The following is a 72089-nucleotide window of genomic DNA, read 5'->3' on the forward strand; positions in this document are numbered from 1 at the left end:
AAAAAATGTAATCATGTCATGTCCGTGCCAGCACTACGGGTCGAGATGGTGGTCCAGGTACGGCACTATAGCCGTGCCAGACACTGGCACTATACTAGTCGGGTCAGGTCATACCTAGGCCATATTTTTTTATGTCATGTCTGAGCTGACCCATCATGTTAGTGCCAAATGAGCATCTATACTTCTTCCTCAAGTAGAGACAGCGACGTCGTACTGTCGTAGTCGCCCAAAAGGCTACTGGAGAAAAATCCGAGCTCAAATAAAAGAAAAGGTCGGCTGTGCGTGAGAAGAGGCAACAAACCTGAATTCATCCGCGCAAGGAGCAGAACCCGGCGGCGGCACCGCCCGTCCGCCCGGGTCCAGCGTACCTCGCGGCCTCGCGGGCGGCGGCCGCAGGCAGGCAAGGCAACGGACGCTGGCTGAACGGCTGTTGCGCTCTGTTTTGTCGCCTTCCGCGCTGACAAATGGGGTCCGGGCTGCACCGCCGATGAGCGGCGCCTGGTCCCGCCGTACCGCATACACGCGTCGTGCCGGAAATTGGAAACGGGAGCATCACTGCATCAGGGTAGGTCAGACAAGACGCCGAGCTCGCGCGCCGAATCGAATCTACTACTCTCGCAGCCCAGGAGAGGAGAACTGGAGAACTGGGGTCAGAAGGGCAAATCGCAGCATCGTGGATCAAATTACATCAATAATATGGACAGCGTCTTTCGATCAAACAGAGAATGACATGTTCGGTTAACTTTCAATTCACGTGGATTGAAGGGAATTAAGTGGGTTTAAATTCCATACAAATCAAATTTCTTCACATTTTTTTAATCTCATTCAATCCATAAGTAACAGGATTAACCGAACAAGACCTAATATAGATAGTTTCTCCTAGGATGACAGTGGATAAGTTAACTAATGGGCACACAAAGCCATACTTATATGCACAAGAGAAAAAATAATCTATACTCATACTCACTACCTATCACTCACCACGGACAGCAGATATCGATCGGGTACCCATATCCACTAACATTACAATAAACATAGATATGATTATTTGTATCACAAAAGTAAGTACCAACTAGAAAATTTTGAAACCTCATACCTCATCAATATTAAAATATGCTAAAATAACATATTATCTTTGTGTCAGTATGATAAATTTATCGAACCCAACATAAATTTGTCACAAGATTAACACCATTCAACATTAAATGGCAACATCATATAAGTCCATGCATGAGATATAACACACACCTTAATTTAGACTCACATGTCATATGTTAGCAGGTTTTTCATTGGATAATGGATATAGGGCAAGAGAGAATATACCCACGTCCACCATACCCAATAGGTATAACAAATAACCCAATAAAATAACTATAGGTATCAAAATTTGTTATATCTATTTCTAATAGAGTTTTTACCCATCAAGTATTCAGTACTCGTTGTCATCCCTAGTTTCTCCAATAACATTACTTAAAGCCAGTTACTTTTTTATTTTTAATACTTAAAAAAGAGTTTCTAAAAGTAACATTCATATTTTTTTGATCGTTGTGACGCATTGCCTGCCCCGTGGACTGGTCAGCCTGATTGGTAGCCTATGTATTGGTCGGCCAGGTTGATGAGATACCGTGTGTTTGTTAATTTGGTTGCTTGTATATGCACCTAGCGGGCTCAGTGTTTGTTTGTTTATATTCTTTATCTCACTTCTACGGGATGCAAATCTCGCTGCAAGCCAGACTCTGGATGTATGGATTTCATTTTCATTTCTCAGGAGCCAGACCTGTATCAAGCGACAAGACTCGTTGAAAAACAAACCAATCACGCATCCACGCTATAAGGTTATCTCCAGCAACGTCTTCTAAATTTCATCCTCTAAACAAATATTCTTCGTCCTTTACAGTACACTCTAAAAAATTCTATCATCTATATCTCTACCATCTCCAGCAACGATCCCTAAATTTCGTCCCCTATATCCCATATTCTATATTTTTCCAACAACTGTGGGCCCGACCCATGCTCCAATGTCGTTGCCTCCTCCTATGAGCTCCTGGTCCCACGAGCTGCATGTGGGCCATCCTCGTCGTATCAGCACTATATCCCTGCTGGTCGGCTGCGTAGCGGACGCATAGTGAAATGCTAAATGTAGCATGCGCAGGTAGCGTCCGGTATTTTACCGACTGCTTTGGCGGACGTTGCTGGAGGCGTGGAGGAGGCTCATGTGCATTAAATTTTATCGTAGAAGATGGTTTACAGGACCTGTTGGAGACAGTCTCAATGCTTTGTGCCACACCACCAGCTCTATCATGCGAGTTCCATCGTACCAACCTCATCAATTTTGACAAGAGGCATGAGGAATACAAAAACATCATGCGATGTTCCTTACTCTCTCTCCTAGCTTCATGCCTCGTGTGACGAGAAGCACCACCGCCCGTTGCCAACTAGATTCACTATTTGCGACCTGCGAAGGTCGGTGCCCACCTTTCCCCACCCTAGGGTAAAGTATGCTTCCTCTCAAATTCTCTCTCCATGGTTGGTTCAAAGAATAGTGTTCCTAGCTAGGGTTTGAAGGAACTTTTTATTTGTGAAGGGATGCAAAATGCTTTAGGTTATTGTGTTAGTTAGAATTTTTAGTTAGTATGTTTAGATTATATTGTGTTAGTATGTGTATGTTTTAGTTAGTTTAGGTAATATGAACTTTAATGTCTAGTTTGTATTTAATTAGTTATATTAGTTTATATTTAGTTAGGTAGGTTATATTATTTAGTATGTATAGGTTATATTTAGTTACAACGTATATATTATAATCCTTAAAATGATCCTTGCATATTTTCCTTGTATGACGGGGCTCATTAGTCATGCTACAAAAATGGTAGTTCAAGGATCAAATATGGCATTGTTTAAGATATAGTGGATAATAGATATAGGAAGGATGATTTTTCGTTGTTAATGGCGTTTATAGGTGGTGATCATCAATTTGGGCTTCATATCGAGACACCACTGAACGATATTGTTTTTGACAATTAGTTGACACATGACAGCGTGAGCCACTTCAAACTTCTCCAATGACAGTCGATGAATCTATGTGATATTCAGGAGTCGTTGTGAACAACTTTTTTAGCGAAAACTGAACAACAATTTTGATGTGGGTTCGTTCAAGCAGGACGAGTGGGAGCAATATGAGGAGAGCAATATGAGGGGGGCAAGATTGGTGACAGTGATAGCACCAATTCAGAAAACTCGGACGAGGAGGATCATGCTGAAAGGATAAAAGTGATCATGGAGAAGCTATCTCAAAAGAAGGTAATTATTACACATGACCGGATGACGAGAGAGGAGTCAGAGATGTGCCTATTATTACTCTTGTAGAGGAGGCCACTAGGTATGGCTCATGGGTGAGGATAAACGAATCACAATAGTGCCATGGAGCCTTACACAACATTGGCATGGTGCAACTAAGGTCGATCAATGTACATATTCCTAGCATTCCCCATTATAGAAACATTAGCATGATTGATAATGCTATTTGTGACACTTGGTTACAGTTGTGTATGAAATCATCATGCGACCCTCAGAATGAGATCATTAGCCCGGTGATGGCATTCAATGCATTGTTTGATTTGAAGCTCGTTCTTTAGAACTACACGATGCATCATCATAAGCCTTACACTGTTATGCATTTGGATTAAAACAAGAGGTACTATGTAATATGGAAGTAAGGTTGTCTTTATAGGGTATGAGCACACAAGAAGACCAACAATGACAACTAGATGATACAAAAATGGTTCAACCCCACACATATCTAACAAATAAGAAGATAGAACAATCTTAGTGTAGGACACATTCTCATCGTCATTTAGCAAGACAAAACTCCTCTGACTTGGCTCAACTTAGTTAGCTTCGGGTACCTTTTGCTTGAAGTAGTTTGCCAAGAATTTTCAGCGGACTAAGACAAGAAAGCATGTTCCTCCTATTTCTCCTTTTGTTTGTGGTTGTTTGCTTTTGCTAGATCAATGAACTCACAAAGCAAAGTATTGTCCTCATGCTCCCCACCCTCATTGGCCTCCACAATATGAGATAACACGGGACATGCATATTTCTTTTTTCTGCTCCTCTGCCTTTATTTTCTCAAACATGTCCTATGCATGGATACACAAAAACTTAGCCATGTAAATTAAAACAATAACAAGCTAACAAAACAAGTACAATGGTGAACGACTCACTAGTAAATCTAGGCAAGCTAGAAAAGTATGTTCTTTCATGATCTGCATTTGAACCTTTTTAGCACCCCTTGCCCTCTCCTTTCTTTATTTTGCTTGGCAGCCACCCTACTTTTGGACTCTAGTTGGTACCCTCTTATGTAAACTTGAATTATCGGCTCAAGTACACCCATTTTACATGCTTGACGATGTAGCTTCTGCTCCTGGTAGGTAGGTGTCGAGGAGCTAAGATCAACACTTCAACAATTGTCTCGTTAGGACCTTCTTTGTCATTGTAGCCTTAGCTCCAAAAAAGACTCTTATTTGACATTCTCTAGGGCTCTTTTCAAACAAATTAGACAATATATGACACAAAATGAATTTAAAGTTGTTTAAACTTTAAAGGCGTAACTGGCCTTATCAAAATCAACCATGTAGCCACATTAGTAACATATTCTAAGCTCAAAAGCCACTAGGCTATAGTTGGTTTCGATGCCACATTTACATAGGATTAGGGCTATGATACATTCCTTCTTTGGCCCAAAGGGCCATGGAGCCACTCACTGAAATCACACATCCAGTATTCATGTTGTATATAAGCCACTCAATGAAATGACATTTTTAGATTGTGTACATAAGTACTTCCATATATACATACAAATATAGATTTAAGAGAAAAAAGGGTGTGCTTATTTTTTTTCTTACCACACTCAAACTCAGGATCACCCCAAGGTGCAACCACTGTTGGATTTCAATAATCACACATAGATGAAGATCGTCAAGCCATTTTGAGGTGGCTTTGTTGTTCTGGTCCGTCATTAGTGGAGGGTCGGGGAGAGGTGGAAGTGGAACCCACCATAATCTTAGGGCTGCCATTCTTCTTATCTGATGGAATAATATCAGTTAGCTTTACTAAGATTTGGTCTTGTTATTTCAGGCACGAGCTGCGTGCTTTCAGGTTGTACCTGTGAGCAGATAAAATGGAAAATCCATGGAACTAGTTGAATGAACTCGAAGAATTTGAAATGCCACTGGATCTGCCTTTCCACTGGGTCTGCCTTTATCGATGGAACTAGTTATGGTTCTTGTTACAATCTGTGCAGGGATCGGTTTAAATCTTGTTTGAAACGATGAGACTGAACGATGCCATTTTTTGTTGGCGACATGAGTAATTTCGTTTTTTTTAAAGGGGTCCCCCCCCCCCCCCCCCCCAAATTTCATTAAAAATTAGGCAGAAGTACAGAACAAAGCTTAACCCTGAGGCCTTACAAGACTTAGAGACTAATCTGCAGGGTAAGAAAGTTTGATTTAGGTAATTATTTTTGCAAGAGCTAAATTATATTGTAAGAAAATACACCCAGGTGCTCAAGCTCACACCTCAATAATATTTCATTCCAAAATACTATACAACATCCAAAAGTCGGAAACAAAAGGGAGTGATTGCACCCGAAAGAAAATTTCAAACTTAGACAGATTACAGTATCCGTGTTCTCTGACTAGCTACCTAAAGACAGAAGTTTTCTGTTTTTTTAAGCAAAAACAAGAGGTCGAAACAGAGATCTAAAATCTAATCGATCCCCCTCAAAGACCCACGCGCAGAAGACCGTACTCACCAGCCCTTGCCAATGAGCCAGAGCCAGTCGAGCACGACGCCGGAGAAGAGGCCGCCGAGGAGGCAGACGACGAGCACGTTGCCCAGAGCGTTCTGCTCGGGGCCCTTGTACCCCTTGGGCGCCTCCATGAGCACACACACGGTGAGGTACCCGTTGGTGAGCCCCAGGAAGGAGGTTAGGAAGATCATGTACCCCTGGTCGCCGTATTTGGCCGTGAAGTAGAAGGCCGGGATGAACAGGAACCGCGCCAAGACAGCCGCCAGCGTGCCCTTCCGGGAGGTCAGTTTCAAGCACGGGATCAGCGGCACGTACCTCCCGATCAGGTCCCACACGTTGTACATCGCGATCAGCACAAGCGCGTACCTGAAACACATAGACGATTTGCCAGGAATAAATACTAGCAAGCATTTCTAGTGGTTCACGAAAAGAACATCAACAGGTTGGATGTCATGTCTGAATGATGCAAGTGATTTGCGGAGTGCATCGAAGCAAGAAACTTCACCATGTTCCCAGGTTGTGTGCTCCGGTGTCTTCAGACAAAAATCCTGGGAAGATCGACAGCGTTAGGACGTATATCAGGTAGATATCGAGCGCGTAGTCGATGTTCTGCATCAGCAGCTCTTTAGTGGTCAGACGCTTGTATTTCTCTGGATCCTCCTCCATCTGCACGAGTCACCCGCTGTGCATCATCAGCATTCGGATCTCGAATCGTGAAGTTGCAAGGAAACGCACAATTAATTGTTTGATATCTATCATAGGGGAATGCATACCTGTCCCTGTTGTTCAGAGATGATCCCTGCAGCGGCGAGGTCGCTGGCAACAGTCTTGCTGCCTTCAGCGGCTGCCTTTGCACGGTAGTACTTCACGATGGGTAGTTTGCCGAAGACGAATGTGTATAGCAGGAGGCACACCAGCTCGAACAGGCATGTGATTGAAAAGAACAGTACTGCACCAAGTAATGAAAGACGGGTTATTTGGCAGATAAATATCATGGTCTTCTGTTGAATACTTGAATTTGTAGACATGATTGTAACAGGACCCAACGACACAACAAATGGAAGAGAGTTATGAACAATACTGTTGATGAGATCAGTGGATTAATTCCCATCTTAACAATCCAGCAAATGGAAGTATAATGCCTTGGCCAAAACAGACGCAAATACATAAATCTATAGCAAATATGTTCTCAAGCAAATAAATACCTAAAATGATCACAGAACATAATCACATATAGTATAACCTCATGCTTTTGGCCATCTCGTTCAATTCCCATATTTGCTTCAGAATCATGTGCTTTTATTTTGGAAGTGTCAAGATATGTTTTCTTAATACCAAAGAATGAATAACTTTACTAAATCCGCAAATGGTTCACAAAATTCTGACTTACTAGCTCCAATGCGAAGACCATCTTTTGAGCTCTCAAAAGCTGCCTTGGTAACTAATCTCAAAGCTGATGTTAGGACCCCTGATGCAGCTAGTCCCGCCATGAAGGACTGAAAACTCAAAGCACAATACATGTCATGAAAACTCTGAATGAAATACCAAAACAGCGGCAGAAATGATTGAGAAGAGACAACGTGAGATGTTACCTGAATGAACTCTGGGCACATTAAAGAAAGGTCGCCAACCAGTGCGCCTTGACAATTAGCATCAGCTGTCCCAAATATGGCGCTAATTATGCATACACCAACGAAAACACCAAGCCCACCATGTCCTTTAGTTGCAACATCCAGCTAGAACAACAATGTGATGCATGAGCTCATATGCCGGCATACTAATCTGCACTCTCTCCTTTTTTTCTTTAATGTTTGCAAGGGCAATGTACTTACAATTATCAATGCAAAAGAACCGAGGAAGAAAAGGGAAAATCCTGCAAGATTTCTCAATCTTGTGTTCATCTTTGCTTCATAATATGTCATGATGAGGGTTATTCCAAAGGCAAAAGGCTGGTAAACTAGTGTGAGTACTCTTGTTGGATGATAATCCTGCAACAATAACATATTTGTTACAAATTTGAATGTATAAATACAACAAATACTGGAACGAATATCTTCTCAGTAACCATTGAAAAATAGTCTGGAATGAGAACAATGTGAGAAACCATATCAGTAGAAATGCAATTAACATATCATTGACTAGTGAGACATTGTGATACCAAATGTAACTGAATATCTGCATAGAAGCAAACACAGGTTCCATTCAGTTTATTTGACGAACAAAGATAAATCAAGGATGCCACCCCCTCCATGTTTTTCAACTGTGCTGCTACCCTGCTACACTGAAACTGAACTCATTCCAATCAATCATCAACTGAGTTCTGAAAGCAAGTACCGGGAAGAGATGGGAGTAGTAATCTTCAATGGTTAGAATACTGTTCCACGCGAAAAGGCTTCCATTTCCCAAAAGCCAGCAGACAAGTATACCAAGGAATTTCCCCTGTCAGTTTTCAGAAGCAACCTCATCAGTACAAACCAATCTTTTCAGAAGCAACCTCATCAGTACAAATCAATCTGCAGCTAATACACAGCGCTACTTGGATCTGTGTCTGAATTTGCAGAACAGATGAACAAAAGCGAAGATACCTTGACAGGTGCCTCTGCACCTGCTACCTCCATGCTCATGGCTTCACCTGCGGTGTGCCTATAAATAAAAAGATTCGGACGTGTTATTTCGATTTAGACACCGGGAATGGAAAGAAGTAAACAATAAAATTTGAAGATTCTTCTGCCTGACAGCTAACGGATATCTAGTACCATGATTGCATACAGATGGTTGGCTAAAGATGCAGATTACAGAAGTAAAGTACCCTAATTTTACGACGTCCCGATGGAGGGAAAAGAAAAATAAAATCGAACCTGATATCCCTGACCCCACTAAAGTATACGATGTTTTTTTTGCTGGACCAGCAGACAATTGGTGGTGCAGCCTCTTTGTACAGGTGTGAGGTGGCTTGGGCGTTGCGGCGGATGAAAACCCTGACGACGGCGACAATTGGGTGCCGTCCTCTTCCTTGGAAGCGTCATCAAGGCGCCTCCCCTCTTTCCTGTGGAGTGTGGGGTCCCTCTAACTCTAAAGGGAACTACGCATAGTGTTCCTAGGTAGGTGACAACGTTGTTCCCTTCCGGCTGAAGGTGTCACATATAAACTCTGCACTGCTTGAATGTCCTTCTGCCTGCGTGTGCGACGCTGTTTGCTTGTCTACAAACCTTTGGGTTTTCGACGAGGCCGGCCTCTTTCGGGTTTGTTGCTTGCTTGTGGTGCATCTCTCTGGCTCTTCTAGGGGGGTGATCTGTAGTGGTGAAGTCGGAGCTGCTTTGTTTTGGATGCGGCAAAGCTCGACAACGATGACACACCAAGTTCACCTTTTGGAAGGTTCACCGTAGGAAGTCGGAGCTGCTCGCTTTACTTGTGGTAAGCTCGGCAATGCTGTCATGCTGATGTGCGGTTGAGTCCGTCAAGTGTGTTAAGTACTTGGCTGATGGGATGCTCATAGTGGGAAGTCAGAGCTGCTTACTGCTGCTTGTGGTAAGCTCGGCAACTATGACGTGTGGTGGGTTCTGTCGGTGTAAATAGGTAGCCTAGGGTTTGTTATCTTACTATCGTGATAGGTTTTTGGCTTTTTGCTGATTTTTCTATCTAATAAATCATGCGTCTGCACAATTTAACCGGGTCAATTTTGTTCGAAAGGCACTTGTGCTATTGCGGTCAGGGAAAAAAAAGAAAGAAAAGGAGAGGTGAACTCGGCGCATCCCCACATGCGATTGCGATGCGTATTGGGCTGGAAATTAGTAGGAAGTTTCAGACGTACAAGCCACCCCTCACTAGTCGCTACTCAACTCAGTGCTGCTTGCTACCAGCCACCGAGCTGGACGGAGCGCAGAGAAGGACGAACGAATCAGATACGACGCGGCCACCGCTTTCTCTCTGCCAGAACAAGAATAAGCGCGGACGGCCGTCGTGCGTCGTGTTCCACGCCACAAAACGTTTATCAGATAAACTCTACACACTGGTCTTAAATAAACTAATCTATTAGATGAGCAGATCTTCACATTGGACTTTAGGCTGATTTGGTAACCAGAGAATTGAAACTTGAAAGCATTCATGGGTGAGAAAAATCTCTTTCCTCTCCATTAATACCGTCCAATTCCCTTGTCACCAAAGGACGGACAGAAACCTCCCCGAGGTGAAAGAAGATGCCGTCGATGCAGCCAGACAGGCGGGCGCATTAGCTAGCGACTGGCGACAGGCCGACAGCCGAGAAATCACGAGGAGAAAGAGAAACTCTCCAATCGTCTGCGGCATCTCTATCTTTACGAATTATTCACCAGAGACAGGCAGAGGCAGAGGAGAAGAGCCGAGGCAGAGAGAGAGACGAGACGGGAGGAAGAGTTAGCAACTCACCGGGCGGCGCGGGGGGGCAAGTCTCGGCCCACTCGCCGTCGTCCGCGGCGGCGGCGGCGGCGGCCAAGAGCGGCAGGCGGACACCGAGAAAGCCGGGGCAGGGCAACGACCAACGAGCCGGGGAGTGCGGGTACCAGGCCTGGTGGTCAGTTTTAATCTGATGACGGTGTTTATATAGCAGTTGAGATTTTAGGCGCGTATGCAGAATCTCCAGGCAACGTGTGTATTTGATCTGGCTTCGGAAGTCGATCCCGACGGATCGATATCAATATACGTTTCACCGATATCGAGCAGAATTAGACGGTATCATTCGACCTCAGTAATAATATGATGCATTTCGATTGGTCCATATATATACCATATTAGCTAGTTATTTATTGATTATCTAAAGTCTAAATTAGATTTTTATTTATTAAATATGTTTTTTTAATTTTTATGTTCAAGTTATGTAACTTTATTTATGAATTGTATATTTTTCATGTAATCTTTAAATATTATTTTATAAATTATATAATTTCATTTGTTTAATTATGTAACCATATGTATTTTAATTTTAATAAAAATATGTGTTCTATGTCGAATAAAAGTATATAACATAAAAACAAATATGGTGCTGAGGTGGCTTTAGGTTATCGAGGTGACTTTAGGTTATCGGTAGAAGTTGTGCATTGTAGCATTGCGATAGATAAGAGTTGATGATCGATAACAGAGTTTATAGTACGGTTCATAAGTGATGTGGCACGATATGGCGATAGATGTGCTCGAGTCACACAGGGAATAGTATGGCACGCCCTTAGGAACAAACCAGTCAGGGCTATTTGAGCACGAGTCCTCCCCAAAAGAAGACTTTATATGGTCATCAAGACTATGTCGCCACCAACAACAGTGAGCTGGACCATCAGGCAAACACATAGTCTTAGCTGGTGCCCAGGGGCGGATCTAGGCCCTTTTTTGGTGTCCTCTGACACCGATGAATTTTAGTAATCTCCATTAGAATGTATGTTTGTTAGCACTCAAATGAGTTGATGATTTTATAATTTAATGGAGATGATACCAATGGTTGTTTTGTCTAGATCCGCTCCTGCTGGTGCCATAGAGATCCAAAAAAAAGCACGACCCCTATACATATGGTGAATCTTTATGGTTTATATAAGTGTATGGCACTAAAAGACAATCAAACGGTTTTAACAACGGGTAGGTCGAAAATGCCCTGGACAGAAGCGCCTTGAAAGATGATGATCTGATCAACAACAACATAACATGCATCTTTGGAAAACCCCTGAGGGCATACAATCTACCTCTTTAGGTTATCGGTAGAAGTTGTGCACTGAAGCATTGCGATATATAAGAGTTGATGATGGTCGATAACTGAGTTGATAGTACGATCCATAAGTGATGTGGCATGACGTGGCGATAGAGGGAAGAGTATGGCACGCTCTCATGGACAAAACAGTCGAAAGTATCTGAGCTCGAGTCCTTGCATACTAAGCCCCCAAAAAAGAAGACTTTAGATGACCATCAAGACTATGTCGCCACCAACAACGGTGAGATGGACCATCAATCAAACACATGATCTTAGCTAGTGCCACAGTGATCCAAAAAACATGCCCCTTATACATATGGTGAATCCTCATAGTTTAGATGAGTGTATGTGAAAGAGAAATGTGACATTAGGCCATTTCTATACTGTTTTGGTGATTAAACGCACACCACATTATGTTTATACTAACATGATGTATGAGCAAAGGTATATGAAGCAAATTGAGCTCCGAAGAGGACATAGTGCAAATCTAGATGGACTAAGTAAAAAGGTAAGTTATGTACACTTAGTAAATTGTTTTGTATGCTAATCATATTTATCTAAGTGACAGTTCAAGTCAAAAGAAGCAAAAGAGAACAAAGAAAGAAAAAGAAAAGGCGTTCTGGACTGAAGAGCACCGGACGGTCGGGTGCCTCTCACCGGACAGTCCGGTGCACAGTCCGGTCAATCTCAGAAATTCTAGCCTGCGTCAGCTATAATTCACCAAGTTGCTTCATATTGTTTTAGCTAGAAGATAACTCAATCAAAATTGTTTTAGCACTTTACCAAGTTGCTGAATTAATTAATCGTTGATATGGACGATAACATAAAAAGGGTCCACATGTTGACCTAAAAAATGACCAAGCAAATAAAACTAGATGGAGAAGAAAATACGAAAGAGATGGAGGGGACGATAACGATGAGGAGTGATACTGTATTGTTTTACGAACTAAATATTTCCATCTTTTACATTTTATTTATTCTATTTGAATTATATATACTTCTTTCTTAGTTAAGTACGTGGTCGAATGTGTTTTTTCCAAACAAAACGTTATGTTTTGTTTTAGATATAGATTTATGGTAGATAAGAGTTGATGATGATCAAAAACATGATCCATAGTGTTGGATATTGAGTGAGCTCGACTCGACTGGATCAAGTTTGAGCTGGCTCGTTAAGACAAAGATCCAGCTCGGCTCGTTAAGACATCAAACCAAAGAATGAGCTCGACCTGACCCATTTGCCTCACGAATCAAAGAAAAAAATTAATATATATATATATAATAATAATTAATCACTGATTAATTCAAAATCAATTTAACAAGGAAAGAATAGTAATTACGCTCACAGTTTCGTAGAGCATACCAACTCAACATCAAACTAACACAGTTCGTGACTTATGAGTTCATCATAAATTCATATTTCACACATATGTTCATCAATTTAACCACAGACACAATTGCACAAACCAATTTAATATATAGACACAATTCATTAATCATCAGTTCAACCCAAACTTCAGAGACACCATATGTGCATATAAATATTTCACCAATTATATGTGTAAATGATATGCATATAGTTTCATTTGTTGAAATATGATAGCTCGTTTGAGCTCACAAGCTAGCTCGAGATTAGGTCGAGCGTTATTAAACTGAGATAGAATGTTAGTTCGGGTCGTGAAAAATCAAACGACGTGGCCCTAGTGACAGATAATGTGGTTGGTAGTGTTGAGAAACGATCTCATCTTTTCAAGCCACCCCTTAATTTGTAGAGACATCTATTGAGTTGGCCTCTTCAAAGCATCTTTTTGTATCTATATAAGTTTTGTATCTATATAAGTAAAGCATCATATATGACCAGAGATTGTCATTGTGTCTCTCGCTTTCAGCCTATATTCTAACAGGTAGCATGGTCCGTCCTACCGACTAGACCGATGAATGCCTGATTGTCTGGTTGCGTGCGAGCTAGAAACGGCAGGGCGTTCACACCGTCCCACACGCTCGGCGTCTAAGCTCGTGAGGGAAACCATTTTTTATTTTTGGATCCAGCCTCACCGAATGGATGGACCGATGGATGCCTGCGGGCTGGAAACGGGACGGAGTTCACACCATCCCCCCTCTCCGCGTCAACGCTCGTGACGGAAACCAAAAAGTGACGCCTCGACGCGTGAAGATGACAGCTGACATGGTGCCGTGTCAGCTTAACATTAACACGTATGTACGAATTTTAAAAGGTTATATATTTATATCGTCGTGCTAAACATGATGTTTGGCTATCTCCGACCACTCTCCCTCCCAAATGCACCATTCATAGTTTCAATTCATATTTAGATACTTCCCCTCGACCATTTTCCCCTTATTTCTCTCCCTCTTCAATCGTTCCCCTATTCTATTCAACTCCTTTACCTTTTTAACTGAGCTGTTTGATTTTTATACGTCGGTTTTTAGAGTTTTCAAAAAATAATATCGTATTTGTGTACCGTAATACACATTATTATAAGCTAATTAAACTCGAAAATAATTAATTTTGTAATTATTATCATTGATTAGTGGAGAGGGGAGATTATAGCCCCGTTATTATCGTTGAAAATAATTAATTTTGTAATTATTATCGTTGAAAAATCTTCTCTCACCTCCGTGAGGGGAGGGAAAGAGAGAATAATCCATAGTTGGATTACACCGGCCGGAGGGAGAGGGGGAGCAGAGGGCTAGACGTTGGAACCAGCCTTAGATACACTCGGATCTTGAACGGATGATGATGGCATGTCAAGACATGGCCAAAAATCGATCTCATAATATCGGTGGCTGTCGGCTGAAACGGCACGGTGGATCTGGCCTATCATCTTGCTCCATTCTGCGAAGGGACGGTGGATCCTCGCTCGTCCCATGGCTGGGCGCGGCACAGGGAGAATAGTCGCCCAAAGTGAAAAAGGATCTCAGACCTAGAAACTTGAGGGGACAGCGACATCGGCCGTGATGGGACGGGAATCCGCTAATCTTCAGCCTCAGTCACCCGCCGTCTCGCTCATCATTGGAAAACTGGGGATCCACTCGCTCAACTTGCGTGTATTTGTTCTTCCTTTGTTATTAAACGAAAAAAGCAGTAGCTGTTTCTGTTTTTACCAGCTGCTTAATATACACGGGTCTAGTTTAGCAACTCCATTTTTTAAAAGGAATTCAGATTTTCTCAACGCTTTGATAGAATTTTCATCGGCTCTATCTGTTGGATCTTTTATGGGCTTGGCCCATTTATTGAATAAACTCTATGGTGTGTAATGGTGGAGAATACCAATAGTACCACATTGGAAGTCCAAGGGTCTTTTACCTTGACTTATATGGTGGGATTTATTCCACTTAACTTGAGAAGTCAAGAAATGGACAAGGGCGTGCCACACGCGCGCGCGCGCCGCCGCCGGCCGGGCGTGGCGTGGCAGGCGAGCGGGCGTGCGTGCGTGGTGTGTTAATTTTTAGCACTCACTAACCGCGTACGTCAGCCGAGTGACCCTGTCTCTTCGTCAGGGTCACTCGCTAGAGCTGGCCGACTCTTGGCGTGACTCGGCGACCTTTCTCCTTCAGCTTCCCTCTGCGAGAGGTTAAATAGAGGAGTTTCCATCTCGTGACTCTGCGCGCACAGAGAAGCGAGAGAGCATGTGCCTTCGGATCCCTTGCCGTTCGAGACCTTGCACGAGGGATCGGCAATTAGGTTTTTGGGGAGCGTCTACGCGACTGCCCAAAGTCTTCCTCCTGCTGACATGACAAGTGAAGTTGGACAAGGATCTAGATCCTCGGAGCGCATGGGAGGGTATGATCAATTCATCTCCTTACTGTTTTTCATTCTACAAATTATATATGTTCATACCTGCTGTTTTATTTATAGCCGTAAATTTATTCAATCTGTTTTGTCGTATTATATCATAACATGTCTGATGCCTGATCATACTAGTAATATGATAAATCTGTTTGTCTTAATTTTACAGTCATGCTGTTTATGTTGCTATCTGTTTATTTTCAGTTGTTCCATAATAATACATGTTCCATGTTTATATGCTTATTATATTTATATGATTCATATGTTTCATGTTCTCTTGATCCATATTGTTATGGATATATTTGAGATAATGATTTCTATGATTAAACATATTTTATATGTCATCATCATAATGTTAATTTATGGAATTAAAATAATACGGAAAATGTCTATATTTCTAACATTCCAAAAACCTAATGTTAGGCATTTTTCTGTCAGAGGTTTTGCTGCTGTGCTAAAGCCTGATCCTTTTGATGGTAAAAACTTCTTGATATGGAAGGCTAAGATGGAATTGTGGCTAACTGCAATGTCTTGTTTTCATGCCGCTGAGGGCAAGCCTGCCAACTTACCTCCTGAGGATGAGGCTAAGTTTAAGGCTGAAGACAACCTCTTTCGAGGTGCAGTGATTAGCGCACTTGACACAAAATTCCAGAAAAGCTATATCATCCTTCCCACGGGGAAAGAGCTATGGGATGCACTTGTCGGAAAGTTTGGAGTTACTGACGCTGGTAGCGAGCTGTATCTCATGGAGCAGCTGTATGACTACAAAATGGTTGAGAACCGATCTGTAGTGGAACAGGCTCATGAGTTTCAGGCACTAGCTAAGGAACTCGAACTTTTTCCTTGTCCTTTGCCTGACAAGTTTGTGGCTGGCGGTATAATCGCCAAGTTACCACCTTCTTGGAAGGACTTTGCTACCTCTCTAAAACATAAGAGACAAGAGTTCAATGTGGAAGAGCTCATTGGTACTCTTGATGTTGAGGAAAGGGCTAGAACAAAGGACAATGGAAAAGGTGTGGAGACCTCTACTGCTAATGTGGTGCAGAAGAGAAACTTCCGCAAGTTTAACAAGAAGAAAAACCAGAACAAACAAGAGAATGCAAATAAACCTGTTCAAACAGCACAGTTTAAAAAGAAGAACAACAATAACAAGGGAAAGGGAGGATGCTTTGTCTGTGGCAGTGATCAACATTGGGCAAGAGAGTGCCCTGATCGCAAGTTCACTCAAGACAAGAAATCAGCTCATGTTGTAACCACTGAAACTGAAGGAGGAACATCTGGGTATGGTAATTCCTTACCATTTGTTCTTTCAGTCTGTAATTCACCTGAGTGGTGGATGGACAGTGGTGCAAACATTCATGTGTGTGCTGATGCCTCTATGTTCACTTCCTACCAGGTCGGGAGGTTTGGCGCCTTGTTAATGGGAAATGGGTCACGTGCTCATGTTCTGGGTGTTGGTACGGTCATTCTGAAGTTTACTTCGGGAAAGACGGTGCCATTGAAGAGCGTGCAGCATGTGCCCTCTATCAAGAAGAATCTCGTTAGCGCGTCTATGCTATGTCGAGATGGATACAAAGTTGTTCTTGAGTCTAATAAATGTGTTGTGTCTAAACATGGTATTTTTGTTGGTAAAGGATATGACTGCGGAGGCTTGTTCCGCTTATCTCTGCATGATGTGTGTAATAAACTCGTGAATTCTGTTCATTTTTCTGATGAGTCGGATTTATGGCATTCACGTTTTTGTCATGCAAGCTTTGGCTGTCTTATGCGGTTAGCAAATATAAATTTAATTCCTAAATTTAACTTGGTCAAAAAGCCTAAGTGCCATGTGTGTGTTGAATCAAAACAACCCCGCAAGCCTCACAAGGCTGCTGAGGCGAGGAGTTTGGCACCTCTAGAACTTGTTCATTCTGATCTGTGCGAGATGAATGGAATTTTGACCAAAGGTGGTAAAAGATACTTTCTCACTTTTATATATGACTCCACTAGATTTTGTTATGTGTATCTCTTAAAAACAAAAGATGAAGCATTCAATTATTTTAAGGCCTATAAAGCTGAAGTTGAGAACCAACTTGAGAGGAAAATAAAACGTTTAAGGTCCGACCGAGGTGGAGAATATTTCTCTAATGTGTTCGATGAATTCTGCGTGGAACATGGTATTATTCATGAGAGGACACCGCCATTCTCACCATAATCCAATGGGATTGCTGAAAGGAAAAACCGCACTCTAACAGATTTGGTGAATGCCATGTTGAGTACAGCGGGATTATCCAAGGCATGGTGGGGTGAGGCGATTTTGACAGCATGTCATGTCCTGAATAGAGTTCCAGCAAAGAACAAAGAGATCACACCATTTGAGGAATGGGAAAAGAGAAGATTAAATCTCTCATATTTGCGCACTTGGGGTTGTTTGGCTAAAGTGAATGTGCCAATCAACAAAAAGCGTAAACTTGGGCCTAAAACTGTTGATTGTGTATTCCTTGGGTACTCTTTTCACAGCACTGGGTATAGGTTCTTAATTATAAAATCTGATGTGCCTGATATGTATGTTGATACTATCATGGAATCAAGAGACGCAATATTTTTTGAGAATGAGTTTCCCATGAAGAATACACCTAGTGATATAAGTCATGAGACTATAATTCCCCATGAGCACGAACTGTCGATTCCTATAGATCATGCTGAGGATTCTCACGTGCACATCCCTGAGGAGGATGACACTATAATCACTCGAAAGAGCAAGAGACAGAGGGTTGCAAAATCCTTTGGTAATGACTTTATAGTGTACCTTGTGGAAGACACACCAACTACCATTAGTGAGGCATATTCCTCTCCTGATGCTGACTTATGGAAGGAAGCAGTAAGGAGTGAGATGGAATCTATTATGTCTAATGGAACTTGGGAGGTTGTTGACCGTCCTTATGGTTGTCAACCTATAGGTTGCAAATGGATCTTCAAGAAAAAGCTTAGGCCCGATGGTACAATTGAGAGGTACAAGGCAAGGCTTGTGGCCAAAGGATATACCCAAAAGGAGGGTGAAGATTTCTTTGATACCTACTCACCAGTGGCTCGATTGACTACAATTCGCACATTAATAGCCGTGGCAGCCTCTTATGGTCTTATCATTCATCAGATGGATGTTAAGACAGCTTTCCTAAATGGAGAGTTGGATGAGGAGATCTATATGGATCAGCCAGAAGGGTTTATTGTGGATGGTCAAGAGAATAAGGTGTGCAGGTTGATAAAATCATTGTATGGCCTAAAACAAGCACCTAAGCAATGGCATGAAAAGTTTGATAATACTCTTACAGCAGCTGGCTTTGTTGTAAATGAATCTGACACGTGTGTATACTATCGGTATGGTGGGGGTGAGTCTGTTATGCTGTGCCTTTATGTTGATGACATCTTGATCTTTGGATCAAATCTCAATGTGATTGAGGAAGTTAAAAGTCTTCTATCGAGCAATTTCGAGATGAAAGATTTGGGAGAGGCTGATGTCATTCTAAACATCAAGCTTGTTAGAGAAGCTGATGGTGGGGTAACTTTGTTACAATCCCATTATGTGGAAAAGGTATTGAGTCGCTTTGGTTTTAGTGACTGTGATCCTGCTCCAACACCTTATGATCCTAGTGTGCTATTGAGAAAGAATCGGAGAATAGCAAGGGATCAATTGACATACTCTCAGATCATTGGCTCGCTCATGTACCTTGCAAGTGCAACAAGGCCAGACATCTCTTATGCTGTGAGTAAGCTAAGTCGGTTTGTGTCGAAACCAGGAGATGATCACTGGCGTGCTCTTGAGAGAGTGTTGCGGTATTTGAAAGGTACTATGACATACGGTATTCATTATACCGGAAACCCAAAAGTGCTGGAAGGCTATTGTGATGCCAACTGGATTTCTGATGCTGATGAGCTTTATGCCACAAGCGGATATGTGTTTCTGTTTGGAGGTGGCGCTGTTTCCTGGAAGTCTTGCAAGCAGACTATCTTAACGAAGTCTACAATGGAAGCAGAACTCGCAGCATTAGACACTGCTGGGGCTGAGGCCGAGTGGCTTCGTGATTTCCTATTGGACTTACCGGTAGTTGAAAAACCGATACCGGCTATTTCCATGAACTGTGACAACCAAACGGTGATTACAAAGGTTAACAGTTCTAGGAATAACATGAAGTCTACACGACATGTTAAGAGGAGATTGAAATCTGTCAGAAAGTTGAAAAACTCCGGAGTTATAACTGTGGATTATGTCCACACATCAAATAATCTGGCAGATCAATTCACTAAGGGTCTATCACGCAATGTGATAGAAAGTGCATCGAGGGAAATGGGTATGAGACCCATGTGAGATCTACTCTAGTGGTAACCTGCTCTATGTGATCGGAGATCCCGTGAAGTAGAGTGGAGAAACAAGCTAGGAGTAGATTGTGAGGAAAGATCCCTTCTTTAACTCATTTCTGATGCACATCTTTCCTATCTGTAAGGCAGGATGGTTTTTACCTTAATGTATTCCAAGAGTCTTATAAAGGTGAGATGTTGTCCTACAGAACATCTTCAGAGGAATACACCTATATGAGTCAGACTGCTAGTCACAGTCTATGGGAAATGGGTAATCCCTAAATACTCATGAAAGGCACTGAAGTGTGACTTATATGCTTCTAAACAGCGGGAATACCCTTTTGCAGCCTAGTATCAGCAAAGGATTTGAGTGAATCTTATTTCGCACAAAACTGTCAATTCAAGGCATAGTCCATTGTTCAGTTGTGAATGAGTGAAACTCTTATTCTAGATGGATGTTCAACTTAACAGTCTCCATCGAAACACTGGTATATCAAAGGATTGTGATTCTGATACTTCATCATTACAAACCCTAGAGTTTGGTGGGGATTGTTGGATCTTTTATGGGCTTGGCCCATTTATTGAATAAACTCTATGGTGTGTAATGGTGGAGAATACCAATAGTACCACATTGGAAGTCCAAGGGTCTTTTGCCTTGACTTATATGGTGGGATTTATTCCACTTAACTTGAGAAGTCAAGAAATGGACAAGGGCGTGCCACACGCGCGCGCGCGCCGCCGCCGCCGCCGGCCGGGCCGGGCCGGGCGTGGCGTGGCGAGGCGAGGCAGGCAGGCAGACAGGCGAGCGGGCGTGGTGTGGTTGTGTTAATTTTTAGCACTCACTAACCGCGTACGTCAGCCGAGTGACCCTGTCTCTTCGTCAGCCAGCCGAGTGACCCTTCTCCTTCAGCTGCCGACTCATGGCGTGACTCGGCGAGAGCTGGCCGACTCATGGCATAACTCGGCTAGAGCTGGCCGACTCTTGGCGTGACTCGGCGACCTTTCTCCTTCAGCTTCTCTCTGCGAGAGGTTAAATAGAGGAGCACCCCTGTCACTCGGTACACAAGAGAAAACACTTTCAGAACACAGTCCAGCAGCCGAGTGAGGGTATTTCCATCTCGTGACTCTGCGCGCACAGAGAAGCGAGAGGGCAGGTGCCTCCGGAGCCCTTGCCGTTCGAGACCTTGCACGAGGGATCGACAATTAGGTTTTTGGGGAGCGTCTACGCGACTGCCCAAAGTCTTCCTCCTGCTGACATGACAAGTGAAGTTGGACAAGGATCTAGATCCTCGGAGCGCATGGGAGGGTATGATCAATTCATCTCCTTACTGTTTTTCATTCTGCAAATTATATATGTTCATACCTGCTGTTTTATTTATAGTCGTAAATTTATTCAATCTGTTTTGTCGTATTATATCATAACATGTCTGATGCCTGATCATACTAGTAATATGATAAATCTGTTTGTCTTAATTTTACAGTCATGCTGTTTATGTTGCTATCTGTTTATTTTCAGTTGTTCCATAATAATACATGTTCCATGTTTATATGCTTATTATATTTATATGATTCATATGTTTCATGTTCTCTTGATCCATATTGTTATGGATATATTTGAGATAATGATTTCTATGATTAAACATATTTTATATGTCATCATCATAATGTTAATTTATGGAATTAAAATAATACGGAAAATGCCTATATTTCTAACACTATCTTGTCTAACCTAGCTGATATTTGCACAACTTCTCTGTCTCTTCTCATATAGCTCTCTTCATCGTCATCTATCTTTGTGGCCGCTTCCGTTAAACCTGAATCTTGTTTGCGATGTTAGTACTGTGATATCTACTGACCCATGTACGCAGCAAGGGTCGATTGGATGCTGATTTCAGCTCCCATATAAAAGAAAGCAAGACAGTTATGAAAAACTGTCATGCTTTGTTAAAATGATATTAAGTTCAGACCAATCTGTTATTCAAAGATCTACTTTTACATATACAGATCATAAAACCAGAAATTTCGGCTTCCCTGCTCCAACTATAATATAATAATATAATATAATAACCGAAGCACTTGTCAGTATGTTAATCTTGTCCTTTCTTCCTTGCCGGCCACTTTGGAGTTTGGACGAGTAGTTTTGCGCCTTTACGTCATCCGTTTGCTTCCAAGTCGCAGCTTTTCCGGCGCGCTTTCCGACTTTCCGTAGTCAAAACGCTGTGAACCTGTGAATGTGATGTTCCACATGTCAGCAAGAATCCTATTATTATTTTTTACACACACGTGGTTGTGGTCCCAGCTCCCAAACCATACTAGTATCTCCCTGCCGATCAAAGATTAGAATGGGTCTCTGCACTCGCCAGCAGCTGATCCAGCCATCCAGGGACATGTCAGCAACGATGCTGACAGCATGTAGAGCTAGCTGTACATGGTCCGATGGTCGTATCGGATACCTTCAATTGTGGGCATTGTGCCATATAATTTCAGCGGAACTGCTCTTCGATCAGTCAGAAAGAAAAAAACTTTTCCCACCAAAATACACCGTCCGTGATTCAGTTTCTAGCCTCTCTTTGCATTTCCTGAACATTTGCAGCTTTTGTCCTACTGAACTGGAGGAAGAAAAATATACAGATTGGTACACAAGAACGTCGCAGCATTATATGCTCACAAAACTGTAGAATTCAGTTCAGTTCAGTTCAGTTCAGCTCAGCGTGCCTTTTCGCTTTCCATCGGTTCTTGTCCCCACCCAAAAGAGGAGCTGTAAGCGAAGCCTTGAGTCCTGAGAAATGCAGCCAGTGCGATTGGAAGCGGAATCTTCGGCGCAAGATGAACCAAATGCTGCTAGGCGCTTGATCGCGACCAGACCACACATCAGACTCCAAAAAGGACAGGGAGACTTCGCGGTACAAGTCGAGAACGGCCCCGCAGAAGATGCCACCCAGGAGGCGAAGCCCAAGCAAGTTGCCCAAAGCGTTTTGTTCTGGTCCCTCGAGGGCATCGCACCATCGTGAACGCGACTTGATCAGATGTCGCAAAAAGGTAACAGTGGTTCTCTCTTGCTGGGCTCAAAGCATTTATACACTAGTAACTTTGTATAGCATGTGAATGGTTGGATCATATTGGTTATGATGATTAAAAAAAAAGATACGAGTCAACTTTAGAAATGATTTATTGATTGCATGATCTGCTAGCTTGCATAATAAATATACACCTGGGGAGAACAAGTTAAGTTCGGTCACCACCCTTTGCCTATGAGCCACAGCCAATCAGAAACGGCGCCAACAAATATGCCTGCCAAGAGGAAAAGCACCAGCAGGTTCCCCAGAGCATTCTGTTCTGGCCCCTGCAGCGGAACACATCGGCAATGTAGATAAACCCGACCCGAGCAAGCAAACTCTGCTGCAAAACAACAACGGCGGCGGTTTCAAAATGTCCCACACCAACCTTGTAGCCTTTCGGCGCCTCGGTGAGGACGGAGACGGTGAGATGGCCGTTGCTCAGTCCAAGGAGCGACGTTAACATGATCATCCAGCCCTGGTCACCGTACTTTGCCGTGAAGTAGAACGCCGGGACGAGCAGGAACCTAGAGATGGCTGCGGTTAGTAGCCCCGTCCTGGATGTCAGCTTCATTTGCTCGACCAGAGGCAGGTATCTTCCGATCAGGTCCGACACGTTAAAGCTCGCGATCAACACAAGCACGTACCTGAATTGTGAAACGGAAGCAATAATGGCTCACCTAGACGACATATTCAAGTACTCAGCTTGATAAATAAATAAATATAAACAAAGTAGGATTGCTACCAAGAACCCAAGCTGTGCGATCCAGTGTCTTCCGCCAAAAACCCTGGGAAAATCGACAGTGTCAGGACATAGACCAGGAACATGTCCAGAGCGTAGTCCATGTTCTCATGCAGCAACTGCTTGTTGTTCAACCGTTCGACCACACCATCTTCCTCAGCCTGACCAATCGACGACAACTCACCATCACGAGGTTGCATTTTCATCTGAAACAAGATTTTTCTGTCAGTCGTGTCGTGTGGGTACCAATGGATTCGGCAGGCTTTTGATGCCTCCAGCAGCAAGGTCAGCGGTGACTGTCTGAGACCCCTCAGAGGCAGCTTTTGAACGGTAGAATTTCACGATTGGCAACTTCGGGAACACCAGAGCATAAAGTAGAACGCATAGAAGCTCAAAGAAGCACGAGATCGAAGAGAACAGCACTGCAATCAGTTTAGTCTCATCCACAGGTGTCAGTAACGGCAGGTTTTATTATAGATAAACCATGAGGTAAATGCAAATCTGATTGTTTGTTTGCCACATACTAGCTCCTTTCCGCAGGCCATCTCTGGAATTCTCAAACACCGCTTTTGTGAAGAACCTTAACGCCGCGGTTATTGCACCTGATGCAGCAACGCCGCCAAAGAAGGACTGAAAATCCAGATCCAAAACATACCGAACAGCGCGGTAGTAAGTTTACATCAAACAAATTATGTACAAATGTTTCCTGTAATTCGCTGTTGCGACGGTGATTATATAAAACGGCACCTGGACGAATTCTGGGCACATCAGGGACAGATCACCAGTCATTCCGCCTTGAACATGACCGTCTGCTATGCCAAAAGCAGCAGCAATGGTACAGATACCAACGAATGGGGCGATTCCACCACTTCCTGAAGACAAAACATCCAGCTATGTCCGGGCAAGAACAAATAAGTGAAGACCATGCATGTGTAATGTGTTTGTAGGCAGTAATTAGCAGGCTTACGATGATCACTCCAAATGAGCTCAAGAAGAACAACGTGTATCCTGCCAGGTTGCGCACCCTAGTATTGACCTTGGCCTCGTGATATGTGAATATGGCGGTTGTGGCGAGAACAAAGGGCTGATAGGTGAGAGTAATAATCCTTGTTGGATGGTACTTCTGCATCCAGAAGGCACCAAATCAGTAAACGTGTGCCTTTGTAACAGCAAATTAAAGGTACATGGATGGATGGAAATAATAGTCACGTCGACATTTTCATACCGGGAAGAGGTACACGTAGTAATCTTCAATAGTAAGCATCCCATTGAACCCAAATAGACATCCATTTCCAAGAAGCCAGCAGATGAAAATGCCCCAATACTTTCCCTGCAATCAGCAGTTCAGCACCCTGCCCTTCAGCCACCAATATTTAGCTTATGAAAAATACGAAAACCTCTCTTCAGTAAGTGCAACAAGTGTAAACCTGAGTTTTAGCAACTCCAATTTGTGCATCATCGTTGTCCATGGTCTGGTCCTTCAAATCAAGAAGAAGAAAAAAAAGGAGCAGAAAGTGGCAAGAGTTAAACGGGTGGTACCAGAGCTGCATACAGCATACCATTTGTACTGAGCAAGAAATTAGATTGTGTGGTTTGGGAAACTGAAAGTACTTACAGGGAGAACGCTGTATGATGAAGAGCCTGCCATGGAGCCAAAGGGAAACACCAAAGGAACAAACAGAAGAAGAGATGAAACTAGGAGGGGGAGCAAAAATAAAAGAAAGAAAGGTCACTTTCTGTGGAAGGTTATGTGATCTAAGAAGTTGCTGTTTACACGCCTAAGATCACGTGGAAATATTATATTCTCCTGGACTCACGTGTTACCACCACGAGCTGGGATCGCAGTCACTGAACAGGGCCAGGAAAGCATTCAATGTTGCTAATTAAAGATACATGGTAACGTGTACCCTGACCTGTTCAGCAAGAAGTGCAAGTTGCATTTCTTTCTTCTGTGATGATGGTGCATATCTGAACAGACTCTCTGGTCTCCTATTCCCTTTAAGCATGTAATCAGTCTTTTTGAATCAGGTGGCCTTACTAATCTCACACCGTGTAGCTTCCATTGACATCTGTAGAATGTAAGGGAAGCTCAATCTGAAACTAAAAGTACATGTAATTGAGCTTCTATTGCCAAGCATCGGACACAAGGTTTTTTTTTTTCCGAAAAGGCGGCAAGAGAGTTGCCGCAATTCATTAATAAGAGGGAGAAGCAAAAACACTAATTACAGGGTCCCCTAACCACCACGAGCACGACTACAACAACCCATGAAAAGGTAAGAAAAAACGCACACAACAAAAGGGACTCTTTAAACAAAGCTAAAGAGAACCACCATGCAACAATAAGAGACCCTCTAAACAAAGCTAGAGTGAGCCGACCTGTATTGCAAGACATCCTCTCTGATGAGATGAGCAACGGTGATATGATCTTTCCCGGAATTTTGAAAAATTCTTCTATTCCTTTCTTTCTAAATATTACACCAAAAATAGACCACTAGCCCATCGAAAATCCTTCGTCTTGGTTTATCAATTGTGAGCCTACATCTTCTCCACCATGTATGTAAATGACCATCATGATTTAGATTCTCTAGGAAGCTGAGATCGGTCCATTGTAACAAAATCCGCCAAATGCTTTTTGAGTAGCTTCAATCCTTGCACAGGTGACTTGGAGTTTCTAGTTCTATGTAACATAGAGAGCAAATAGGGTTGTGGTCCCATCCCCTCTTTTGCAGATTGTTTGTTGTGAGGATCTTTTCATGAAGGAGCGTCCATGCGAAAAACGACATTTAGGCTCGGCTTTTGCTTTCCATATGGCTTTAATTTTAATTCTAGACATGTTTCCCTCAAACTGAGCTTGGTAGGCGCTACAGGTGGAGTATTCGCTGAAAGGATCACGATGCCCAAGAGGGAGGGTGAATTGGGCTTTTCTAAAAATCAACACTAAATAAAACCTAAGCAAGAGCCCAACTTCACCCCAACAACTAGCACTAAGAGAATAATACTAGAAATACAATAATGTTAATACAATACTTCAAATACTTGCTAAACAAATACACAATGTAAAATGCATGAATTAAGTGCGGAATGTAAAGCAAGGTTTAGAAGACTCCTCCAATTTTTTTCGAGGTATCGAAGAGTCGGCACTCTCCACTAGTCCTCGTTGGAGCACCCGCACAAGGGTATCGCTCCCTCTTGGTCCTCGCAAGAACCAAGTGCTCACTACGAGATGATCCTTTGCCACTCCGGCGCGGTGGATCCCTCACGACCGCTTACAAACTTGAGTCGGGTCACCAACAAGATCTCCACAGTGATCATCGAGCTCCCAATGCCACCAAGCCGTCTAGGTGATGCCGATCACCAAGAGTAACAAGTCGTAGACTTTCGCTTGACCAAGAGAAGCCTAATGCAAGTGGTGTGTGCTCTAGGTGGCTCTCGCTAGCGCTAATGAGGTCCAAATGCGGGATTAAGATTCTCTAATCACCTCACTAGGCTTTTGGTGCTTGCAATGTTCTACCAATGTGCAGGAATAAATGTGGGCAGCAAGACATTGAATATGGTGGGTGGAGGGGGGTATATATAGCCCTCACCCACCAACTAGCCGTTACCATCAATGTTCTGCGCATGGGCGCACCGGACAGTCTGGTGTGTCACCGGTGCGCCAACGGTGCGCCAACGGTCGACTCCAACGGCTAGTTCTGACAGCTAGCCGTTGGGCAGATGGCACACCGGACGGTCCGGTGCGCTGTCCGGTGCGCCACTATAATTCAACTCGTGAACCTTGCGCTCTCGGGTTTCTGCGTGGGGAAACCCTTCCCCGGGCCATCCTGGCCCCACCTGACAGAGGGCGCACCGGACAGTCCGGTGCCCCAAAGCCAGAAACCCTAACTTCTATTTTCTGCTGTTTTTCAAATCGGTTTTCGTTCTAACTTGTGAGTATATTCTAGAGTGTCACCTAGCACTATATGTGAGTGTGAATATGCACCAACACTACACTAGAACTCTCTTGGTCAAACTACTCATCGACAACCCCTCTTTATAGTACGGCTAAAACAAAATAAAAGACCTAACTATATCACGAGTGTCCGCAACTCCTTGACACTCGGACTATGTAGAGCTTCACTTTTTGTTTCGTCGTTTTAGTCGTCGCTTCGAGTTCTTATCTCTGGGATTGTTTTCATCGTTGTCGTACTTCTACCTGTAATGTGACCTAACTTACCATTTGCCTCTGCAAAACACATGTTAGTCACATATAACATTACGTTGTCATTAATCACTAAAACCAACCAGGGACCTAGATGCTTTCATTCGCCATTGGCCGTCCAGCGCCAAAGAATTTGATCTTCACTAGAAGCATCTATTTTAATGTCATTGATGGCTTCCCAGAGAGCCATAAATTCTTGAATTTCAGTACCTTCTTGTACTGGCCAGATGTTGGTGATCCATTCAGGGGCGGATTCAGGCCTCTGGCCACTAGGGCCCAGGCCCTACTCTTGGGCCGACTAACTGTGTAATAGCAACCCCAAAAAATGTGAATAGTAACCATAAACAACCTAGTTCGGTTTAGGGTTTGGCTATCGTGAGCCGGCAAGCAAGTAGGAAGCAGCCTACCCAGCAGCGCAGCCGAGCGGAGCATCAGCAGCGAGCGGGCAATCTGGCGGCTGGGAAACAGGGAAAGCAACAAGCAAGCAAGGCTGCAACTGCAAGGCAGCAAGCCAGCAAACAACTGCGCGTCCGCGCAGACTGCGCGCACCAGAGGCAACGATTGGATTTGGAGCCTACCCAGTAGCGATTGGATTTGCCGATTTGGAGCTGCGCCGCACAGGAGGCCAGCCGGCTGGGCAAGGCAAGCAACACATGTTTTTTAAGGCCGCAAGGCAAGCAACACAGTCAACAAACCGGGCAGCGACGCAGCGCAGGAAGCAGGCAAGCAGGAGCAGCAAGCAAGTAGCGCAGCAAGCACCAAGCAGGTTTGTTGACTGTTGTTGTCGTTTGACACCGAGAAAAACATTTTGTGTTTTTGTCTAGAAGTTTCATAATTCATAGTGATTTGTGTTACAATTACAGTGTACAATATGAAGAGAGTTCGAACAATTGCATCATTTTATCAAGTCGCGTCAAATCAAGAATCGAATGAAATCATTCAAAACGTACAAATTTGGACTAATTTGGATGAAAATGAAAACAATCAAGAATCACTAGATGTTGGGACTGCACAAAATAATACGAAATCAATAGATAGTGAGATTGTTGGTGATCCTGGACTTCGAAAACCAATTGAAGAGTTAGATGTGAACATTCGAGATGTTGTTAGAAGAGAGTATTTATTGTTAGGCCCTTGTCAACCAAAAGGTCACATATTTCCCAAGAAGCGAATAGGAGATAGACAAAGAAGTTTTCAGGAATCATGGTTCAAAAAGCATGAATGGTTGGAATACAGTGTTGCTAAAGATGCGGCCTTTTGCTTTTATTGTTTCCTTTTCAAGCAACCAAGAAGGGAAAACTTTGGTGTTGAAAGCTACACTGGTGCGACAGGGTACAACAATTGGAAGAATGCGATTAAGTCATTTGATGTACATGTGGGTAACATTGATAGTGCTCATAATAAGGCTAGAAGATGTTTTGATGATTTTAAAAATCAAAGACAGAGTGTGTCACATGTAATGTCACAAGTGAGTAGGAAACAAGAAGAAGAATATTTGGGACGTCTTATTATTGTCTTAGGTGTTATCAGATTTCTTCTATTGCAAGGTCTGGCTTTTCGTGGTCATGATGAGTGTAATAGCCAAATAATAGAGGCAACTTCTTAGAAATGTTTGAATGGTACAAAATGAAGGATTCAAGTGCTAAGAAATTGTTTGATAGCACTCCTAAAAATTGTATGTTGACTTCACTGGAGATTCAAAAGCAAATTTGTGAGGCTTGTGCAGAAGAGACCAAAAAAGTCATCTTAGCTGAAATTAGGGATAAGAAATTTGCTATAATCATCGATGAGGCCCAAGACACATCTATCAAGGAACAAATGGCTTTGATTTTGAGGTAAGTTATTGTTGTAATTATTAAATTTTTATAAACAGTGTTGGTAATTTATACTGATTTACTTTCCCATGTAGATTTGTCAACAATCAAGGCCAGGTGATTGAGAGATTTCTTGGAATTGAACATGTTACAGATACAAGCTCATCTTCACTTAAACAAGCTTTAGATGGTATGCTCTCTAAACATAGCCTCTCTATAAAAAAACTTACGTGGGCATGGATATGATGGAGCATCAAATATGAGAGGGGAATTCCATGGGTTACAGAGAAGGATATTGGATGAGAACACCTATGCCTTTTATATTCATTGTTTTGCCCATCAATTACAATTGGTAGTTGTGTCTGTGGCCAAGTGTTGCTCTTCAGTTATGGATTTCTTCAACTATATCAATTTGATTGTCAATGTAGTTAATGTTTCTTGTAAGAGACATGATCAACTTGCCCAAGGTCACCATGATAATCTTGTTCAAAGGCTAGAGAATGGTGACATGTTAAGGGGGAGAGGGAGAAACCAAACAACTAATTTAACAAGAGCTAGGGATACTAGATGGGGGTCACATCATAAAACCTTGTGTCGTCTTCAACTCATGTGGAGTGCTGTCTTAGAGGTGTTAGAGAATGTATGTCAAGATGCCACTAATCTAGCATAAAGAACCACATCGACAGGTTTATTAGAGAAAATGGAGAGCTTTGAGTTTGTTCTTGTGTTACACCTCATGATCAAAGTTTTGGGTAAGACTAATGACCTGTCACAATGCTTGCAAAAGAAAGATCAAAATATTATTCGTGCCATAGGATTGGTTGGTGTCACATTGCAAAAATTAAATGAGATAAGACACCATGGTTGGGATGCTATTTTTGAAGAGGCCAAGGATTTTTGTCTCAAGCATAATATTGGTGTCCCGGATATGTCAGCGGAAATAGTTAGAAGAGGATGTTCTAGAGGCCGTAGAGGACAGTTGGTTACTTATTATGAGCATCTTCATCATGAAATATTCAATGTGGTGTTGGATCAAGTTATAGTTGAGTTTAACAATCGTTTTGCTGAAAGGTCTACTCAACTCTTGAGATGTGTTGCTTGTCTTGATCCCAGTAATTCTTTTGCCAACTATGATGAAGATAAGCTTGTTGAACTTGCACAAATTTATGTTGATGACTTCACAGAATATGATTGTATAGTTCTTAGAGACCAACTTGATACATTCATTACCGAAGGAAGAGAAGATTCAAGTTTCCTATCATGTTGTGATCTTGGTAATCTTGCTATGAAGATGGTTAAGACAGATAGACATACTGTATTCCCATTGGTTTATCGTCTAATTGAATTGGCTTTGATTTTGCCTGTTGCAACTGCAACTGTAGAAAGAGCATTTTCAGCCATGAAAATCATCAAGACAGATTTGCGAAATAAGATGGGTGATGAATGGATGAGTCATTGTATGATTTGCTATATCGAGAGGGATATATTTGCAAGTATTGAAGATCGTCAAATTATAGAGCATTATCAAGCCATGAGAACACGAAGGGGGCAAATACCAAAGACAAGTAAGAGTGGTACATTTAGTTCGAACAATTTTATACTTTGTAGTTTGTTTTCTTTGATTACTTATGTAATAATGTAATGTCATTCAATTTTAGGAAATATTTCTATTGTTGATGAAAGCAACCTATGTAATTGATGAATTGGTCATTGAGACAAAGATCTATCATTTTCTTAATTAGGTAACCACTTGTTTTAGTCAATTTTACATTATTTTAGAATTGTTGTGTTCATATGAATCTTATATGTGTCATTATCTATGCATTTTTATGGTTTAAATTTTTTAGCCGATACAAATATTTTTTTAGTGTTATCTCCGGCCCTACCGTTAGAAGTATCCTGGCTCCGCCACTGGATCCATCTATTCTCCTCAAGTCCCCTTTTGATCATGATGTTCTTGTGGCTTTTTTAAAAAAGGGATGGAGCAATATGACTAGCTGCCCTCCCACCGATCCAACTGGATTTCCAAAACAACGCCTTATTGTCATTGCCTACTGTGGTCACCGTGGATGCATGAAATAAGTCATGATCCTTTTTATCACAGGGGATGTTCATACCACCAGGCCATGTCACTATTCCTCCAGCTGTACCACATCCAGCACAGGCGAAGAGCCCATGCGAAACGCTCTAAATCTAAGATCCCAAGGTCTCCCAGTGACTTGGGCCTCACTGTGACTTTCCAATTGACTAGACAATGGCCTCCACTCAAACTTTCAGGGTCATCTCCATTCCACAGAAAACTTCAACGAATACGATCAATCCTTTGAATGACCCATTTTTGAGTTGGGAACACCGTCAAGTGGTAGATAGGTTGAGATGACAGAACAATCTTAACTAGCGTTTCTCTGCCAGCTTTTGATAAAAGCTTTCACTTCCAACTGGCAAGCCTAGCTCCAATTTTATCAATCAGGGGCTGCACCTCAACCCGTCGAAGTTTTTAGGTGTGTAATGGTAGTCCTAAGTATTTTCCAGGAAGGACGAAATCCTCCTAGGAAGGTGCTGAATTAAGGAGTTGACCATAGATGATTGGCAACAAATTGGGAAAATTTCCGTTTTTGCTAGGTTAAACTTGAGGCCTGAGCAATTAGTAAAGACTGTCAAGAGTTGTTGCAAATGTTGCAATTCCGTAGAGTCCGAATTGGCAAAAATTACAGCATCATCAGCATAGAGTGAACAACGCAACCGGGCAGCTTTGGGAAGAACTGGCTTCAAGAGACCTACAGTTGCTGGTTTCTCAATCAATTTCTGAAGAGGATCAATAGACAAGATGAAGAGCATAGGAGAAAGTGGGTCGCCTTGCCGTAGGCCCCGGACATGTTTAAATTTTTTGCTTGGACGCCCGTTCACAAGCACTCTAGAAGTTGATGAGGCCAAGATGGCCGCAACCCAGTCCCTCCACTTTTGACCAAAACCCAAGGTCTTCAAGACATCAAGTAGGTAGGGCCAGCTCAGAGAATCAAAAGCTTTTGATATATCCTGTTTTATAAAAAGAGATGCCCTCTTGTTCTTATAAAGACTGCGAATAATATTTTACACAAATAGAAAATTATCGTGAATGCAACGTTTCTTAATAAAAGCATTTTGTGAGAGGGACACTATCTTATCGAGCATTGGGGCCAGGCGGTCAGCCATCGCCTTTGTAATAATTTTAGCCAAACTGTTAATCAGGCTTATTGGCTGAAACTCACTGAATTCCTGGGCACCCTCTTTCTTTAGAAGAGAACATATCTCATACACATGAAAGTTTAGTGCACATGGTGCACATATTAAATCATCACCACTCATCATAGATCTAATGTCTCTAGTTTTTGATATATTTTGCTAAGAACATCTTCCGACATGGTGGGGTGTAGTGGAGGAAGGTATTATTTGTAAATTGCAATAATCAACCAGAGACGTTAGATCTAAAATGGATAGTGATAATTTAATATGTGCATCAAATACGCTAAGCTTTCACGTGCACCAGATATGTTCTCTCTTTGGAAGGCAACAACATGTAGAACATGGCCGGGACCTCATAGCTGCCGCAACCGCAAATTCGCAATGCAATGTCGTTGTACAACAAAAGAAGGAAAACTATGGCATCTGAAAATTCCAAGAGCAACACGTAATAGCTAAGATTACCCAGAGGTCAGAACACACCGTTTGCTTGCCGTAGTCGTCCGAGCGATCGCTCGCAGGCCCAGGTCCCCCACCGCATTCCGTGGGGCGCGCACGCCTCTCTTGTCGTGGGCTTATTGGGTGCCTCCATACGTAGTCTCTGCCACAGTTTTGCGCGCGTACGACCGTCGATGAGATGGAGGCAGCAGCCATCAGCCAGCGGGCGGCGCCGCGTAGACCTGACACCGACTCGAGGAGGGGGGGGGGGGGGTTCAAAAGAAAACATGTGGGCCATAGGCCGCAGCAGGTTTATCGCCTCCCAGGTCGGAGCTCAAAGGCCATCGACCCAGGCTCAACTAGGGTGACAATAGGCTCTCAATTTTACACTGTAAGATTCAAGGATTGGTTCAGATTAGGATTAGGCTCTCAATTTTAACTAAAATTTATTTAAGATCCTACTATTTTGTGAAGAAGAATTTAAATCATGGTCCATTACCACCTCTAGGTCCAACTGGGACCACATGAGGAAACACCAATCACGACTGCATGAGCGAACAGTAAGCCGGCATACTGGCGTGCTGGATGACAACAGTCTCCACCATGACTGTGTGGCGTTTTCATAAGCTGTAGCTACTGATCACTTCGATGGCCCTGAAGAAAAAAACATTGTCAATTCTGAAGTACCTCGAGATCTTACTATAGGGTATCATGTTTGAAATATTGATGTGTGATGGTTGTCTAGTTGGTGACTTGGTGTCCCTAGGAAGTAAAAAATATAGCAGAGATAGAGGTATTAATGTTGAATTCCCTATTAAATTTGGACACCCTAATCAAGCCAAAAGTTTAAGTAGGGGTCTAAAACCTGAGTAGAGGACTGTCGGAGAGTAAATCTCCGGCCGGGTGGCGGAGTGCACCCGCCCTAAATCCTGAGATGAGGAGGGTGTCGGGGACCATAATTAGGGGTACCCCCAAGACTCCTAAATCTCAGCTGGTAACCCCCATCAGCACAAAGTTGCAAAGGCCTGATGGGCACGATTAAGGTCAAGGCTCAGTCCACTCAAGGGACACGATCTCGCCTCACCCGAGCCCGGCCTCGGGCAAAGGCAGCCGACCCAGGAGGATTCACGTCTCGCCCGAGGGTCCCCTCAAGCAACGGACGCACCTTCGACTCCCCCGAGGCCCAGCTCGGGCAGGCTTCGCGGAGAAGCAACCTTGGCCAGATCGCCACACCAACCGACCGTATCGCAGGAGCATTTAATGCAAGGATCGACTGACACCTTATCCTGACGTGCGCTCCTCAATCGACAGGGCCGAAGTGACCGCAGTCACTTCGCCGCTCCACTGACCGACCTGACAGGAAAACAGCACCACCTGCCCTGCTCCGACTGTTGTGCCACTCAACAGAGTGAGGCTGACAACAGCTAAGTCCAGCCTCGGGCGCCATAGGAAGCTCAGCCTCGCTCGACCCAGGGCTCGGACTCAACCTCGACCTCGGAAGACGGACTCCGCCTCGCCCGACCCAGGGCTCGGACTCTACCTCGACCTCGGACGACGGTCTCTGCCTCGCCCGACCCCAGGGCTCGGACTCGACCTCGACCTCGGAGGAGCCTCCGCCTCGCCCGACCTCGGGCTCGGACCTGCCATGTCACAGGGGGGGGCATCATTACCCTACCCCTAGCTAGCTCAAGCTACGGGGAACAAGACTGGCGTCCCATCTGGCTCGCCCCGGTAAACAAGTAATGATGGCACCCCGCGTGCTCCATGACGACGGCAGCTCTCAGCCCCTTACGAAAGCAAGGAGACGTCAGCAAGGATCCGACAGCTGTACTTCCACAAGGTTCAAGCACTCCTCCGACGGCCACGACACCACATGAACAGGGCGCCAAAACCTCTCCGATTGCCACGACGGCATATACTTAGGGCTCTAGCTCCTCTCTGCTAGACACGTTAGCACATTGCTACACCCCCATTGTACACTGGGCCCTCTCCTTACGACTATAAAAGGAAGGTCCAGGGCTCTCGTACAAGGGGGTTGGCCGCGCGGGAGAACGGGCTGGCGGAAAGTCTCTCTCTCACTCTCCCTCGCGGACGCTTGTAACCCCCTACTGCAAGCGCACCCAACCTGGGCGCAGGACAACACGGAGGCCGCGAGTTTCCCCTTTGCTGTTTCTCCCCCCTTTGTGTTCCGTCTCGCGCCGACCCATCTGGGCTGGGACACGTAGCGACAATTCACTCGTCGGTCCAGGGACCCCCCGGGGTCGAAACGCCGACAGTTGGCGCGCCAGGTAGGGGTCTGCTGCGTGTTGACGAACAGCTTCCCGTCAAGCTCCAGATGGGTAGTCTCTAGCAACCTCTCCAACCCAGAATGATGCTTCGTTTTGGGAGTCTTGAGTTCATGTCCCTCGACGGCAGCTACGACATGATACTCCTTCCTCCGTCGCGCGACAACGACAATGGCGACCGTCTGTCCGCCCACCAGCGGTGGAATCGACGACGTCTTCCCCACGTGACGGAAGAGCAACATCCGGGTCTGTCCCATCACCTTCCCCGCCGACGGAGGAGGAGGCGGGGCAGGCATGGCCAAGCAGGAGGCGGCACCTCGTCGGCTGTCGAGCGAGTCGACGACGCCGGCGCCCCAGCGGGGGATACGTCGGGCGTTGACCTCGCGTCTGAGACGAAGACGAGCATCGTCTCCCCACAACACGCCAACCCCAAGCAGACGGATGACGCCAGCACGCTCGCGAAGGACTTGCTTGGCGTCAGCCTCGTACCTGAGACAACGGTGCAGTCCGTCCCTGACGCGACTTCGTCACCACCCGTCGATCAAGAGGTATCGTCCGTTTCCCATCCCATGCCTTTTGAATTCAGCTGCGACCCACCAAGCAACCCCGCTTCGGTGGACGCTTTCATAAAGGCATGTCCAAACCCTCCGGGGTATCATATGCGGTCACCCTAGGACCGACTGATGGCCGTCTCGACCTATGGGCCTCTGGGTTCCGAGGAAGATGACGAGCCCGACTCTGGTTGGGATTTCTCCAGGCTCGATAACCCTAGTGCCATGCGGGACTTCATGACTGCATGTGACTACTGCCTCTCCGATTGCTCCGATAGCAGCCACAGCCTCGGTGACGAGGACTGTGGCCCAAGTCGTGAATGCTTTCACGTCGATCTAGGGGGTCTCGACGAAGGCAACCATCTTGGTATGCCGGAGGACGGTGATCCCCCTAGGCCTGCCCCTCGCGTTGACATCCTTCGGGAGCTAGCTGTGGTCCCAGTCCCTGCGGGGGGTCAGGACGCACAACTCGAGCAAATCCGCGAGGTACAGGCCAGGCTCGACGAGGAAGCAGGACAACTTGTGCAGCTTCGGCAAAATATCGGGCAGGAGTGGCCAGGCCGAGCACCGGCCGAAGAAGCGCATCACCTGGACCAGGACGTCCAGCCCTGCATCGCCGATGATGCCAGGGCGAGGCTACCCCCGGCTTCCAGTGGGGTCGGCCAGAACCTGGCTGCAGCAGCGATACTACTCCGAGCGATGCCGGAACCATCCACCACCGAGGGGCGGCGTATCCAGGGAGAGCTCAAGAATCTCCTGGAAGATGCCACGGTCCGATGGGCCGAGAGCTCTGCCTCTCGAAGGCAAGGCTACCCCCCGAAGCATCGCGCCGCAACTTCCCGGTTCATATGGGAAGCCTCGGTCCACACCGGGCGAACGCGAAACTCAGCGCCTGCGGCCCCGGGTCGCCTCGGCAACGAGCACCACCGCCGCGACCGTCGAGCCCACCTCGACGAGAAGGTGCGCCGAGGCTACCACCCCAGGTGTGGGGGACGCTACGACAGCGGGGAGGATCAGAGCCCCTCGCCCGAACCACCCGGTCCGCGAGCTTTCAGCCGGGCCATACGACGGGCGCTGTTCCCGACCCGGTTCCGAACCCCGACTACAATCACGAAGTACTCAGGGGAGTCGAAGCCAGAACTGTGGCTCGCGGACTACCGGCTGGCCTGCCAGCTGGGTGGAACGGACGATGACAACCTCATCATCCGCAACCTTCCCCTGTTCCTCTCCGACGCCGCCCGAGCCTGGCTGGAGCATCTGCCTCCTGCGTAGATCTCCAACTGGGACGACTTGGTCAAAGCCTTCGCCGGCAACTTCCAGGGCAGATACGTGCGCCCTGGGAACTCCTGGGATCTCCGAAGCTGCCGCCAGCAGTCGGGAGAGTCCCTGCGGGACTACATCCGGCGATTTTCGAAGCAGCGCACCGAGCTGCCCAACATCACCGACTCAGATGTCATCGGCGCGTTCCTCGCCGGCACCACTTGCCTTGACCTGGTGAGCAAGCTGGGTCGCAAGACTCCCACCAGGGCGAGCGAGCTGATGGACATCACCACCAAGTTTACCTCTGGTCAGGAGGCGGTCGAGGCCATCTTCCAAAAGGACAAGCAGCCTCAGGGGCGCCAGCCGGAAGACGTCCTCGAGGCGTCCGCTCAGCGCGGCGCGAGGAAGAAGGGCAAGAAGAAGTCGCAAGCAAAACACGATGCCGCCGACGCGGACCTTGTCGCCGCCGCCGAGCACAGGAACCCTCGGAAGCCTCCCGGAGGCGCCAATCTATTCAACAAGATGCTCAAGGAGTTGTGCCCCTATCATCAGGGTCCCGTCAAGCACACCCTTGAGGAGTGCGTCATGCTTCGGCGCCACTTCCGCAGGGCTGGGCCACCGACGAAAGGTGACCGAGCCCACAACAACGACAAGAAGGAGGATCACAAGGTAGAGGAGTTCCCCGAGGTCCACGACTGCTTCATGATCTACGGTGGGCAAGTGGCGAATGCCTCGGCTCGGCACCGCAAGCAAGAGCGCCGGGAGGTCTACTCGGTAAAGGTGGCGGCGCCAGTCTACCTAGACTGGTCCGACAAGCCCATCACCTTCGACCAGGGCGACCACCCCGACCGCGTGCCGAGCTTAGGAAAGTGCCCGCTCGTTGTCGATCCCGTCATCGGCAACATCAGGCTCACCAAGGTCCTCATGGACGGAGGTAGCAGCCTCAACATCATCTACACCGAGACCCTCGGGCTCCTGCAGATCGATCTGTCCTCGATTCGGGCCGGCGCGGCGCCCTTTCACGGGATCATCCCCGGGAAACGCGTCCAACCCCTCGGACAACTCGATCTGCCCGTCTGCTTCGGGACTCCCTCCAACTTCCGAAGGGAAACCCTCACGTTCGAGGTGGTCGGGTTCCGAGGAACCTACCACGTAGTGCTGGGGAGGCCATGCTACGCCAAGTTCATGGTCGTCCCCAACTACACCTAGCTCAAGCTCAAGATGCTGGGCCCCAACGGGGTCATCACCGTCGGCTCCACGTACCGACACGCGTACGAATGCAACGTGGAGTGCGTGGAGTACGCCGAGGCCCTCGCTGAATCCGAGGCCCTCATCGCCGACCTAGAGAGCCTCTCCAAGGAGGCGCCGGATGCGAAGCGCCACGCCGGCAACTTCGAGCCAGCTGAGACGGTTAAGTCCGTCCCTCTCGACCCCAGCAACGACGCTTCCAAGCAGATCCGGATCGGCTCTGAGCTCGACCCCAAATAGGAAGCAGTGCTCGTCGACTTTCTCTGCGTGAACGCCGAAGTTTTTGCGTGGAGTCCCTCGGACATGCCTAGCATACCGAGGGATGTCGTCGAGCACTCGCTGGATATCCGAGCTGGAGCCCGACCCGTGAAGCAGCCTCTGCGCCGATTCGACGAAGAAAAGCATAGAGCCATAGGCGAGGAGATCCACAAGCTGATGGCTGCAGGGTTCATCAAAGAGGTATTCCATCCCGAATGGCTTGCCAACCCTGTGCTTGTGAGAAAGAAAGGAGGGAAATGGCGATGTGTGTAGACTACACTGGTCTAAACAAAGCATGTCCGAAGGTTCCCTACCCTCTGCGTCGCATCGATCAAATCGTGGATTCCACTGCTGGGTGCGAAACCCTATCTTTCCTTGATGCCTACTCAGGGTATCACCAAATCAGGATGAAAGAGTCTGACCAGCTCGCGACTTCTTTCATCACGCCCTTTGGCATGTACTGCTACGTTACTATGCCATTTGGTTTGAGGAATGCGGGTGCGACATACCAAAGGTGCATGAACCACGTGTTCGGAGAACACATTGGTTGAACGGTCGAGGCTTACGTCGATGACATCGTAGTCAAGGCGAGGAAAGCCACCGACCTCCTTTCCGACCTTGAAACGACATTCCGGTGTCTCAAGGCGAAAGTCGTAAAACTCAATCCTGAGAAGTGTGTCTTCGGAGTCCCCCGAGGCATGCTCCTGGGGTTTATCGTCTCCGAGCAGAGCATCGAGGCCAACCCAGAGAAAATCGCGGCCATCACCAACATGGGGCCCATCAAGGACTTGAAAGGAGTACAGAGGGTCATGGGATGCCTTGCGGCTCTGAGCCGTTTCATCTCACGCCTCGGCGAAAGAGGCCTACCTCTGTATCGCCTCTTGAGGAAGACCGAGCGCTTTACTTGGACCCCCGAGGTCGAGGAAGCCCTCGGGGACCTAAAGGCGCTCCTTACAAGTGCGCCCATCCTGGTGCCCCCCGCTGCCGGAGAAGCCCTCTTGATCTACGTCGCCGCTACCACTCAGGTGGTCAGCGCCGCGATCGTGGTCGAGAGACGAGAAGAGGGGCACGCATTGCCCGTCCAGAGGTCGGTCTACTTCATCAGTGAGGTACTGTCCGAGACCAAAATCCGCTACCCGCAAATTCAGAAGCTACTGTACGCGGTAATTCTAACACGGCGAAAGTTGCGACACTACTTCGAGTCTCATCCGGTGACTGTGGTGTCATCCTTCCCCCTGGGGGAGATCATCCAGTGCCGAGAGGCCTCGGGTAGGATTGCAAAGTGGGTGGTGGAGATCATGGGCGAGACTATCTCGTTCGCCCCTCGGAAGGCCATCAAGTCCCAAGTCTTGGCGGACTTTGTGGCTGAATGGGTCGACACCCAGCTTCCAGCAGCTCCGATCCAACCGGAACTCTGGACCATGTTTTTCGACGGGTCGTTGATGAAAACAGGAGCGGGCGCGGGCCTGCACTTCATCTCACCCCTCGGGAAGCACCTCCGCTATGTGTTGCGCCTCCATTTCCCGGCGTCCAATAATGTGGCCGAGTACGAGGCTCTGGTTAACGGGTTGCGCATCGCCATCGAGCTAGGGGTCCGATGCCTCGACGCTCATGGCGACTCGTAGCTTGTCATCGACCAAGTCATGAAGAACTCCCACTGCCGCGACCCGAAGATGGAAGCCTACTGCGATGAGGTTCGGCGCCTGGAGGACAAGTTCTTCGGGCTCGAGCTCAACCACATCGCCTGACGATACAACGAGACTGCGGACGAGCTGGCTAAGATAGCCTCGGGGCGGACAACGGTTCCCCCAGACGTCTTCTCCCGAGACCTACATCAACCCTCAGTCAAGACCGACGACACGCCCGAGCCCGAGAAGGTCTCAGCCCTGCCCGAGGCGCCCTCGGCTCAGCCTGAGGCGCCCTCGGCTCAGCCCGAGGCGCCCTCGGCTCGGCCCGAGGCACCCTCGGCCCCCGAGGGTGAGGCACTGCGTGTCGAGGAAGAGCGGAAGGGGTCCCGCCTAATCGAGACTGGTAGACCCTGTACCTGCAATATCTCCACCGAGGAGAGCTACCCCTCGACCGAGCTGAAGCTCGGCGACTGGTGCGGCGCGCCAAGTCGTTCGTCTTGCTGGGTGACGGGAAGGAGCTCTACCACCGCAGCCCCTCAGGCATCCTCCAGCGATGCATATCCATCACCAAAGGTCAGGAGTTATTACAAGAAATACACTCGGGGGCTTGCGGTCACCACGCAGCACCTTGGGCCCTCGTTGGAAACGCATTCCGGCAGGGTTTCTACTGGCCAACCGCGGTGGCCGACGCCACTAGGATTGTACGCACCTGCCAAGGGTGTCAATTCTATGCAAAGCAGACCCACCTGCCCGCTCAGGCTCTGCAAACAATACCCATCACCTGTCCGTTTTCTGTGTGGGGTCTGGACCTTGTCGGTCCCTTGCAGAAGGCACCCGGGGGCTACACGCATCTGCTGGTCGCTATCGACAAATTCTCCAAGTGGATCGAGGTCCGACCCCTAAACAGCATCAGGTCCGAACAGGCGGTGGCGTTCTTCACCAACATCATCCATCGCTTTGGGGTCTCGAACTCCATCATCACCGACAACGGCACCTAGTTCACCGGCATAAAGTTCCTGGACTTCTGCGAGGATCACCACATCCGGGTGGACTGGGCCGCCGTAGCTCACCCCATGACGAATGGGCAAGTAGAGCGTGACAACGGCATGATTCTACGAGGACTCAAGTCGCGGATCTACAACGACCTCAACAAGTTCGGCAGACGATGGATGAAGGAACTCCCCTCGGTGGTCTGGAGTCTGAGGACAACGCCGAGCCGAGCCACGGGCTTCACGCTGTTCTTTCTAGTCTATGGGGGCCGAGGCCATCTTGCCCACAGACTTAGAATACGGTTCCCCGAAGACGAGGGCGTACGACGACCGAAGCAATCGAACCAACTGAGAAGACTCACTGGACCAGCTGGAAGAGGCTCGGAACATGGCCTTACTACACTCGGCGCGGTATCAGCAGTCCCTGCGACGCTACCACGCCCGAGGGGTTCGGTCCCGAGACCTCTAGGTGGGCGACTTGGTGCTTCGGCTACGACAAGACGCCCGAGGGCGCCACAAGCTCACGCCTCCCTGGGAAGGGCCATTCATCATCGCCAAGATTTTGAAGCCCGGAACATACAAGCTGGCCAACAGTCAAGGCGAGGTCTACAGCAACGCTTGGAACATCCGACAGCTACGTCGCTTCTACCCTTAAGATGTTTTCAAGTCGTTCATACACCTCGTTTACATACGCCAACAAAGTCTAACCATCAAGGAAGGGTCAGCCTTGCCTCGGCAAAGCCTGACCCTCCCTCGGGGGCTAGAAGGGGGGCACCCCCTCTGCGTCAAAATTTTCCTCGGAAAAAGTCTTTCTGCGAGAACGTCTTTCGTGCTTCTCGACTACTTCGAAAGTGGGATCCTGAAAACGACGGAGTACACGTAAGCAAGCAAGGCCGATCGAGCCGAGGGACTCCTACGCCTCTGGGATACGGATACCTCACTCATCACCTTCTGCGATAAGTAACTCACGCTCGGATAAGCGATTCCACTGACCGAACAAGTCTTAATGCTCAAAAACTTTTCTGCCGAAACGATTTTTTGTGCCTTCTCGACTATATCGATAACAGGATCCTACGGACGAGTAAGAGTACACGTAAGCGGCAAGGCCGACCGAGCTGAGGGACTCCTACGCCTCCGGAATACGGATACCTCACTCATCACCTTCCGTGAAAAGTAACTCTCGCTCGGACAAACAATTCTGTTACCGACAAATAAGTCCTGATACTCGAAACAAGGGGAAAAGAAATGCAGCTTTACAACACGACGACGGTATGTTTGGGCCTCGGCGGCCGCAAAAAACATACGCACACTACAAGATAAACTGTTCCTGCAAGATCAGACATCAGTGGGGGAGCAGCAGCACCCTCGGCGTCGACTCCACCTTCGGCAGAATCCGACCCGACCTCGGACGGCAACACGGTTGGAGGATCTCCACCTCGAAGGAACCTATCGGCACCACGCCTGGGCCATCGCCGCTAGGGTCTCCTCTGGGAACCCGACCCGAGCAGACGGCTCAACCGCCGCTCTGTAGCCTCAGCCAGCTGTCCCTCGAGGACATCAGCCCGGCTCATGGCCTCGGCAACCCGACTCCGGCATCGGTCCCGCCAGTGGACGGCCCGGCCAGGCTCCGACCGACGAAGCTTCTTTTTGAGCCAACTCTGCCTCTGTCCGTGCTGGCACCGCTGCCTTCGGCTCCGGCTCATCGCAGAGCGGCCGAGGGTTCCTTTAACTAAGCTAGAGAAGCCTCGGGCGGCAAGGCCGACCGAGCCGAGGGACTCCTACGCCTCCGGGATATGGATACCTCACTCGTCACCTTCACACGAGGCAACTCACACTTGGTTAAGCGGTTCAGTTAGCCGATAGGCGAGCCCTAGTGCTCGAAATGAGGAAAAAACATGGTATTACACCAAAAATACATCAATGTTCAGGCCCCGACAGCCATAATGAACAGACACCGGCACTCAAGGTGCCATTACAAACGGAACTCCGGTTCCGCCCCCGCGGGTATGAATAACCTCCACATCGGAGAGCCTGTGGGGCGACAAACTCCTGGTGATTCGCCAGCGACCTCTGCAGCAGTAGCGATGGTCCCAGGACGGACGCTGCCGCCGGAAGGCTCTTGTTCTCGTCCCCACTCAAGGGACGAGAACCAGACATTAAAGCCAAAGAGCCGGAGGACGGTCCATGGGTAGCGCTGACGGGCTCGTCGGCGGAGAAGCTTTCTCCAGCTGCCACCACGTAAGCACCGACGGCGGCGCCCACCTGACCGCCAACACCGCACCAGCGAGCGCCGGCTGCCCCAAAGCGCACCGGCAGGTCCTCATTCCTATCCTCGCCACGAAAGCGAGGACAGAGGACGGAATGTTGCACCCTGGCTGGGCAGCAACAGTTCGCCTTCCCCGGCATGGCTGGAGGGCGCCTCCTCCGCAGAGCTGGAGGATGGTTTCCACCCCCATAAGCTAGAAGAAGAGGTGGCCAGCCGACCCGTGCGGGAGGTAGAGCTCCGGCTCGCCTCGCTCTCTGCCCCAGCAAGGATGATGAAGATCCTTGAAGCTGAGGGCGGGGCAGAGGCCGCAGCCCAACTCGCTTCTCCCCACCATCGAACTGGTGGTCACCGTCTTGGGTGACCACCGGCGAGGGGATGCAGCCGGGCTGCCTGATGAAAATCTTTGAAGCCGAGCGATGACTGAAAGGTACCAACTTCCGCGAAGTTGCGTTCCTCCAACGACGACAAGACGGAAGAACCGTGAGCGCTCCCCATCCTGGGGGCTCGGAAGGTGGAAGGGCGCGATGCATGAAGGGAGTGTGAAGCCATGGTTGCCATCCAAGGGGGTCACCCTCCTTTTAAAGGCGACGCTCCCCACTTGCGTCCTCAGCTGTCGCGGACTGAGTCTTCACCAACACGCTCCAAGGTCTTCCTCCTACGACACAGGGGCTGGGTCCCATGCGTCATGCAAGCTGGCCCAGGACAGAAGAGGCCAAACCGCCGCGCGTGGTGCGCGTAACTGCCCAGTGGTTACAAGCGCTCCTCCACTTTCGCCCAGACCGGCGGGTGAAAGGGCGGACCGCCATGCAGGTGGCATGCAACCGCACCAAGGGGGCGCACCCTTTCGACTCCGACGCGCCCAGCATGGGGGCCCAGGCCCACATGTCATGTAACCGGTGCGTCGGTTACTACGTGCGAGAGACTGCACCGCCACTTGCGCTAGTATCGCGCCTTCTCGACTGTGGAACCGGTGCCGCGACTCGAGGCAACCCTGCGCATGGCCCAACAGTGCCAACCGAGCATGTCACACCCGGTTTTAGAAGGCAAACCGAATGCGAACCATGTACGTGCCAGGATCAGTTATTCACGTACACAGCAGTTACATAACATGGACATCATCACACGGTGCTCAAAATAGTATTAAAAGGGAAATAATAGTTGATTACATCATACGTCTGAGACGTCCACATAGTCCTTACAATAAATCAAAGTGCGGAAAAGAAACGTAGATAAACGCGGCCTTCACAGGCAGCCGACTGGGGGTTGCCGCTAACCCACGCCTAGAACTCGCCACTTATGTCACACCCGGTTTTAGAAGGCAAACCGAATGCGAACCATGTACGTGCCAGGATCAGTTATTCACGTACACAGAAGTTACATAACATGGACATCATCACACGATGCTCAAAATAGTATTAAAAGGGAAATAATAGTTGATTACATCATACGTCTGAGACGTCCACATAGTCCTTACAATAAATCAAAGTGCGGAAAAGAAACGTAGATAAACGCGGCCTTCACAGGCAGTCGACTGGGGGTTGCCGCTAACCCACGCCTAGAACTCGTCGTAGTCTTGGAACTCCTGAAAGTCTCCTTCCACGGCTTCATCTTCGCCTGAGCAGTGGTTGCAATGCTGACACCCTGGGGATGGGGGGTTTGGTGTGTAGAGCAAGGGTGAGTACACATCAACATACTCAGCAAGTATCCTGTTTGGCTGTAGTGGACTAGCTTTATGTGGGGATAAGTCAAGCAGTTGCTTTTAGTTGGTCAGATCATTATTCACTAATAGAAAGCCAGGTTTTAGCATTGACCCAAGTTATTAGCCCAATGTACCCTTTCCAAACGGAAAGAATACCACTTACCAGCACCATAGTCATAACCAGAACCATCGATCTCATAGCCACCTGCACCATAATGTCTCTGATCAAGTACCACTAATCACTGGAGCTCCCTTGGCCGCTCATAACCGCGAGCACGACTGATATATCAGTTTTCAAACACTCTGCAGAGGTTGTGCACTTTACCCACAAGCCGTGATTCCCTCTTGCCTCGGGCCGATCAAACCCTTAAACACTACCAAGGTGAATAGGCAGGGTCTCACTACGTAGCCTTTACAAAGATTCCCCGGGGCTGTAGCCGCCCGTTAGGTTTCCTAAATGTACCGCACTCCTCCCCAAAGGACGAATCAACCTTGGTAGAGCGAGCCGCATACACTAAGCCCCATTGACGGCACGACGGCGAAGCGAACTACACCCCGGATCCTCTAATTATTCAGCTAAGGGCACCCCATTCCACCCTCATGGTTGCACTGTTTTCCCGGGCGGTCATCCATAGAACAGGTCCTTACGGAGAGGCACTCGAGAAACCGCTCGAGCCCCCTTAAAGGCCACAAGTACAACATCATAATAAGAGAAGAGAAAACAGTGTATCATGGATAATCTCATCATGTTCATTGATTAGAGTTGAGCAATAGCATAAAGCTAAACAATAATAATCCAACCCAGATAGGTAAACAAGGATATGGATAACAAAAGCTAGTCAATCCTTAGGTATAAATGTGTAATGCGGGAGGTGAATTAAAGAATGAATAGGACAGAGATAGGTCAAAGGACACTTGCCTCCATCAACCGACTGCTGCTCAGGGGCTTCTCCTGCGAGTTCTTCGGGTTCTCCGACCGGATCGTTCTCTATGGGGGCGTTTGGTTCGCTTCCCAGGCGAGCCTGGCTCGCACTAGCTCAGCCAGGCTACAACTGGCCTGGCTGAGTGTATACGGTAGAGTGTGTTTGGTTGTCTGTATGCGTTTAGTCTGGTTCACGAGAGATGCTGTTTGGTTGGTTGCATGAATACTTGTTGCTTGAGTTAAAAAATTATTAAATAAATAAAAAATGTATTAATAGACACTAATTATATGTTAATAGACACTAATTATATGTTAATCTTAATTATGTATTTTTTTGTTTGAAATATATATAGCATGACTGGTCTTGTTTTGTTCGCAAAAATGTGTAGAACACAGATCTGAAAACGGTTCGGTAATTAAATCTTTTAATTGAAAGATATAATCGGAAAACAAACAAAAAAGTGTCTTGATTTGCGTGCACGAATTAACAGCCGCTTAAGCGCCTGCGCGCTCAGCCCTGCACGCGCGCGAACGCCCGCGCGAGGCGTTTCATGCGAGCCAGGCCCGAACTGCTTTAAGTCTCGTGCTGGCCTGTCTCGATGTATACGGTCAAGCAAACGAACGCTGTTTTTTGCACGCACAGATGCAGCTGCATCTCCTGAGAAGAGAACCAAACGCGCCCTATGCGAGCGCAAACACACATACATCCACATATTTAATACAAAAAACAGTACACCATACAATAGAATGCAGTAAGTAAACAAACGTTCCACGCGGGCTCACAGTTACAGTTAAGAGAGAAAGAGAACAAGACAGTCGAGAAACGGTCACGTTACATGATTATAAATTAACCACTCGCTTAATAGAAGGAAATTAATGTAGACACTATGTTTAACGTAAAGTAAAGTCATGTTTCATGTCTAATCATTATAAGCAGATGAAGATAAATAAAAAGGATTGTCGCGCGGCGAGACGCGCGACATAGCACTCTAAAACGAATTAAGAAGTTAACGACTCGTCGCGCGACCGAGCACGCAACGAGACACTTCGCACTAATTATAAAGAGACGTTAAGCGTCGCGCGACGAAACGCACGACGGCATACGTCAACTAGACTGAGTCTAAAGTGGAACGTCGCGTGAATACACGCGCGACTTTGCACCTTAAACAACCTGAAATTAAAAAAGGATCGTCGTGCGACGAAGCGCACGACGCAACACATAAATAGCATCTGAAATTAGACAAATCCGTCGCGCGACGAAGCGCGCGACGCAGCACGCTAACTAACGGAGTTTGACATTGACTACCAACCAAAAAATAATCACCGCGAACGTGGGTCGAGCACGCGGGAACGCGCTAGCGGTAAACGGGGAAGCGCGAGGCCACGCTAAGGCCACGCGAACCACGCCAAGGGCCAGAACGACGCGCGCAGGGGGCAGGGGCCGCGCCGGGGCCGAGCCGCCGGGGGGCCGCGCCGGGCGAGCAGGGGGGCGGGGGCCGCGCGCCGCCGCGGCAGGGGGCGGGCGGGGGGCGCCGCCGCGGGCAGGGGGGAGGGCGGGGGGCCGCCGCGCGCCGGCGAGCAGGGGACGGGGCGGGGTCGCCGCGCGCGAGCAGGGGCGGGCGGGGCCGCGCGCCGGCGAGCAGGGGGAGGGGGCGGGGGCGGGGTCGCCGCCGCGGGCAGGGGGGCGGGCGGGATCGCCGCCGCGCGCGAGCAGGGGGGCGGGCGGGGCCGCGCCGCCGTGGGCCGGGGAGGGGGCGGGGGGCGCCGCCGGCGAGCAGGGGAGTGGGGGCGGGGGTCGCCGCTGCGGGCAGGGGGGCGGGCGGGGTCGCACGCGAGCAGGGGAAAGGGAGGGCGCGCGCGGGGGAGGAAGAAGAGGAGGGAGAGGGAGAGAGAGAGAGGAGAAGGGGAGGGGAGCTCACCTCGGGGTCCAAATTCCGGTGATCGCCGTCTCCAATTCCTAGGGCACCACAGGGAGAGAGAGGTGGAGGAGGGAGAGGGAGGTTGTTGCGCGGGAGATCCAAATGAGAGAGAGAGAGGAGGGGCGCATGGGGGGTGTGGGTGCCAGGGGCGCGTAGGGCCGGGCCGGGCTGGGCTGGGTTGGGCCGAGCCACTTCGCGGATCGAAAACCCACGACGTGCACGACCACTAAACGGAATTAAATCGCGAATCGAAATCCGGAACGGAACGAGACGAACACTCAACATCAGACAAAGAAATGTGCTTCGGCATGATGCAACACCCATGACACTTAGGTTTTGGTTTATACATGACACGGACACCTGTCGCTATACTGGTTTGAAATTGGGAAGAAGGAGCGAAACAGGGAAGAGAAAAGAGAGTAACGCCCGAATTTGGTGAGAGAAAAGAAGAAAAAATTCTACCCCCAAATTCAGGGCGTTACAAACCTATCCCCCTTAAAAGAATCTCGCCCTCGAGATTCAGGGTTGGTTAGCAAAGAGCTCAGGGTATTTAGCCATCAGATCATCTTCACGCTCCCAGGTTGCCTCTTCTTTGGAGTGGTGATTCCATTTGACTTTGCACATTCTGATGGTCTTCCTTCGAGTGACTCTGTCTGCAACCTCAAGGATTTGCACTGGCTTCTCAACGTAGGTCAAGTCCTCCTGGACTTCAAGACCTTCCACTGGCAACTGCTCTTCTGGCACACGCAAGCACTTCTTCAACTGAGACACATGAAAGACATCATGCACAGTAGACAAATTCTTTAGCAGACTGAGCTGATAGGCCACTTCTCCACGCCTTGAGAGAATTTGGTACGGACCAATGTAGCGGGGTGCCAGCTTGCCTTTGACTCCGAACCTTCTGACTTCTCTGATCGGTGACACTTTCAGATAGACAAAGTCTCCGACTTCAAAACTCAGCTCTCTTCTTCTTGTGTCTGCATAGCTTCGCTGCCTTGATTGCGCTATCTTCAGATTCTCTAGAACCATCCTGATGTTCTCTTCAGCTTCAAGCAAAATGTCTGGCCCAAACACCTGCTTTTCTCCAGGCTGATCCCATTGCAACGGAGTTCTACAACTCCTTCCATAGAGCGCCTGAAATGGTGACATCTTCAAGCTAGCCTGATAACTGTTGTTATAGGAAAACTCTGCATAAGGCAATCTCTTGTCCCATCCGGACTGATCTTGCAACGCACAGGCTCTCAACATGTCTTCAAGAATTTGATTGGTTCTTTCGGTCTGGCCATCTGTCTGCGGATGATAAGCTGAACTGAAATTCAGATGCGTGCCCAAGGCTTCATGCAACTACTGCCAGAAATGAGAGGTGAACTGCGTTCCTCTGTGTGACGGAACCTCCCAAGTAATTAGGCCCACCTACAGTTGTCCTTGTCCAACGGACCTCAGACAACCCCATAGGTGCCCCTGAACTACTTGACAAGCTCAGTATCTTTCCTTACCTTTCCAGGAACGTTTCACCCGTCTTGCAGACATTACAGAACATCGGAGATAAAGAAATGCGGAAGCGATTACATAACTTACATTTATTCAAAAGTAAGATCATGTTGTTTATTACAGACCAGGAATATATAACGAGTGCAGAGTAATATTATTACACATACCAAGGGAGGCAAAAACTCCTCCCGACAGTTATCACACAAAAGTCTTAATGGAGGATCCTTTCCTCCCGCACTTCACTCTTGCTTTTCTTCATTAGGAACCACCTTGGTACAGAAGCAACAGAACTCTGCTGCTTCCTCACCTAAAAACAACAAGGGGATAAACCCTGAGTATGGAATTACTCAGCAAGTCTTACCCGACTAAGGAAAAGACTCTCAAGGGTATGCTGGATAAATGGGAATCAAGGAGAGGCTTTAGCAAGAATCAACTTAGATACTTTTGCAGAAATAGCTTACTACGGTGAGTCCTCACTTTCAATCTTTTAATGCCATGTTAAGTATTAATAGACCCTGTTTGCCTCTAGTCTAGTTTCATCATTTCATCAGTACGACATCATTTTTATCCATACTGTTCACATCCTGACTCTAGGTTGCAGGGAAGTGACCAAGTCTTCATAACCGCGAAGGTACGGCGATCCGAATCGATTATACTCAGCTGAGGATCTCCAATCACACGACATATGTAGCACTTAACCCTTGCATATGTCAACCCGCCACCGGGGTTCTTAAGACCAGATCAGGTTCACGCAAACCGAGAGCACAGATACACCACCGTCTAGCCTCTTGCCACGGTGGGTACACGCTACTCCCGCCACCGCTCCACGCCCATTTCGTGTTATCTTATTCTGGCCTTAGTCTGCCCGAGGCAAGGCTTACCCATGACGAGGTATGTGACCAGTTAAAGGGTCCTCGATCAGCACGCCTACATACACGTTCAATCCTTAATCAACCTGGGTAGAACATCACCTGTTCCGAACCCAAGTTTCGATTTAAGTACTTCCACCCTTAGGATTGTTTCTGTTCCTTAGGATGGACGGAGCATCACAGGGAACTTTGCAGTAAGATCCCACCACACTCTCAATGAAAGTATTCTTGCAGGTAGAAGTCATCTTTTCTCAGGATAACCCCTGAGCTAGGCAGTATAGCAAAAGACAACCTCTATCCACAAGACCTAAGCAGGGCTAAGCATTTTTATAAAACAATTTTGATACTTCACTAGAAGTATCCATAAGGGTGTGGATATCAAGGAAAGCAATGCATCAAAAGGTTCCAAGCAATTCCTATGAACTTAATGCACATTTCACTTGACTTAAGATGTGCGAAAAAGTATTTAAAAACACAAGGAAAGGGGTTGCATGTACCGGGGCTTGCCTTTGTTAACAGGTGAATCTGGCTCGGATCCGCAAATATCAAAGTAGAAGCAGTTGCCTGCTTGAGAATCCGAGGGTGGTGGTGTCCTTTCTTCGGTGACTTCCTCTTCTTCTTCGTGTTCTAACATAATAATATATATGTATAAGAATGGATGCCATGGGATGCTCATGAGGGTGCAAAGATAATATAAACTTATTATCTAAGTCTTGAATACAACTTTCCTTCACGGTACTCCGAGAACCTAGGGTTTCTGGAGTCAGTAAAGGAGTTCATAGGGCAGGGGGGGTGGTTTTGGGTTCTAATTATCAAACATGGTCCAAATCAATTCAAACTCTACCCAAGGCTTCTAAATATTGTTTTAAGTGCCCATAAAAAGTTTGGGCATTTTTGGACTTATCAGTTATTTTCTAAAAATCCATAACTAACACTTTTAATTACTTTAAATGCCTTAAAATTCCTTATTTAACCTAAAAATCACAAAAGTATTTTTATTAAATTCTAGGGGAAATAACAAGCCTAGGAAAATTGGTTTCACAATTTTATCATTTTTCTATTGTTTTCTATAATTGTTTTAACTCGGGAGGAAAAAGAAAAAGAAAACTCGTGAATAGTATTGGGCCGAATCCAGTCCAGGTCGGCCCACTACCAGCAGAAGCACGTCCACGCGCGCGCGCCCGCGTGCGCTCTGGCGAATTTGCGAAAATGCCCTCAGGGTTTTCACTAACTTGCAAAACGTTCTACAGAATTTGCTAAGAGTCACTGACATCTTACACCGAGGTCCCTGGAACCTTGCTTCTTCCCCAAATACGTCCCTGACCACGGCGCGTTTGCCGTTCATCACCGACGCCGCACGGACTGGCCCCGGCCGGCGGCGAATGCTCAGTCGAGCGACAGCGGGAGCATAACCTACTCAAGGCGACCTAGGAACACGCATCAATTTGACAAGAACGCCCTGAGAACGGCCTGTCCACGTGCACGGCGGAAACCGCGGCGTCGATCCCAAGTTCCCAATTATGCAGGCCTGGATTGGGCAAACAGATGCTACAGTGAGCTTTACGTGCCTACATAGATGCTAGAACAACACTTGAGAGGCGCGGAACTTTACCAGAGTGGTCTGGCCACGGTGGGGTGGGTTTCACGGCGGCGGAAAACGATTTGGGGAGAACTCCAAATTCGCGGCTCTCAGTGAATGGTTGAGGCTGATTCGAGGTGGCTGGTTAGCTTACTACCCTACGGAGCCGGCGGCATCCGCAATTTATAGGCGCATCGAGGGTCGGTGGCGAATTCGGTCGAGGGGTGTTAGCGGCCGGTGAGCTCGATGCGGGGGAAAAAGTAGCTCTCACCGTGGCAGTGATTCTGGTGATCGCCGGACATGCAACTAACGAGTCACCACGAAGGTGTCTCGTGCTAAGACACGTGGTGCGCGACGACGGTGGCTTATCGGCGACGAGGCCATCTACTCGACGATGAGCTGGGGTGAAGTGCGGCGGTCTTAGCCGTAGCTCAATCCTGCCTCGGATTTTTACCCGATCAAGTTTATCTGTTGTACCCGATGCACGAATCGCAGCACGAGATCGACCACCGGCGGCGACTCACCGGCGACGAGCGAGCCAGCTGGCGGTCTGATCCCCAATGGTTTACTGTACCATGGCACATCTGCTTCAGTCGCCTGAACCGGCCATGATCCAACCCAATTATCTCTAGATTCTTGTTAGGAACAGAGCGATCCCTCTTAATAAAATTTGTTCACTAATCATCAGTCTCCAAACTTACTATAGGATTCTTGGATCAAAATCGAACGTATTTAAAGTTATGGCGTGCTCAAATCGGCCCCATCTCACTGTGACCACTTCTGTCTTCAAGTTCAGCTTCAGTTTCTTTATACCAGCCTGACAGAGCAACTTCGGGCTCATTTATTTCAGAATCCTTCATGGTACCAAGGCTTAACATCTGTAGCAACCTTGTAAAGCTACAAACCAGCTACACTTCATTTATAGGGATTGAACTCAGTTGAGCACTAAATCAGGGTTGAATCCCAGGCCAAAGATGGCTTTGTTACTCTGTAAGCCTGAAGTTCAGAGTTTAATCAGTCTGATAGCCAGACTTTAGGCTTAATTATCTCCAAAATCTTCTTAACAACAATGCTCACACTCTTAAGCAAAGTTGTTCACCTATAATTGGGCTACAATTTTGATGTGGTGGCCTAGGGCAAATTCTCAATAATTTGGAAGATCCAATGCTCCAAAGTTGAGCCCTCAACACTGAATTTCAGACTTAGCCTCTATAGCGCTTTAAGAGGTGATTTTTGCATTTTGGTCCAAAACTTAGGGTTTGGCTTGCAAATTCACATATATGTGACCCAAATGACTAAAGATACCTATTTAACTTGGTTTTTGCACTTTAGTCCAAAAGTGGACTAATTTTGCACTTAGGCCCCTAGGGTTTGGTTTTAGGGTTTTCTAGGGTTCCAATTAGGGTTTCTGGGATTCCAGGGGTATAAATGTGATTCAACTTTGTTTTTGGGGATATTTTATGACTATTTCCCTAAAGTCTTTAGGTTTTCTCATCATGGATTGGGTTTTACCCCTTTACTCTCTATTTAGGGTCAAGTCCCTTAACCAGGGTTCTATTTGCAAAAACACTTAAACAATACAACTTGTTTGAAAATTTTACCTAGTGAATGCACTCTAGGTGTGTCAAAAATATGCAATGTCAATGCTTATGATGCCATGCTCAAGTTTTAGTTACAGTAACACCAGGGGTGTTACATCCTTCCCCCCATAAAAGAATCTCGTCCTGAGATTTAAAGTCCTAGGGTGAGTAATGGAAAAGGAAATGCTTCACATTTGTATTTCCTTATTTCTGGTAAAAGGCAGGGGTGGTATGGGGGTTCACTCCTTTATTGCAATAACTATATACACTTTACAAATTACATGAGGCTAGAAAGCCTGGGAAATTCTTATTCAAGAAGTCTTGAGTTTCCCACGTAGCCTCTTCCTCAGAATGTTGGTTCCATTGTATCTTGTAGAACTTGAGAGTCTTTCTCCGGGTAACCCTGTCCTTTTGATCCAGAACTCGAATAGGATGTTCCGAGTATGTTAAATCTGGTTCCAGGACAACATCTGTCACTTCAATGGTTCGATCGGGAACCCGAAGACACTTCTTCAATTGCGACACATGGAACACATTATGGATGGCAGACAGAATTTCGGGGAGTTGCAGTCGATATGCCACTGGCCCACATTGCTCAAGTACTGGAAATGGACCAATATACCTGGGTGCAAGTTTCCCTTTAACCCCGAAACGCGATACACCCTTCATTGGTGAAACTTTCAAGTAGACATAATCGCCTACCAGAAAGCATAAGGGTTGTCATCGTCGGTCTGCATAACTCTTTTGTCGAGTCTGAGCTTTCTTCATATTGTGAATAATTTTCTGAACCTTTTCTTCGACCTTTTTTACCATATCAGGCCTAAAGAAGTACCTTTCTCCAGGTTCAGACCAATTTAGCGGAGTTCGACACCGTCGCCCATATAAAGCTTCAAAAGGTGCCATCTTGATACTTTCTTGATAACTGTTATTGTATGAAAACTCCGCTAAGGGCAAACATTCATCCCATTTCTGTGAGAAGTCCAGAACACAAGCCCGCAACATATCCTCAAGTATTTGATTGACCCTCTCAGTCTGTCCACTTGTTTGAGGATGATAGGCCGAACTGTGGAGCAATTTGGTACCCAAGGATTTATGAAGTTCTTCCCAAAACTTGGATACGAACTGAGGTCCACGATCCGACACTATAGTTTTTGGAATACCATGCAAACTGAGAATACGGGCAATATATAATGCTGCATAAGTGGCTACTGTATATTTGGCCCTGATGGGTAAGAAATGGGCAATCTTTGTGAGTCGATCAACGATAACCCAAATAGAATCATACCCTTTGGCCGTCCTGGGCAGTCCCACAATAAAGTCCATACTTATGTCTTCCCATTTCCATGTTGGGATTGGCAAAGATTGTAACGGACCAGCAGTTTTCATGTGTATGGCCTTGACACGTCTGCAAGTGTCACACTTAGCCACATAGCGTGCAATTTCGATCTTCATCTTTGTCCACCAGTAATGTTGCTTCAAGTCTTGGTACATCTTAGTGCTTCTGGGATGAATAGAATAACGACTAAGATGTGCTTCATCAAGTATTTGCTGGCGGAGTTCTTCGTTCTTTGGCACTACTATGCGGTTTTTAAACCATATCACACCTTGATCGTCTTCCTTGAAACATTTGGCTACTCCAGCCCTTATCTTCTCTCGTATGTGCTTCATACCCAGATTATCCTTTTGAGCATCAATTATCCTTTGCAAAATGATTGACTCAAGCTTTAGCTGATTCAGAGTCCCTTGTTGGACCATCCCCAGGTTTAGCTTTTCCATCTCTTGACATAAAGTGTTGTCAGAGGTCTTCACCATAAGACAGTGGCAGGAAGCCTTACGGCTTAGTGCATCTGCCACCACATTGGCTTTGCCTAGGTGATAATGGATTTCCAGTTCATAGTCCTTAATAAGCTCAAGCCATCGTCTTTGCCTCATATTTAATTCTGACTGGGTGAAGATGTACTTCAAGCTTTTATGATTTGTATATATATGACAGATATTTCCCAATAGATAGTGACGCCAAATTTTCAGGGCATGAACCACAGCAGCTAGCTCCAGATCATGAGTTGGGTAATGCTCCTCATGTCGGCGCAACTGCCTTGAAGCATATGCAATTACTCGGCCCTCTTGCATTAATACACAGCCGAGTCCACTGCCTGACGCATCACAATATACATCAAAAGGCTTGGTGATGTCCGGTTGAGCCAATACCGGAGCAGTGGTTAATAATGTCTTCAATTGCTTAAAGGCTTCATTACACTTAGAGGACCAATTGAACTTAATTTCATTCTTCAATAAACTTGTGATTGGCTTCACAAGCTTAGAAAAATCTGGTATGAATCTGCGATAATATCCAGCTAGTCCAAGAAAACTCCGGACTTGGTGAACAGTAGTTGGGGGTTTCCACTCCAGAATATCTTTGACTTTGCTAGGATCTACCGCAATTCCTTTGACCGATAACACATGCCCCAAAACTTGAATTTCCTCCAGCCAAAACGCGCACTTTCTGAATTTGGCATACAGCTGATGTTCCCTCAGGCGCGTCAATACAATCCGTAAATGCTGAGCATGCTCCTCTTCATTTTTAGAATATATCAAGATATCATCGATGAAGACCACCACGAACTTGTCCAACTCGGGCATGAACACCGAGTTCATCAAATAGGTGAAGTGGGCAGGAGCATTTGTGAGCCCGAAAGACATTACCAAGTATTCAAACAATCCGTACCGCGTAGTAAACGCGGTCTTCGGTATATCCTCGGGCCGAATACGGATTTGGTGGTAGCCCGACCTGAGATCAATTTTGGAAAATACCCTCGCCCCAGTCAGTTGATCAAATAAGATGTCGATCCTTGGAAGAGGGTACTTATTCTTGATGGTGACCTCATTCAGGGGTCGATAATCCATGCACATTCGTAAGGTTTGATCCTTCTTCTTAACAAAAATGGCGGGACAACCCCATGGAGACGAGCTTGGCCGGATGAATCCCTTATTCAGTAGATCTTGTAATTGAATCTTCAATTCCGCCAACTCATTAGGGGGCATACGGTACGATCTTCGGGAGATGGGAGCCGTACCGGGCTTTAGCTCAATTACAAATTCTACATCTCTTTCAGGGGGCAGTCCAGGCAAATCTTCTGGAAATACATCTGGAAACTCACATACTACCGGAATGTTCTTGATCTCCGGTACAATGGCTTCATATATTCTACCAGAAGCTTTGGCTGGATTGGTTACGGGGAGAGACAAAAGAATCTCTTCTTGATTATAGCTCAACCTGACGGTTCTGAGTTCAATGTTGAGAATTGCCTTGTGTTGGGTTAACCAATTCATACCCAAAATTACATCTATATCCTGGCCTTTCAGAACAATCATGTTAGCAGGAAAGTTCCGTCCGGCCATTGTTACTGGCACTTCATAGGCCACTTCTCGAGTAAAAATATGTCCCCCAGGTGAATGAATTTTAAATCCCTCTTTTGATTCATGGCATGCAATGTGATGTTGCTCCACAAATTTCTTGCTAATGAATGTATGCGAAGCACCAGAATCAAAAAGAATAATTGCAGGGTGACTGGCCACGGGAAACGTACCCATCATCACCGGCTCTCCTTCCGGTGTAGTGGCCACTTGGGTGTAGTATACACGCCCCGTCTTCCTTGTATTCTTACCCACAGTATTTTCCTTAGACTGAGTTGATTTCCCAGATCCTTGCTGAGCATTTGATTGATTTTGCTTGGGATATGGGCAGTCTTTGATAAAATGTCCCGACTTGCCGCAATTGAAACATCCGGTTGAAGAGCTGGGCAAAGCAGGGAATCGAGTGCCTGGGGCACCCGGCTGATTTGGGGGAGCGGGGGTATTGCTGGGGCGAATAATGATTGGTTGTTTGAAAGGGAATGCAGGTGGACGAGAAAAAGTGCGATTTTGGCTAGAAGACCGGATTACAAACCGTTGCCTCTTCGCCTGGCCCTGATTAGGCCTCTCACCACCGAATCCCTTGTTCTTCCCAGAATTTGCATATTTTGCTTCAACAGATAAGGCTGTACTGACAGCCTTTCCATACGTGAGATCAATACATGTGGCCATCTTTCGCTGCAACCAGTCATTTAGACCCCTCATGAAGCAGTTCTTTTTCTTTAAATCAGTATTCACCTGGTCGATGGCATACTGCGACAGGTGAATAAACTTGTTGAGATACTGATTAACGGTATCCCCTCCTTGTTTCAGCTTCATGAATTCCTCTTGTTTCATATGCAGCACCCCTTCGGGTATGTAGTGCTCACGGAAGGCTGCTTTAAATTCTTCCCAAGTGATTTGATGGTTGACAGGTTGAATAGCCACAAAATTTCCCCACCAGGTACTGGCAGGGCCACGTAGTTGCTGCGCTGCGAATAATGGCTTCTGCGTTTCTGAACAACGAAGAAGACCAAACTTTTGTTCAATGACCCGTATCCACTCGTCGGCTTCCAGCGGGTCCTCTGCCTTGACGAATAGGGGTGGACGAGTTTCAGAGAAGTCCAGATAGGTGGTTTCACGGGGGCCTTGCTGATAACCCCTTCCTGCCTGTTGCTGGAATTGCTGTTGACCCGCCATTTCCCTAAGGAAACGGGTATTGTCTGTGGTGGCATTTACCAAGGCGGCAATCGCCTCGGCCAACGTGGGAGGAACCGGAGGTGGATTTGGGGTAACATCCCGACCCCCAGAAGTTCCCGCTGCGTCCTGTCCCCGAGTCCTGGTCGGCATCTGAGGCAAAAAACATTTGAAATAAACATAATATGCCAAAGAGACCTTCCATTTTACATTACTATAAAAAGTAATGATACAGACTCGATATTACATAACAGGACACATTACCCATTATACAAAAGTTCAACCTATTATACAACTTACTATTTCTACTTTTACAAGCTACACTACTACTCCTGCTTATTCTTGGTATCTTCATCGTCAGGGGTGGGAGACCATACGTCGACCAGCCTCAAAGAAGGAGGGGGCCTAAAAAGGTCTAACTCTCCACCAAGCACTTCTCCCGCAGTGTGCGAGGGTCCGGCTTCAGACCTGACGGGATCCGCAGGGACATTTGGGTGTAATTGCGAATACAGTACATGAACTTCTTCATGTAAAGTATTGCAATATACCTGCAAGTTATCAACAGCAACGCTAAGTTCGTTGACTCGTGCTCGAGCCTTCGCTTCCTTAGCTAAAGCTACTGAGCGAGATTGTACTGCCCAATCAAGTGCCAAATCTCGGTCAGCTAGTTGATCTTGCAGGGTGCGGATGTAACTTCTTAAATCATTTATCCGGTCACCGTCCGCAACCCATAGATTAGTCCTGCGTTGTAACTCTGCTTGGAGATGATTTACGCGAGCTTCGAGATCACCAATAGGATCGTTGCTCCCACTACTGATGTTTTGCTCTTGCTCTCGTGGGGCAAGTTGATGCCGAGGCACACCGATGGGTCCAGTATGCTTACGTGCCGTTTTCCTTGTACGTGGCGGCATTTGCTAAGGGGAAAATTTATCAGTATAATTCTTAGCATGATGCATGAATAAGTACAGAATCAACCTTAGTCGATTCATCCTTCTATACATTGCACTCTTCCTATCTGGTCCTTGAAATAAACTCTTCAGAAATACTTAGGTAAGAAGAGAAGCAATTTTCTAGATAAGTCTTAGAAAATCCTTTTGAAGATGCCACATAATATCTGTCAAGAAGGGCTACGCTCCGATACCAGCTGTGACGGAACCTCCCAAGTAATTAGGCCCACCTACAGTTGTCCTTGTCCAACGGACCTCAGACAACCCCATAGGTGCCCCTGAACTACTTGACAAGCTCGGTATCTTTCCTTACCTTTCCAGGAACGTTTCACCCGTCTTGCAGACATTACAGAACATCGGAGATAAAGAAATGCGGAAGCGATTACATAACTTACATTTATTCAAAAGTAAGATCATGTTGTTTATTACAGACCAGGAATATATAACGAGTGCAGAGTAATATTATTACACATACCAAGGGAGGCAAAAACTCCTCCCGACAGTTATCACACAAAAGTCTTAATGGAGGATCCTTTCCTCCCGCACTTCACTCTTGCTTTTCTTCATTAGGAACCACCTTGGTACAGAAGCAACAGAACTCTGCTGCTTCCTCACCTAAAAACAACAAGGGGATAAACCCTGAGTATGGAATTACTCAGCAAGTCTTACCCGACTAAGGAAAAGACTCTCAAGGGTATGCTGGATAAATGGGAATCAAGGAGAGGCTTTAGCAAGAATCAACTTAGATACTTTTGCAGAAATAGCTTACTACGGTGAGTCCTCACTTTCAATCTTTTAATGCCATGTTAAGTATTAATAGACTCTGTTTGCCTCTAGTCTAATTTCATCATTTCATCAGTACGACATCATTTTTATCCATATTGTTCACATCCTGACTCTAGGTTGCAGGGAAGTGACCAAGTCTTCATAACCGCGAAGGTACGGCGATCCGAATCGATTATACTCAGCTGAGGATCTCCAATCACACGACATATGTAGCACTTAACCCTTGCATATGTCAACCCGCCACTGGGGTTCTTAAGACCAGATCAGGTTCACGCAAACCGAGAGCACAGATACACCACCGTCCAGCCTCTTGCCACAGTGGGTACACGCTACTCCCGCCAACGCTCCACGCCCATTTCGTGTTATCTTATTCTGGCCTTAGTCTGCCCGAGGCAAGGCTTACCCATGACGAGGTATGTGACCAGTTAAAGGGTCCTCGATCAGCACGCCTACATACACGTTCAATCCTTAATCAACCTGGGTAGAACATCACCTGTTCCGAACCCAAGTTTCGATTTAAGTACTTCCACCCTTAGGATTGTTTCTGTTCCTTAGGATGGACGGAGCATCACAGGGAACTTTGCAGTAAGATCCCACCACGCTCTCAATGAAAGTATTCTTGCAGGTAGAAGTCATCTTTTCTCAGGATAACCCCTGAGCTAGGCAGTATAGCAAAAGACAACCTCTATCCACAAGACCTAAGCAGGGCTAAGCATTTTTATAAAACAATTTTGATACTTCACCAGAAGTATCCATAAGGGTGTGGATATTAAGGAAAGCAATGCATCAAAAGGTTCCAAGCAATTCCTATGAACTTAATGCACATTTCACTTGACTTAAGATGTGTGAAAAAGTATTTAAAAACACAAGGAAAGGGGTTGCATGCACCGGGGCTTGCCTTTGTTAATAGGTGAGTCTGGCTCGGATCCACAAATATCAAAGTAGAAGCAGTTGACTGCTTGAGAATCCGAGGGTGGTGGTGTCCTTTCTTTGGTGACTTCCTCTTCTTCTTCGTGTTCTAACATAATCATATATATGTATAAGAATGGATGCCATGGGATGCTCATGAGGGTGCAAAGATAATATAAACTTATTATCTAAGTCTTGAATACAACTTTCCTTCACGGTACTCCGAGAACCTAGGGTTTCCGGAGTCAGTAAAGGAGTTCATAGGGCAGGGGGGTGGTTTTGGGTTCTAATTATCAAACATGGTCCAAATCAATTCAAACTCTACCCAAGGCTTCTAAATATTGTTTTAAGTGCCCATAAAAAGTTTGGGCATTTTTGGACTTATCAGTTATTTTCTAAAAATCCATAACTAACACTTTTAATTACTTTAAATGCCTTAAAATTCCTTATTTAACCTAAAAATCACAAAACTATTTTTATTAAATTCTAGGGGAAATAACAAGCCTAGGAAAATTTGTTTCACAATTTTATCATTTTTCTACTGTTTTCTATAATTGTTTTAACTCGGGAGGAAAAAGAAAAAGAAAACTCGTGAATAGTATTGGGCTGAATCCAGTCCAGGTCGGCCCACTACCAGCAGAAGCACGTCCACGCGCGCGCGCCCGCGTGCGCTCTGGCGGATTTGCGAAAACGCCCTCAGGGTTTTCACTAACTTGCAAAACGTTCTACAGAATTTTCTAAGAGTCACTGACATCTTACACCGAGGTCCCTGGAACCTTGCTTCTTCCCCAAATACGTCCCTGACCACGGCGCATTTGCCGTTCATCACCGACGCCGCACGGACTGGCCCCGGCCGGCGGCGAATGCTCAGTCGAGCGACAGCGGGAGCATAACCTACTCAAGGCGACCTAGGAACACGCATCAATTTGACAAGAACGCCCTGAGAACGGCCTATCCACGTGCACGGCGGAAACTGCGGCGTCGATCCCATGTTCCCAATTATGCAGGCCCGGATTGGGCAAACAGATGCTACGGTGAGCTTTACGTGCCTACATAGATGCTAGAACAACACTTGAGAGGCGCGGAACTTTACCAGAGTGGTCTGGCCATGGTGGGGTGGGTTTCACGGCGGCGGAAAACGATTTGGGGAGAACTCCAAATTTGTGGCTCTCAGTGAATGGTTGAGGCTGATTCGAGGTAGCTGGTTAGCTTACTACCCTACGGAGTCGGCGGCATCCGCAATTTATAGGCGCATCGAGGGTCGGTGGCGAATTCGGCCGAGGGGTGTTAGCGGCCGGTGAGCTCGGTGCGGGGGAAAAAGTAGCTCTCACTGTGGCAGTGATTCCGGTGATCGCCGGACATGCAACTAACGAGTCACCACGAAGGTGTCTCGTGCTAAGACACGTGGTGCGCGACGACGGTGGCTTATCGGCGACGAGGCCATCTACTCGACGATGAGCTGGGGTGAAGTGCGGCGGTCTTAGCCGTAGCTCAATCCTGCCTCGGATTTTTACCCGGTCAAGTTTATCTGTTGTACCCGATGCACGAATCGCAGCACGAGATCGACCACCGGCGGCGACTCACCGGCAACGAGCGAGCCAGCTGGCGGTCTGATCCCCAATGGTTTACTGTACCATGGCACATCTGCTTCAGTCGCCTGAACCGGCCATGATCCAACCCAATTATCTCTAGATTCTTGTTAGGAACAGAGCGATCCCTCTTAATAAAATTTGTTCACTAATCATCAGTCTCCAAACTTACTATAGGATTCTTGGATCAAAATCGAACGTATTTAAAGTTATGGCGTGCTCAAATTGGCCCCATCTCACTGTGACCACTTCTGTCTTCAAGTTCAGCTTCAGTTTCTTTATACCAGCCTGACAGAGCAACTTCGGGCTCATTTATTTCAGAATCCTTCATGGTACCAAGGCTTAACATCTGTAGCAACCTTGTAAAGCTACAAACCAGCTACACTTCATTTATAGGGATTGAACTCAGTTGAGCACTAAATCAGGGTTGAATCCTAGGCCAAAGATGGCTTTATTACTCTGTAAGCCTGAAGTTCAGAGTTTAATCAGTCTGACAGCCAGACTTTAGGCTTAATTATCTCCAAAATCTTCTTAACAACAATGCTCACACTCTTAAGCAAAGTTGTTCACCTATAATTGGGCTACAATTTTGATGTGGTGGCCTAGGGCAAATTCTCAATAATTTGGAAGATCCAATGCTCCAAAGTTGAGCCCTCAACACTGAATTTCAGACTTAGCCTCTATAGTGCTTTAAGAGGTGATTTTTGCATTTTGGTCCAAAACTTAGGGTTTGGCTTGCAAATTCACATATATGTGACCCAAATGACTAAAGATACCTATTTAACTTGGTTTTTGCACTTTAGTCCAAAAGTGGACTAATTTTGCACTTAGGCCCCTAGGGTTTGGTTTTAGGGTTTTCTAGGGTTCCAATTAGGGTTTCTGGGATTCCAGGGGTATAAATGTGATTCAACTTTGTTTTTGGGGATATTTTATGACTCTTTCCCTAAAGTCTTTAGGTTTTCTCATCATGGATTGGGTTTTACCCCTTTACTCTCTATTTAGGGTCAAGTCCCTTAACCAGGGTTCTATTTGCAAAAACACTTAAACAATACAACTTGTTTGAAAATTTTACCTAGTGAATGCACTCTAGGTGTGTCAAACATATGCAATGTCAATGGTTATGATGCCATGCTTAAGTTTTAGTTACAGTAACACCAGGGGTGTTACGCTCTGTCTGACACTATCTTCTTTGGCACACCATGAAGACAAACTTTCCGAGACATGTACAGCTCTGCCAATACTGCACTGCTATAGTTGGTCTTGACAGGTATGAAGTGGGCTGACTTGGTTAAGCGGTCCACTACTACCCAGATGGAATCGTAGCCGGCTCGAGTGCGAGGCAATCCGACTATGAAATCCATACCGATTTCATCCCATTTCCACTGAGGGATCTGCAACGGTTGCAACAATCCAGCAGGTCTCTGGTGCTCTGCCTTAATTCTTCGGCAACTATCGCACATAGCCACATGCTCTGCGATTTCCCTCTTCATTCCGTACCACCAGAATTTCTTCTTCAGATCCTGATACATCTTCTCACTACCAGGGTGAATCGAATAGGCTGTCTCATGAGCTTCCTTAAGGATCAACTCCCGAATAGACTGGACATTAGGAACACACAAGCGGTCTTTGAACCATATCACACCCTCTGCATCCTCTCGAAAATCTTTGCCTCTGCCATCTAGAATCAGTCGCCGGATCTCACTGATCTTCTCATCATTCTTCTGCACTTCTTTGATTTCCCGCTCCAGGGTAGGTTCCAATTCAACTGTGACTCCTCGCGAATTGTTCAGAAATCCGAGACTCAACCTGTCGAACTCCTTGGCCAACTCATAAGGCATCGGACGAGCGACCATCAGATTGACTTGACTCTTCCTGCTCAAAGCATCTGCCACTACGTTTGCTTTGCCTGGATGGTAGTGAATCTCCAACTCATAGTCTTTGATCAACTCTAACCATCTTCACTGCCTCATATTCAACTCTGACTGAGTGAATATGTACTTCAGACTCTTGTGGCCTGTGTAAACATCGCATTTCTGTCCATACAGATAGTGCCTCCATGTCTTCAGTGCATGAACCACTGCTGCCAACTCTAGGTCATGGATTGGGTAATTCTTCTCATGAACCTTCAGCTGTCGGGACGAGTAAGCCACAACTCTTCCCTCTTGCATCAACACACATCCCAAACCTGTGTAACAAGCATCACAATACACCGAGAAGGGCTTGTGCACATCAGGCAAGACTAGGACAGGCGCTGTTGTCAACTTTTCTTTCAGCGCTTCGAAGGCCTCTTGACATTTCTGGGTCCACTTGAACTCAACCTTGTTGCCTAGCAACGCTGTCATTGGTTTCGCAATCTTTGAAAACCCTTCAATGAATCGCCGATAATATCCAGCCATTCCAATGAAACTCTTGATTCCTCGAGCATCTGTTGGCGCCTTCCAGTTCAGAATGTCTGCCACTTTCTTCGGATCCACAGCCAATCCTTCTTCGTTGATTATGTGACCCAAGAACAGGACTTCACTGATCCAGAATTCGCATTTGTTCAACTTTGCATACAACTGGTGCTCTCGCAACCTCCGCAATACCATCTTCAAATGATCTGCGTGCTCTTCTTCGTTGGAAATGAATGTCGTCTTCAGGATGTCCGAAGGTCCGATCCTGAGCTGATGATAACCTGACCTCAGATCAATCTTGGAGAACACACTGGCTCCTCTCAACTGGTCGAACAGATCTTCTATTCTGGGCAAGGGATACTTATTCTTGATGGTGACTTCATTCAAAGCTCGATAATCGATACACATCCTTTTGGTGCCATCTTTCTTCTCCACAAACAAGACAGGGGCGGCCCAAGGCGAGGTGCTTGGCCGGATGTAACCTTTCTCTGACAGCTCATCAATCTGCTCCTTAAGTTCAACCAACTCTGGTCCAGATATTCTGTAAGCTCTCTTAAAGATGGGGGCGGTTCCAGGAAGAAGCTCTATGGCAAATTCAACTTTCCGCTCTGGTGGCATACCTGGTAAGTCCTTTGGAAACACATCTGGGAATTCGGACACAACCTTGATACTCTCGATTGGGTCTGCTTCACTGCTATCGACAGCTATCTGATAACAACTTCCTTTATTTGGCTCAGGCGGGACTAACTCGGTCACCACTTCCTCTCCTAGTGGGGACACCAACTTGATTGTCCTCTTATCGCAACTGATAACTGCCTGATACCTATCTAGCCAATTCATCCCTAGGATGACATCTATTCCCTGAGTACCCATTACTATGAGGTTGGCAGGGAACGCTATCCCCCTTATTTCCACACTTATATTCAAACAAATGCTATCGGCTCGGATTCTACCACCAGCTGAGTCGATTTGAATGGGGGTTGACATGGTAGTAATTGGAAGATTATGTGCTTCTACCCATGATGCAGTAATGAAAGAATGTGTTGCTCCAGTATCAAATAACACTTCTGCAATATGAGAGTCGACTGGGAACATACCTACTATCATGCCGGGGGTTTCCTGAACTGCTTCAGCCTCCAAGTGGTTCAGTCTCCCATGGTTATAACGCGGCGGAGAGCGGTTGCCTGCTCCAGGCTGAGGCACATTCTGCTTTGCTAGGGCATTGGGGCCTGACTGCTGCTGGGTTGCCTTCTTCGGACATTGCATCACCCAGTGGCCTTGCTCTCCACAGTGGAAACATGCCTTGTTTCCAACCTGAGCTGGTGCTGCCTGACCGTTCTGCTGGTTTGCTGGGGCAGGAAGACGAGGTGCCTGCTGATTCTGCCTCTAAAACTGACCTCCTGACTGATTGCTCGGACGGTTCTGATACTGGTGCTGAGGATACTGCCTTTGGAACTGCTGATGCTGCTGAGGTGGACGTTGGTTCTGCCTAAACTGCTGAGGTTGATTGCCTGAGAAACGAGGACGGTTGCTGCTTCCAGGCTGGGGTCCACTGATCTTGCGCTTACGATCCTCCATCTCCTTACGCTTCCTCTCTGTCATGATTGCTCTATCGATCAGGTGTTGGAATGTCGGGAAGGTATGGTTCATCAGTTGGTACTGCAGAGGGTCAACCAAGCCTCTCAAGAAATGGTACTGCCGCTTGGCGTCGGTGTTGACATCCTCAGGAGCATAGCGAGACAACTGCAGAAACATGTCCCGGTACTCACTGATCGACAATGGCCCTTGCTTGAGGGCCAGGAACTCCTCCTTCTTCACTGTCATCAGACCTGCAGGAACATGGTACTGACGAAAGCTACCTCTGAACTCTTCCCAGGTAATGGTGTCGGGGTGGGCATGGGTGGCGAGGTAAGACTCCCACCATGACTAAGCTGCTCCTCTCAACAGACGGGGACCATACAGGACTTTCTCCCTATCATCGCACTGAGTGGTATGCAACTCCCACTCCACAGTGCGCAGCCAGTCTTCAGCATCCATGGGGTCAGAAGAATGAGCGAACGTTGGTGGATGACCTCTCATGAATTCAGCACGCTTGTCTCTGGGCATCTGAGGCATCTGAGGCTGAGGTGGTGCCTGCTGCTGCTGCTGCTGCTGAATGGCGGCCAGAGTCTGACCGATGGCTTGAACTGCCTGAGTCTGCATCAGAAACATCTGCTCGATCGACATCGGGGGCGGGGGCGGCAGATGCTGTTGCTGGGGCACCTCCTGTTGAGCGGCTCGCTCCTGCTGAGCACGCCTTCCTCCTCTGCGCCTGTTCTCTGACATCTGCAGAATGCAACCACACATCAGAACTGATCCGGCAAATCTTGCAGCATAAGAAAAGAGTATAGAATTCTTCAACAGCACTGAACAGATGAGCATCTTCACTAATCTCCAACACAGCTTCTCAGATAAAGAGGAAAGTGGAATAAAAGGTTTCCCAACTAGCTAACTAACTCCATTAACATAATAGGTAAACCAAAATGCAGGGGATACCCACACTCTGGTGACAGTCATTACAAAGATCCAAACCAAACGCAGTTCATCATGACAAACATAAATGCACAGGATATAGCAAACTACCCTGCCTAACTAAGACTAACTAAGACCAAGACTAACGCTAAGACTGAAGCTTCTACGTATATATATTTTGTATTAATTACAAGATCCAACTCTAACGATCTATGGTTCTAGATTTATCTTGGTCTTGCAGTCGGGGTTGCCATAAGGCTGGCGTCCACGCCGAGGTGAGCGGTATGGGTGCTGAGTCCCAACGGGAGCGGGGGAACCATCGTCCAGGTGACGACATTCCGCGCGCTCAGCCCGCAGCAGGGCGACCTCAGCACGAGCCCTACTCAGCTCGTCTAATGCATGGTCCAGCTCCGTGTTTAGCACGACAGCTAGGTTGACTGTGCTGCTCAACCTAGGATTGTCCTCACCGACAGGTGAGACAATCACGCCTCCTGTGCTGCCAGATGAACGGCGGGGGTAATACTTCAGGTCAAGACCGTCAGCTACCCCACCGAGAACCGAGCAGTAGTGCGAAAGCGCACGCCGTGCAGCATCTTGCATGGCTGCCTCAGCTGAGTCCTGCTCAGAGATAGAATAGTGCTCTGAGCAGGCCTCCGCACCCTGGAGACTGTTCTCCGAGCGGCGCACCAAGCAGGTCGCCTCCCAGCGGTCCGGGTAGACCCCGCGACTATGCTGGTAGACCACACAGCGATACTCGATGGACCAAGTACGCCGGTTAAGTGCCCGACGTAGCAGGGTATCGAGCGCATCGTGGAAGTGACACCCGCGAGCAGCGTCGCGAGTGATAGGTCGAGCAACCCATCCTTCCGGCTCCTGGTCAGCAGAGAAGTCGGTGTCATGGCTCGAGCTATCGTCGCCACCTCCGTCGTCTGGATCTCCTCCAGCAGCTACTCTAGAGGCTGGGGCGCCCAGTGGTGGTGCAGGGGGCGCCTCCAGGGGAAGCACAGGGGAGCAGCTCCTCACATACTCTATCTCCTGTTGGAGCGAGAAAGAAGAGCCCTGCTGCTCCTGTCGTCGACGTTCCTGCTCCTCATGCAGGCGGTGGTGCAGCCTCTCCAAGTGGCTGGACTGTCCGGCCACGGGACGGCGAAGCGGGCGCTTAGCAAGACGGGAGGGTAAGAAGGGGATGACAGACTTTCGTGCAGTGTGTCTAAGTCGAGCCATCTACAAAAGACATCGCAAGCAAAAGGGTGAGAACAGAATTAATATGACCAGCAAGTAATAAACCATAAGTAAATGAAGGATTAGAATAAAACACAATTTTCAGCAAGGTATATTATATAATAGAACATAGGTTTGGTCGGTATGACCAACTTTTGAAGAGATATCAAAGTCAGGGCAGGGACAGAGGTCTATAGTCCTTAGAACTACCATTCTACTCTAGGTTAGCGGTCCTACAGTCAGCACGGCTTTGATACCACTTATGTCACACCCGGTTTTAGAAGGCAAACCGAATGCGAACCATGTACGTGCCAGGATCAGTTATTCACGTACACAGCAGTTACATAACATGGACATCATCACACGGTGCTCAAAATAGTATTAAAAGGGAAATAATAGTTGATTACATCATACGTCTGAGACGTCCACATAGTCCTTACAATAAATCAAAGTGTGGAAAAGAAACGTAGATAAACGCGGCCTTCACAGGCAGCCGACTGGGGGTTGCCGCTAACCCACGCCTAGAACTCGTCGTAGTCTTGGAACTCCTGAAAGTCTCCTTCCACGACTTCATCTTCGCCTGAGCAGTGGTTGCAATGCTGACAACCTGGGGATGGGGGGTTTGGTGTGTAGAGCAAGGGTGAGTACACATCAACATACTCAGCAAGTATCCTGTTTGGCTGTAGTGGACTAGCTTTATGTGGGGATAAGTCAAGCAGTTGCTTTTAGTTGGTCAGATCATTATTCACTAATAGAAAGCCAGGTTTTAGCATTGACCCAAGTTATTAGCCCGATGTACCCTTTCCAAACAGAAAGAATACCACTTACCAGCACCATAGTCATAACCAGAACCATCGATCTCATAGCCACCTGCACCATAATGTCTCTGATCAAGTACCACTAATCACTGGAGCTCCCTTGGCCGCTCATAACCGCGAGCACGACTGATATATCAGTTTTCAAACACTCTGCAGAGGTTGTGCACTTTACCCACAAGCCGTGATTCCCTCTTGCCTCGGGCCGATCAAACCCTTAAACACTACCAAGGTGAATAGGCAGGGTCTCACTACGTAGCCTTTACAAAGATTCCCCGGGGCTGTAGCCGCCCGTTAGGTTTCCTAAATGTACCGCACTTCTCCCCAAAGGACGAATCAACCTTGGCAGAGCGAGCCGCATACACTGAGCCCCATTGACGGCACGACGGCGAAGCGAACTACACCCCGGATCCTCTAATTATTCAGCTAAGGGCACCCCATTCCACCCTCATGGTTGCACTGTTTTCCCGGGCGGTCATCCATAGAACAGGTCCTTACGGAGAGGCACTCGAGAAACCGCTCGAGCCCCCTTAAAGGCCACAAGTACAACATCATAATAAGAGAAGGGAAAACAGCGTATCATGGATAATCTCATCATGTTCATTGATTAGAGTTGAGCAATAGCATAAAGCTAAACAATAATAATCCAACCCAGATAGGTAAACAAGGATATAGATAACAAAAGCTAGTCAATCCTTAGGTATAAATGTGTAATGCGGGAGGTGAATTAAAGAATGAATAGGACAGAGATAGGTCAAAGGACACTTGCCTCCACCAACTGACTGCTGCTCAGGGGCTTCTCCTGCGAGTTCTTCGGGTTCTCCGACCGGATCGTTCTCTATGCGAGCGCAAACACACATACATCCACATATTTAATACAAAAGAACAGTACACCATACAATAGAATGCAGTAAGTAAACAAACGTTCCACGTGGGCTCGCAGTTACAGTTAAGAGAGAAAGAGAACAAGACAGTCGAGAAACGGTCACGTTACATGATTATAAATTAACCACTCGCTTAATAGAAGGAAATTAATGTAGACACTATGTTTAGCGTAAAGTAAAGTCATGTTTCATGTCTAATCATTATAAGCAGATGAAGATAAATAAAAAGGATTGTCGGGCGGCGAGACGCGCGACATAGCACTCTAAAACGAATTAAGAAGTTAACGACTCGTCGCGCGACCGAGCACGCAACGAGACACTTCGCACTAATTATAAAGAGACGTTAAGCGTCGCGCGACGAAACGCACGACGGCATATGTCAACTAGACTGAGTCTAAAGTGGAACGTCGTGTGAATACACGCGTGACGTTGCACCTTAAACAACCTGAAATTAAAAAAGGATCGTCGCGCGACGAAGCGCACGACGCAACACATAAATAGCATCTGAAATTAGACAAATCCGTCGCGCGACGAAGCGCGCGACGCAGCACGCTAACTAACGGAGTTTGACATTGACTACCAACCAAAAAATAATCACCGCGAACGCGGGTCGCGCAAGCGGGAACGCGCTAGCGGTAAACGGGGAAGCGCGAGGCCACGCGAACCACGCCAAGGGCCAGAACGACGCGCGCAGGGGCCGAGGCCGCGCCGGGGGCAGGGGCCGCGCCGGGGCCGAGCCGGGGGCCGCGCCGGGCGAGCAGGTGGCGGGGGCCGCGCGCCGCCGCGGGCAGGGGGCGGGCGGGGGGCACCGCCGCGGGCAGGGGGGCGGGCGGGGGGCCACCGCGCGCCGGCGAGCAGGGGACGGGGCGGGGTCGTCGCGCGCGAGTAGGGGTGGGCGGGGCCGCGCGCCGGCGAGCAGGGGGAGGGGGCGGGGTCGCCGCCGCGGGCAGGGGGCGGGCGGGGGCCGCCGCGGGCAGGGGGCGGGGGGGATCGCCGCCACGGGCAGGGGGGCGGGCGGGGCCGCCGCGCGCGAGCAGGGGGGCGGGCGGGGCCGTGCCGCCGCGGGTCGGGGAGGGGGCGGGGGGCGCCGCCGGCGAGCAGGGGAGCGGGGGCGGGGGCCGCCGCTGCGGGCAGGGGGCGGGCGGGGTCGCGCGCGAGCAGGGGAAAGGGAGGGCGCGCGCGGGGGAGGAAGAAGAGGAGGGAGAGGGAGAGAGAGAGAGGAGAAGGGGAGGGGAGCTCACCTCGGGGTCCAAATTCTGGTGATCGCCGTCTCCAATTCCTAGGGCACCACGGGGAGAGAGAGGTGGAGGGAGAGGGAGGTTGTTGCGCGGGAGATCCAAATGAGAGAGAGAGAGGAGGGGCGCATGGGGGGGTGTGGGCGCCAGGGGCGCGCAGGGCCGGACCGGACCGGGCTGGGCTGGGTTGGGCCGGGCCACTTCGCGGATCGAAAACCCACGACGTGCACGACCACTAAATGGAATTAAATCGCGAATCGAAATCCGGAACGGAACGAGACGAACACTCAACATCAGACAAAGAAATGTGCTTCGGCATGATGCAATACCCATGACACTTAGGTTTTGGTTTATACATGACACGGACACCTGTCGCTATACTAGTTTGAAATTGGGAAGAAGGAGCGAAACAGGGAAGAGAAAAGAGAGTAACGCCCGAATTTGGTGAGAGAAAAGAAGAAAAAATTCTACCCCCAAATTCAGGGCGTTACAGAGCACATCGGTCACGGGTCAGCCAGCCGTGGGAGAAGGCGCGACGGTCGATACGGCCA

At 47.4% G+C, this 72089-nt stretch overlaps 2 protein-coding genes and 1 pseudogene across 8 annotated transcripts; all 3 read right to left on the reverse strand.

Annotated features, from left to right (window-relative positions):
* Positions 1 to 518, reverse strand: part of LOC103634333 (equilibrative nucleotide transporter 3-like) — an 11110-nt pseudogene extending 10592 nt beyond the window's left edge.
* Positions 519 to 5555: 5037 nt separating this feature from the next.
* On the reverse strand, positions 5556 to 10369 carry LOC100285127 (nucleoside transporter). Its single transcript, NM_001158022.1, is given in 9 exon segments — positions 5556 to 6169; positions 6309 to 6469; positions 6577 to 6752; positions 7194 to 7299; positions 7396 to 7539; positions 7636 to 7791; positions 8138 to 8242; positions 8389 to 8446; positions 10208 to 10369. Coding segments are annotated over 8 exon segments (1254 nt in total). The 5' UTR covers positions 8428 to 8446; positions 10208 to 10369; the 3' UTR covers positions 5556 to 5802.
* An 11236-nt stretch (positions 10370 to 21605) lies between these two features.
* LOC103633285 (equilibrative nucleotide transporter 3) lies at positions 21606 to 25683 on the reverse strand. 7 transcript variants are annotated; one of them, XM_008654993.3, is made up of 11 exons: positions 25064 to 25683; positions 24876 to 24926; positions 24674 to 24778; positions 24416 to 24571; positions 24196 to 24339; positions 23973 to 24078; positions 23695 to 23870; positions 23452 to 23609; positions 23095 to 23353; positions 22862 to 22993; positions 21606 to 21875 (listed from the first exon to the last, which is right to left on the reverse strand). In XM_008654993.3, the coding sequence occupies exons 1-10, from the start codon at positions 25094 to 25096 to the stop codon at positions 22886 to 22888; spliced, it is 1296 nt and encodes a 431-aa protein (XP_008653215.1). In that variant the 5' UTR covers positions 25097 to 25683; the 3' UTR covers positions 21606 to 21875; positions 22862 to 22885. The 7 variants fall into 7 exon arrangements, 5 of the variants coding, with proteins under 5 accessions (XP_008653215.1, XP_008653214.1, XP_020396907.1 ...); XM_008654992.3 differs by lacking the exon at positions 21606 to 21875 and having other exon boundaries at positions 22156 to 22993; XM_020541318.3 differs by lacking the exon at positions 21606 to 21875 and having other exon boundaries at positions 22156 to 22993; positions 24876 to 24920; positions 25064 to 25173.
* Positions 25684 to 72089: the final 46406 nt, after the last annotated feature.

This window comes from Zea mays, chromosome 7, assembly GCF_902167145.1.
Source record: "Zea mays cultivar B73 chromosome 7, Zm-B73-REFERENCE-NAM-5.0, whole genome shotgun sequence".
Lineage (NCBI taxonomy): Eukaryota > Viridiplantae > Streptophyta > Magnoliopsida > Poales > Poaceae > Zea > Zea mays.

What these genes read in the sequence shown, in the direction of transcription:
- LOC103633285 (XM_008654993.3), bottom strand. Translation starts at nt 25,096, where the DNA reads ATGGCAGGCTCTTCATCATACAGCGTTCTCCCT. An exon ending in GCTCATTTGGAGTGATCATC is followed by an intron (nt 24,340 to 24,415) that starts GTAAGCCTGCTA and finishes GCCCGGACATAG; the next exon opens with CTGGATGTTTTGTCTTCAGG. An exon ending in AGGCGCCGAAAGGCTACAAG is followed by an intron (nt 22,994 to 23,094) that starts GTTGGTGTGGGA and finishes GTTCCGCTGCAG; the next exon opens with GGGCCAGAACAGAATGCTCT.